The following is a 55237-nucleotide window of genomic DNA, read 5'->3' as shown; positions in this document are numbered from 1 at the left end:
AACATGACAGATATGAAGGTCCATTAGCTCCATTCTTTAGAGTCAATTGATGTAAACAAGTTTGAAATTTAAGCACGTGTATCCATACAGGCTGTTCATATGCACACCAAAACTATTTTTCAAGTAATATAAGTTAAATTGACATATCTTTTAATACAAGAAAACCTTGGTTTGCAGTTTGAGGCATCGAATGGCTGAATTTCTGTGTGTTTGTCTCACGCAGAGTAGGAAAGGAAAGCGGTAATAATAGCCATGAGTCAAAGCTGTGGTAGCAGGTTTCAAACTGTAACATCAGTATATGTTCACTAAAAATATGGCTCTAATAATTGCAAGATCGTTCTGTCCAGTATTTATTACAGTGATGATGTACTGATGACACAGTATGGTTTCATAAAACCCAGACTCTTTAATCCATTTTTCTTGTCTCTTTGGATGCTGGCCATACTTTGGATGCAGTGCACTGCTGACAAATGAGTGAAGAATGCAGAATGCATTTTCTGTCAGGAGCTTTGCAGCAGGATTGTCTAGTTCTTACTGTAGATTAAAACAAACAGACAAACAAACAAACAAAAAACTATGCATGAATGTGCAGCCATGCTGGAGACAGGAAACCTGAAAAGCTTTCCTATATCTTGCGTGAGACTGATTCAGTTAGGTGATAAAGAGTTTTCATTTCATTTATCTAATTTTTGAGGATTCCACTTATTCTTTTAAAATGCATTCTTGATATTTTACTTAATACTGAGGTAGAGAAGCAGAAGAGTTTATTTGGAATATAAACCTGTTTCATCTGTGAATTCTCAACTTATTTTTGACTACTCTGGTTCTTATTGACTTTTTGTAAGCACTTTTCTGACCTTTTATTTCACTTTTTTTTTGTTACTACTTCAGTTTATTTTTTTAGAAAACATTAAGAAAATATAATTTTTTTGATAATCTATCCTAAAGTACCCCAAATCCTCAGCAGGCAAGAATTAGGTGCACTAAGGTCACTAGCAGTCTTGCAGACCAGCTTTTCAAATTCTCTGTGTCATCAGGGATGAGAAGTGCCTTTTTATTCTACGTAATTCTGAACAATATTTAGGACATCAATGTTCAGTACCTGGCAGAAAAGTCCTATAAAATATGAAGACTAATAATATATAATTATATATATATAATAAATATATAATATCTATACATCTAGAGAACAGCATTACTGTGATCATCTGCAACAAAAATATAGGAATATTTATTAGACACAAAGAATACCTACAGTTATGTCTTGATTATCTGTACAAATAAAAAAGATGATAATAATCACATTTGGTATGAAAAGGCTGATAAAGGAAACAGTTTTCTTTTTCATCTTTTATGGAATGAAAAACATGCCATTACTTCTGGCAAGTGAAAAGGTCCTTCACAGGAGAACAGTAGTTGCTCTTCAAGAACAAGTTAAAGAGAACATTGCCCTTTATTCTACATGGAATGACTTGTACAAAAATTACTTTTTACTGATGAATTCAGACAAGTTAATACTAAACATATACAATTCTTAAAAGAATATTAACATGTTAACATGAAGGCAATAAAACATATAACCTAACATATGATTTAATCCAATTCCAACTGAAAGGATTAGAAAGACTACCCCTTAGGAAACATTCACTCAAGTCATTAGGGAGGCAGGCTTTTGAAGTTCAAGTTTTTGTTATTAGAAGGAAATTTTCAAACCATTCCTAAATAAAAAAGAAAACCAACCCAACCACAAAAAAAAAAAACCCAAAAAAAACCAAAACCAAAAAAACCCCAAAAAACCCACAAAATCAAACAAAAAAAAAAAAACCCAAAACAAAACAAAAAAAATCCAGCAGTTAAGTGAACAGCAGAAACCCCGCAGCAAAGCGGTAATCTGAGGGCAATTTTTAAAATCACATTTTACTGTAGCAGATAACACAATTAATGAAACACAGCCCATCATATAATTATCTCATATTATTGATATGGTTGAAACAGGACAGTAACTATATCCTTCTGCCACTTCTCTGTCCAAGCACTGTCACTAAAATACTATGGACTTCTAACATAACACAGACTACTTACCTTTAGCCAGGCAGGTTGTTGGAACTCTGGAGCTGCCCAAACAGAGCAGTTTATCTATGCAGCCACTAATGATTACATATATATGATTAGGGGAAGACAGGCTGCTTCCACTGCTTGGTGGTGCTTCTGCTCCAAATTAAACAAATAGTTGGATGGCATGACTTCCTTTTCAGAGAGGAAAAGGGAATTATTTGATCTATTTCCTGAAAACAGTCATCATCTTAAAATAGCACCAGAAACTTGCTTGAAGTGTCCAGAGCATTAATGTCAGGATCTCTTCAAATATTTATCTTTAACACAGAATTTCAGTTCTATGAGGTTATTACCTAGCAGCTAGATAATGAAAAACACCTGTTTGTGCAAAACTGAAAAGTCAGTGGTGAAACTACTTATTTAATAAATTATTAATTATAATAATGATCTATACAGTAACTAGCCAGTATAACAAATCATAAAACTATTCATTGATTAAACTTTTTTTCAGACAGAGGGAAGTTTTCAGCAAAGTGCAGTACTATTTTCCTGAACCAGTAACAGTTCCTCATTCTGCAAGGAGTGTGGGAGAGCAAAACTGCATCTCAGAGAGAGGAAAAATATTCACTTGTTCTGGATTTATACCTGGCTAAAATTTTTCAAAAGGCAGGATATTGAGTTCTTGCTGATGATCTTAATAAGAACTTGCCTAATAGCACCAATATCCTTCCCTTTGTAGGAACTCTGAGTGTGTATAGCATGCAATCAAATTAATTGGATAATCACTTTCTCTTGATGGTCTTGTAGTGATTGTAGTGACTAAAGATTCAGATGCTTTCAGATATTCTATATGTTTGGTTTGTGGTATTAAAATAGTAGGCAAACTCTGCATTTCTTCTGACTGTTCCAAGGATGAAAACATGGCATAGGCTTGGCACACTTTTCAGATTTAACTTGATATATAAAACTTTTTCATCATGTAGGTACTGAAAGGATAGGGGAAGTGGGGAGAGGATGCCATCACATTTCTTTAAAAAAATGGTGAGGAATAAATCTGTATGATATGATTTACTCAGTTTTTTGTCCTTCCATTCCATCTGTGTGCTCAGCACTTCAAACTGATTATTCCCCAAATCAAGCTAATAGGCCAATTAGCTGAAAGTAAAGGTAAATTAGACATTGTAAACATAGCATAATTAGATTTACTGACAATTAATGAACTGCTGCAGATACAGAACATACACAAAAGAATATCAGGAAGAGGAGCGAAAAAGACTGATCTGAAAGTATAATTTGTTAAAAATTTTTATGCTAGAAAATATTTATTTTATTCCTCTCTCATTTGATTGCTAACATCATTGCTTTATTATGATCAATAATAATCAGTATATAAGAAAAAAATTATTATATTTTCTGAAACATGGAGGGTAGACAATCTTGCTGAGCAGCAGACCTTTACCACTGATAACTTCAGTATTGTACTCTGTTGACACCATTAGATCTATCCAGTAGTTAACTGTCATTATGAAGGTCAAAGTGGAAAATTTAAATTCCTTCCTTTCATCCCTTTCCCTCCCTTTCCCTTCTCCACCCTCATTCCTCTCAGCTTTTAGCAACAAAGCCATCAAACATCCTGGATCTAACCCTACTGCTTTTGAAACATTGAATGTTTACTAGCTATAGAACTTGGATGACAGATGGAATTCAATAAACATAGGGGTCTTGTTGCCATTTTAGATGCCCAGGTACCATATGAATTGGATCATCAGTGGATGTAGAAGCTATATAAGAAAACTAATGGTGTCTAAAATGGCACCAAATCCTTTTTTTAGGCAACTGAGTCCAACCTCATATCACTTCATGCATCTAAGAATATGAGCTGGAATACAGTTTGAAGTTAAGGTGGGATTAACATTTTGTGGCTAGAGTCAGAATTCTGAGTGTCAGATGCTCTTGCTCCCTTTCCAGTCACTGGGCTTGGCTTAGCTGCCAATATGCCAGCTCTTTGTGCCATGACAGGTACTCTCAGGTGTAAGTCCTGGCCTCCATCTGCTGCTCCAAAAGGTGTGTATCTCACCTAGGTCCTGCTTGCAATTATTTGTCAGTGCTGTGCAGTTGTATAAAGCTGTATAGAATGCCACAAACATTTCAAATTATAGAAAGCAAGTATATACATGGACAGCTGACCTGGACATTAGCTGGCTTTTTCACATACAGGTGTAGTCAGATCAGCTGCTTTGAACTGAATCCCACCATTAGAACCCGTATGAAATAACCCTGTTCCTCCTAAAGTCAGCAAGAAAATGAGGCCCTTCCAGAAAATGGTTAATGAAAATTTAACTTCAGAGCATAAGCATTACTTCTCACTTTGAGAAGGATCCAGTTCTGAAGAAGCCTGCAGCTCCTGTGCTGAAGCTGACAGCCCAGGTGGGTGTCTCATGTGGCACATGGGTCTAGACACACCTCCATGATCAGCTGAGTCATGGAGTGCCCCAACCTAATGGTGAGCAGGCAGCAGGAGACACACATGTAAGCAGTGGCTGAGACTGGGGGAATGTCCATGGGAATCTATAAGTTGGGGCCCCACAGACAAGGTGCTTCCCCAGCTGAGCAGTGATCTCAGCCATGAATAGTAGAAAGGATATGATGACATAAAATCTTTTGATATTTTGTACCCTCCTCTGTGAGGCTGCCCTGAGCCATTGTCCAGTCATCAATAGGCAGCTCTTGCCTACTCAGCCTGTCTGGGACTTGGGGAGGACATTTACTTAATTCTAAATTTTGATCAGTCAGAGCAGCTCATGTGCTGGAATGTAATTTCAGTAGGAATTAGAAGCTTAGGTTGTAATGCTAAGTCAAAAGCTTGACTTCAACAGGTCAACATTACCTATGCATTGCCATAGGTATTCAGTGTTTGGCAAATTTTATAAAGGTACTTAGTGACCTAATGTGAATACCACATCCTAAAATATTTTAGTGGATTTTGTTTAATTATAATCCCACAAAGCCATTGAAAATGTTACCATATACCATTCAAAATAAAGTTTTCAATTTATGTGATAGGACATAGCCATACCTTTTGCCTTCATAGGATGTTTTTTGCAGAGAAATACATTAAAGACTGTGAAGTTAGCCATATTATATATTTTACAATTATTATAGTTATTGATTGAATGCATATGCATTTCCTTGAGAAACTCATATTATCAGAGTACACTTTCAATCTTCATAGTGCTCAGATGGGGAAAAAAAAAGACAAGAAAGAAACCCTAGTATTCCACTAGTCTAATATTATTACTGCAGCAAAACTGTTTCTTGCTCCTTTTAGTGTCATCCACCAGTTCAAGAGTTAATATATTTCCTGGTAATTTCAGAAATTTTCATTAATTGTCATGGTGCTATTTCAAAATATAGATTACAATGTTTGCGTACCTGAACCTCATAATTATATTCTCCTAATGTAAAGCACTTGTATTAGGTATATTGTGGGAGACTGAAGCAAATTCTAAAATTAACATTATGTCAGTGTAAAGGCCCCTTTCCCCAAAGACAAACTCCAGCCTATATTTAGTATTATCTGGAGATATCTGCAAATGTCATATATGACCTTCTGTTTTTACTTGACCACTTCAAGCTACATACAAGGTAAACATTTAACTAGACTTTTCCACTTTTATGAATCCAAACCATTTCCTGCCCAAAGCCCACCTTGAAGTCTCTGCAAATATTTCCCTGTCTGGCTGTGCAAAGAGCTTTACCTGACTGCAGTTTAATAAATTTTTGCTCACCTCTTTCAAAACATAAAGGTCATTAGTGTGCTCTTTCTTCTTTTCCCTCCTGAGAGAAAAATTATTCCGAGGACAAATTTAAACCAAAAACCAAACGAACAATATGACTTAAGGTTCTAATATTTAGCTAAGGCTATTAAACACTTTTTGTTCCACCCATCCCAGTATTTTAGATATAGAGTGGATTCTATCCAGCAGCTGGTGAACTCTGATGTCACTGTCTAAAACCAAGAGGAGTTCTAGGACCACAGGAAAATTCGATATGGAAGGGATCTCAGGAGGCCTTACAGTTCAATATTCTCAGAGTAGGGTCAGCTGTGACATTTTTCCCCTGGTGAGGACTTTCTGTTCCAGATCATAGCTGACCGGTTCAAGAAGGGGTCAGCCTTCTGAAGATCCAAGCTACACAAATTCCTTTTGAAATGACCTGGTGGTAAAGAATTTCTACCAGCCCCCACAGATTTCAATAGGGAATTAAAGGTACTCAGCTGCTTACTGGCTCAACCCAGATAAAAGAATAAAGCATAGCATCTGTATGGGAGAAATTTCTTACAAAGGAATTACTATTTTTTTTGTACACTCACCAATTAAAGAGCTCTCCCCTGGGGTACCAGAAGCACTGAAAACCCTGTGAGCCTGTGTCCTTTCAGCAAATGAAGAAATACATAGGGGGCTTGCTCCAGAAAGCCAAATCAATTTCAAACTTAATGACTCATGAGCCATATTGAATTTAGTGCAAGAACAAACAGTTGTTTCAAGGAAATAAACAGCACAATTGAAAGTACAAGCTTTAAATCATTAAAAAGAAAAAAAAAGCTTTCTCTCAGCATGATTTTTTAAAATTTTGATTCTTTAAAATCATAGCATAAGTGTTTAGAAGATGATAATGTGAGGGCCTGGACTCTGCTGTGCCTCCATGAGCTGTGCAGTTTTGAAGAATCTACACAACTCTTAATCAAATCACCAGCTAGAGTTACCCAGTGCCTTCTTTTGATTCCACTGGAACTGATGCTAGCAGAAGATGATTACACTGGCAAAGACCAGGTACCTCAACAGCGAGACACTGAACAGAATAGTCTCTGAATAGTCACCTTCATTTTATAATGCAAAAAGGACCGGGTTTTGTATCCTTTAACAAATTTTACTAGAAAATAAAGCAGTTGTAATAAATGCTACTCTTAGAATAAATATATAAAATCCCATTGAAAATTCCCTTCCTTAGAATAAAAAAAAAATGTTCCCTTATGCCTTCCAGAATTCAATAAAATATTCATTGATGTTGAAAGGGTGGAAGGGAAAATCTCATCACTTGTGTTTGCTCTTTTTCATTAACTCTTACTTCTCATACTCTTTTCTCAAATATAAGAACATTTATACTGATTCTTTTGTTTAATTTGAGCCTTAAAAATGAATTTACTTGCCATTTATAAGAAATTTATAAAGAATTTACTTGCCATTTATATTGTCTGATTTCCTACTGTTTTCACTCTCTATCCACAGACTTTTGATGTCTTTATACAGTTTGCAAATGAAAGACCCCAGGATAGCTTTGTAAAAAAGCATTGGAGAGTAATTCACTGAATATTCTGAGTTAAAAGGGACACACAAGGATCATTGATTCAAGCTCTTACCTGAATGGACTATAACTAAGCTATGACTGTGGGAAGATGTGATATGATGTAATCATGACAGTATGATATAATCAAATTGTATGGATCTCTACAAAAGAAAAATTAAATTGATTTTACCCATGGTAGAGTAGGAAGAAATTAATACCTCTGCCTGAAAAGTTAGTGGGAAGATACCTGAAGACAAGCAGAGTGGCCCTTCACCTCTAATCTGACATCTAATGTACTCAGTAATTCTTCATAAATAAATATTTTGGCCCCATATTTATTATCTTCTCCCTTGAGATACAGTGCCTGTATCCAGATATTTTGGTTGAGCAGACAACTAACACAAGTGCTATGAGCTGTGTCTGTTTATGATCTCTGTTAGAAGGCCTGATCCCACAATTAGATCTGTGTGGGTTGATCCTTTCTATGTAGCCAAATTGGCCTAATTCATGACACACAGTTATGACCAAGAAGAAGATTACTCTGGAATAGATTTGTATGTGGTTTGGTGAGATAGAACATACAATTTCTTCTAGAAAACATTCCTTTCCCTAACTGAACTGACCTTGAATTTATGTATTTGATTCAAAATGTAGCATTCTTACACTACTGCTTTAATTTTACATCCATGTTATCTTTTAGTATGCAATAATATTGAAATGGCAGAGGGAAGTATATGTGTTAAAAGGCTTGAATAGACTAAATTAGTGCTTTCCCTTCAATAACTATACTTAGATAGAATTCCTAAGTAAGCAAATTTCTGAACTTTTACAGGCAGCTATTAACAAAGAAAATATGTCCTATTTATGACCCTATGGAATATTTGTGATTCTTCCAGTTTTACTCTCTATCCATTATCCATATCTCACCATACAAAATTATGATTTTAGTCCCAGTAAACCTTGTGAAGTTTTCACATTAGATTTCATGATAAATTTATCAAATTATTTATGATAAAATGTGGAGGCTAATTATCTGTTTTGGATTTCTAGCAGAAATATGTTGTAGAGAGTGATTTTAGCTTTAACTCATTTTTGCAATAAGTGGAGAATCCTATGAGAAGGACTGGCGAGGGGGGTGGGGGGGTTGGGGGGGCAGGCCTGCTTCCAGCCAGGTGGAAGCGAGGGAAGGGAAAACCAGTTTTGCAGTTTTGCAGACAGCACATTGGCACATTGGGCCCACATAAGTATCTAGGAGATGGAGGTGCACAGTGTACCCTAATGCCATTAAGTCAATACAATGCCATTGTATTTCTGGCATGGCAAGGGGATCCCAACAGCTGACCGGTTTGGAGACTGAAGTCAGCCTGACCAGGAATGAGTAACAAAAAACCCTATGGAGACTGGCTCAGAGGTTCCGTGCATCATTCATAGGATCATAGAATCATAGACTAAGGTGAGTTGGAAGGGGACCATCGAGTCCAACTCCTGGCCCTGTGCAGGGCATCCCAAGAGTCACATGCCTAAAAGTGGTGTCTAAATGGTTCTAGAACTCAGACAGGCTTGGTGCTGCGACTACTTCCCCGGGGAGCCTGTTCTAGTACTCTACCATTCTTTGGATGAAAAACCTTCTCCTGACATCCAACTTAAACCAGCCCTGACTCAGTTTCAGGACATTTCCTCAGGTCCTGTAACTGGTCACAAGAGTGAAGAGATCAGTGCCTGCTTCTCCTCTTCCCCTCATGAGGAAGTTGTACCTGCAGTGAGGTCTCCTCTTCTCCAGGCTGAACAGACCAAGTGACCTCAGCCACTCCTCATAAGGCTCCACCTCCAGAGCCTTCACTATCCTTGTGGCCTCCTTTGGATGGTCTTTAACAGCTTAATGTCTTATATGGTGGCATACAAATTTGCCCCCAGCACTCGAGGTGAGGCCACCCCAGCACTGAGCACAGTAGGAAAATCCCCTCTCTTGCCTGTCTGGCCATGCTGTGCCCGATGCCCCCCAGGACATGCTTGGCTCTCCTGGCTGCCAGGGCACTGCTGACTCCTACTCAACTTGCCATTGACCAGGACTCCCAGGTCCCTTTCCATGGCACTGCTTTCCAGCCTCTCATTCCCCACTCTGTCTCTACATCCAAGGTTGCCCTTTCCCAGTCACAGAATCTGGAGCTTGCCCTTGTTAAACTTCATACTTTTGGTGATTGTCCAGGCTTGTAATTTGCTGATGTCTCCCTGCAGGGCCTCCTTGGCACAGATAATCTCAGGAGAGAGTATTTCAGGGACCCATGATGGTACTAGTGACTTTTCAGAGTAGCTGCCTTGGAGGAAATTAGGCAGCCATGTCCCTTGTCCAGTCTCTCAAAGGAATCTTCTGTTGTGGGATTGGTGAAAGTTGGAGAATGATAGATCATGATTGCTACCAACAATATCACACTAATCGAGACTCCCCAGTTCCCATCTGTAAGGTGATATGTCAACTGCAGAGCCAAGGAGTGATCAACAGGACTCATTTGGCCTTTAATATTCCCACGTGGCCAGTGCAGAATTCTAATGGAGAATTGAGACTAACAGTAGATTACTGTGGACTGAATGAAGTCATGGCACAGGTGGGTGCTGCTGTACCAGGCATGCTACAACTTCCATATGAATTGGAGTCACAGGCATGTATATGCTTTTGTATATATGTGGCAAGTATATGCCACAATTTATATCACTAATGTGTTTTTCTCAATCCCTTTGGAGGCAGAGTGCAGAGTGCAGATCACTCTTAGTTCCCCTAGAGCAGGACCCGGTACACCTGGAGATGACTGCCCCAGGGATAGAAACAGAGCCCTCCTGTCTGCCATGGACTGATCCAGACTGCACTGGATCAGAGTGAAGCTCCAGAACACCTGTGACAAACTGATGACATCACTGTGTGCAACAATCCAAATGAAGTAGTTCAGAAAGGGAAGCAAATAGTCAAAATCCATATGAAAGCTGATTTTTAAATACAATATTTTTTTTTAAGGCAAACAGGAGATGTACTTTTTAGAAATAAAATGTCAAGATGAACATCATCAAATCCCAATAGATGTGATCAACAAAACAACAACTACTTCTCCATCAACAAACAGAATGCTTTCTTAAGCCTCGTGGGTTTTTAGAGAATGCAGGTTCCAAAGGGCTGTCTGATTGCTAGCTCTCTCTGTCAAGTGATCTGGAAGAAGGATGATTTCAAACAGGGCCCTGAGCAATGACAAGCCTTTGAACAAATCACACAGGAGATAGTTCAGCTCAGGTGAAGCCTTGCTGAAGAGTTTTCAGTGTGTAATAAATTACCAGAAAGTGAGAAACAATATGCCTTGTTTACTGATAGTTTCCTACTGCCATGTTGTAGGAAAGCCTTGGAGATAGAGGCCATCTGTATGGAGTCCTCTATGACAAGTCTGGAAACTGCTGAAGAAGAAGGGAAAATCAATTCAGTTTGCAGAGGTGAAAGCTATGTACCTGGCTTTAGACATTGCTGAAGGAGGAAAATGGCCAATATTTTATCTATATACTGACCTCAAGGAGGTGAATCTGTTTTCATTTGACTGATGAGATTGTCCAGTTTACTTTGAATAAGGCTGATTTCCTGGTTACTTGGTATACCTAAAATATATGTTGGGAAAACACAGTTCAGGAGAACTATTATAATTATTATAGGATAATTTATACCTTAATATCTGATGGGTTTTTTTTTCCATTTTATAGGAGCTTTGTAACTTTAAATGCGAAGGGGAAATATTCCTAATGTATTTTACATCAAATAGATTAATGTTAGGTACATAGTGCTATGTACAAGTTATTCTTCCAATACCAGGTATTGCAGATGTTAAAAGTTTACATTAATTCATAAAAACACTCAAAAGCTTTAACAAAATTTAGCCTACCACAGCAGTGGTACCAGCTGTACAAAGCAGCTATAGCCCCATGGAATTGCTCATTTCATTATGAGGTTTCCATATCTTTATAATTCTCTATAAATGTTCATATTGCACTGTCATGTTTTGGTGATCTTTCTAACACTTTTTGTTGTACATTCTGATGATCTTTCACCTCAATGAAATAGCCTGATGGTCTCAAATTTTATCTATTTACAAATTTATCAAATTCATTTAACTTGTCAGAGATATCGGAAAATATTTACTACCTCACATTAACTGTGAAAAAATGTCTTAATATTCCAAGCAAAGCTCAGTTTTGCAGCTTTTGTGTTTCCATATATCTTCAAAGCCACCTCTTTTTTTCTGTGAGCACTCTGTAGATGTTTATAACGTTCTCATTAATGTGTCACCAGAGCAGTAGTTGCATGAGAATATGTCTCTTGTGATACACTGAAATACTTAAAAGAGTATTGTCTTAGGCTCTAGATAGATGGGGAATATTTCTGCTTATTACTGGTTTAAATTAATGTATAAATAAAGTAATATTTTATATTTTTGTTCACTAGGAAGAAATTATAACTGAAATTCTTGTATTTTAATAAAAATATTTTGGTTAAGACAATGGTCCATACTTTTTCAGGGTGAATCTTTCACAATCTGCTTTCACTTCCTTAGTCTGCATAAACAAGAGGTGAACACTGGAGAAATATTCCTGAAGTGTTGGTCAAAAGCAGAAATGTTGCTAAACTTGGGTATCTGTCCTACTAAAAGAGCAGTAACAACCCTCTCAAAATGAACATAGAGACTCTAAATGTGTAACTCATCTCAAAGAGTTAGTTATTCACTCTGTGAAATCAGCAGCTAACAGCAGCAAACACTAGCCTGTAACATCTCACGGTTCATGAACTAACAGCTGGACTCCATGATTTATGAAAGATGTGTCACCAGGATGGAAAATTAAAGAAATGCAAGCAGCATGGATTAGAGAGGTTAAAACTCTGTCTTCCCGTTAAGATACCCTTTAGAAGGAATATCTCTGGAGGGATCATCTGGAAGGATGAAGAAACTCTACAAACTTCAAACAAGTTTAGAAACGGAAGTAGGAAAAAATTTTATTAACCTTATGTTGTGGTTTAACACGGAAGTGAATTTTCTCAGGAAGTTGGTAGTCAAACTAATCAGTAGTTAAGTTTTGATATTGGCACCTAGAGTGACCACAGAAGGCATAGACACACTTTTGAGAACACAGGGGTTTAAAAGTAAGAACTCCTAAAAAAACTTTCTCTTTAATTCTAGTTGTTAAAGAGTACAGACTCTCCCCTGCCCAGCCACAGGCTGGGTAGGGGAGGGGAAGCCATGAGGCTTGAGAGAAATAGGCTAAAGTAAAAGACTAAAACTGGGCTAGCTCTTGCAGACAGAAGGGTGGTGGAAAATGGAGATACTTTTGTTTTCCTCGCCCCTCTCCTCTCCTACTAGAGGGAAAGAAACGGAGAGTCTGGCACATATGAACTTACTGGCAGAAGGGAAAGAAAAAGCAGGGGAAGTGCTCAGCCTTAAAAATTAAAGTTTAAGGCAGAGATTTCAGCCTCCGGGGAGTCTGAACTTTTAACTCTTTAACTCTATCTTAGAAAATGAAAGCTTTATAAAATATTACTCTTCCTCAATTTGAAGTAGAAGAAAGACAGTCTAAAACCTGAAATTAAAAAAAAAAAAAAAAAAAAAAAAAAAAAAAAGGTAGAAAGAGATAATAAAGTAACTTGTAACTAGACTTTTCTTATTAACCATAAACTGAACCAAATTCTTCTGCAATAGCGACTACATTTTAAAAAGATACAGTAGTAAACCAAAAAACCTGCTTCAACAACTACCAACACAAAAATAGAGAGAACAAAGAAAAGCTGAGGAGGGTGTAGTGATACCCTCTGTCTTCAAGAAGAAGATAATCTCTGTTCATTGAGACCCTCAGCCCCAGGGGAGGAAGAAAATGGAGAAGACTATAGTCCCAAAATGAGAAGCTAAACTAATATCTTTTTTAGTCCGTGGCAAAGCATCCTTAAAGGAGCCCTATAGGCAGTCTGTCCATACACAGTAGTGAGAGCACTGTAACATAAAAAAGAGAGAGTAACACTAACAAATTTTCTCCTGGAGGTTGCCATGTGTAACATAGAAACACAAGAAGCAGCAACTGTATTTTCTAAAGTGTCTATAGTGCAAGAGAAACTTCTCTTTCCTTTAAAAAACTAAATATTAATTATCTGAAAAGTAACAACTTAAGCAAGAATCCTAAATAGTGTCTCACTGTAGTTTTGCTAAAAATTAAGTAAGAAAAAGAAGAATGTTTTAAAAAGTTTTCATCCTAAATTTAATGTATGTGTCTTTTATAGTAGTAGTAGTTTAATAAAGTTTTTTCTTTTGTTATTAAGTTTAAGCCTGCTCTACTTTATTCCTAATCACATCTTACAGCAATTATTTAAGAAAGTACATTTTCATAGGGGCGCTGGCATTGCGCCAATATCAAACCCTAACACCTTATCATTCCAAATGAATTCTTCATTTTTATTTTATTTTTATTGATCTGAAAAACTATACTGGCTTTTTCTGCTCACATATCTTATCTCATTTACAAAAATAATTTAAATAAATCTGTTTGATTTTGCATTTCAGAACTGGACCTTCCTGCATACTAAAGGATTCACGTCCTTGTGACACAGCTTGAATGATCAGGGAGGTGATGACCTGTCAGGATCTGTGATATTTAGGTGCTCCCGAGATTGTAGAAAGTCTCTGTCTTTCAGCCCCGCTGCCAAAGAAGGAGTCGTAATACATCTGTGCTGGTTTTCAAGGTTGTTTATTCTTTCTTATCTAAAATATTTTCTCTCTGACCTGCAGCAGGTCTGTCTCGCAGGACAGTGTGCAGGGCTCTGCCCCTCAGTGGGATGTTACAAATATTATGTACTAAAAACTACGTGTGGTATATTTACAATAATGTGCCAATACCTATCACCCATGTTGAACAGTGTGTCCCCAGCCTAAACCAATAGAAAAATGCCAACACCACAGTGAAACATGGAGGGCATGAAGAAGAAGAAAAAGGACAAGGCACGCTCAGTTTCCTCCATCTTGCCTCCTTTGAACCCCTTACCTAGAATCCTAAAATTCTGCTTTTGCACCCGTGCCACACCAATTACTACTTATATCAAACACTCAGAGCTTGTAATTCATCCTCTAAGATTGAAAAATCTTTTCCATGGACAGAGATCAGAGACAGTGTTTCTCGGGGCTCTGTACAGGGGGGTTTCTGACCCCCTGCCAGGGTCCCAGACCTTCCAGAGCAGCCAGAGGGATGTCCTGGATTCCCACAATGAACCAAGATATCATTCCTACACGACTGAGATCTGCCCTTTCCAGTGATTGTAGAAGTCTCTTTCTTTCTTATCTTGCACAGTATAAAAATCATGTGTAACTTGTTTTTTGTGAAAGCAAGGATGCTTGTATGGCTCAGAGCAGGCTCTTCACATCACTATGATGTAACAACTATTCAGGGAATGCTTAAATTTAGAAATTTCCTAAATTTGTTTGTATATCAAACTGTTAGCATTCTTTAAAATGCCCACAGAACAGCTGACCCTAGAGGTCAGTCAGATGAGGAATATTTTCAGTGATATTGAAGGGTGAAGAACAAGTGTAACTACATAGCAAAAAACTGACTCAAAAGAAGAGAATGGTTTTCAATCCACATTTGAGCCATGTGGCATCCACTGTCAACACCTGAAGAAATATTTACCTACTCTTGTCCAACTGTTGGTAATTGCAAGACATCTGAAATCAAATCATGGGCAGCTAATTTATTCTTATTCTTACTAGAGAAATAAAAAGCTGTTTCTTCTTTAAAAGGTTCTGGCAGACAAATTATCCTTTTTTCATATCTAAATGAACACTCACACAAATTTCAGGGAGAAATCCCTACAATATAACCTAAGTTGTTGTAGTCAGCACATTCCAAATTGGAGGGGTCACCAGAGAAATTCCCTATTTTTTACTTTACATTTATATATCTGTAACACATAAATCTGTCTTTAAGCCCAAGACTTTGCAATGTGTCATTTAAAATTTGTCTTCACAGGTGACTTTACGCATATTCAATGAGTAATATAGAAGGTAAAGAAAAAGAACAAATAATTTATAGTAATGATTATTAATATTAGCAATGATTCTTCAGATTTGAAACCTCAAATATCACAGAATTACAGAATTCTTAGGGTTGGAAGGAACCTTTGGAGATAATCTAGTCCAACCCCCCTACCAAGGCAGGGTCACCTAGAGCAGGTGACACAGAAACGCATCCAGGTTGGTTTTGATTGTTGCCAGAGGGGGAGAATTCACAACTCCCTTGGGCAGCCTATTTCAGTAGTCTGCCACCTGCAATGTAAATGATTCTTTTTGAGGTAAAACTTCTTGCCTTTAATTTATGGCCATTGCTCCTCATCCTGTCACTGGGCCCAATCCACTTGGCACCTGCCTTTGAGATATTTACATGCATTGATGAGATCCCGTCCCAGTTTTTAATCAAGACTAAGTAGGCCCAGCTTTCACTTCTTAAGAGGGATTCTCCTGATCCCTAATTATCTTTGTAGCCCTCCACTGGATCCTCACCAGTAGGTCATTATCTTTTTTGTATTGAGGAGGCCAAAACTGGACACAGCACTCCAGATGTGGCCTCACTAGGGCCAAGTGGAGGGGGAGGATCACCTTCCTCAACCTGCTGGCCACACCCTTCTCTATACACTCCAGGATACCACTGCCACTCATGGTCCATAATCCACCAAAGCTCCCAGGTTCTTTTCCAAAGAACCGCTCTCTAGAAGGTCAGTTCCCAGCCTGTGCTGGTACTGGGGTTATTCCTCCCCAGGTGCAGGACTCTGCATTTGGCCTTGTTGAACCTCATTAGGTTTCTCTCAGCCCAACTCTACAGCCTGTCAAGGCCCCACCGAATGGCAGCACAGCCTTCAAGTGTATCAGCCATTCCCCCAGTTTGTATCATCAGCAAACTTGCCAAGGGTCTATTCTATCCATTCATCCAGGTGATTGATAAAAAAGTCGAATAAAGCTGGACTTAACATTGTTCCCTGGGGGATGCTACTGACTAAAGGCCTTCATCTGGATTTTATTCCTCTGATCATGACCCTCTGAGCTCTGCCATTCAGCCAGTTCTTGATCTACCTCACTGTCCTTTCACGTAACATATATTTCCTGAGCTTACCTACAAGGATAGTATGGGGGACAATGTCAAAAGCCTTGCTGAAATCAAGGTAGACAACATCCACTGCCGCCACTTGTTGACCTGTCCTGCCATGCTATCGCAGAAAGCTGTCAGATTGGTCAAGCATGACTTGGTGTATCTATGCTGACTATGCCTGATGACCTTTTCTTCTTCATGTTTGGTGACAACCTCCAGAATGACCCGTTCTATCACCTTTTTAGGGATCGAGGTGAAGCTGACTGGCTGGTATTTTCCTGGGTCCTCCTTCTTGCCCTATCAAACCAGTCTTTATTAAGCTGAGCCTTGTAAGCAGTGATGCCTAAAGCAACAGAAGATTCATAGCTTTTAAATCATATTAGATGAAAAGTGAAAAATGCAGAGCTAATACTTTATCAGGAGTATGCAGAGCTAATATTTATCAGAAGAAAGTAGGTGTTGTGGTGAGCAGTGAAAACTGCAGGAAGTACATGCAACCAAGGGTAATTAATGGCTACATTAAGATATGTGCTCTGTGCAACTGGGGTGTGTGAGTGCAGCATAGGAAGGCATATCAGCCATTTTCAGTCTGGTTAGTACCTCTACAAAATACAGCCATGCCATGGGTCACAGATTTCGTGCAAGATAGCAAGAAGCATGCAGATGTAAGTTCTCCAAACTCATCCTGAAAGTGACTTCATTGCTTTTGCACTGTGCTTAACTGTACAGTTAATGTGGCGGCTCTCTTCTGGTGTTAGTCATGCCCACAGCTGAAGATATGCTCTCATAATAAGCCTTATGCATTATTGCAATTGAACCTCAGGATTTCCTCACAGACATACCTTAATGCTGCCATTCAGCACTTTCAGTGAGACTGCCTGATGTGCCTAGAGGCTGGGCAGAAACTCGTTGCCTCAGGTGTTTCACTGAATTTGATTCCTCCAGGCATCCACCTCTTTTTCTGCAGTTCCATGTGTTTACTTACAGTCAGCAGTTCCTATTGGAGGAATATGATCTCCTCTCACAAGGGCAGTCGGTCTTGTTAATGTATTTTATTTGTACCATCTGGCTTTGTAGCTTTATCTGAGAAACATATGGGCAACTTCAGAACAAGTGAAAATAAAATATTGTCTGCAAGAGGCTGTGGAAACAATCTGCCACTCTTACTTGGCAGATCCCTCCCACAAGTAAATTCATTCAGGAGTGTAGCTATCAAGTCAAATGGTGTCCCATGCAGCCCCTGCAGTGCCATGCAGTCCCATGCAGTGCCAGGCACTGAGCATATCTCTGGATGTCAGGAAATGTGCTGTGAGGATGTGCTGTGCAGCTGCTCCTGGGTAAGCTGCTGGAGCAGCTTCTCTGTCCTGAGAGGGCACTGTGAATTGCAGGACTGTCTTCGCTTTGGAGAGAATAACAGGTGGGGGAAAACTAGGATACTAGCAAAATTCAGCTTCCTCATAAATCCTTCTGAACTGATGCAAAAATGTTATCCTGACTTATTCCCTGAAGCCTGTTATTAAACTCTGTGTGAATAATTAAGTTTTTCAGCAATAGGTAAACAATCACCGCAGTTCTGAGCTCTGTTTCTGAAAATGTCTGTAAGAGATGTCAGCAGAAGTGCAGGATGAAACTCTTAGCTTGGTTCTCATCTCTCAGAAAGCTTGAAGGGCAAAAGCAGTGTTACAGATTCATACATGTTTTTGTTTACATATACATGAACTTATTACATTTGTACAAATGTACAAATAACTGCCAAGACAGATGAGGGAACAAAGGTGAAAATAGTCTTTCACTCTTTTATTGGAACAAGAGTGTGGGTGAAGATGAAAAATTTTGTAGACTTTCCCTTTCTAGCTAAGATTTGGCAGGGGCTGCCCTTGGGGCAGTAGTGGTGAAGCTGGGTATCGCTGACCTCTTTTCTTCCTTTCCTGGGACAAGAAAACACTTGGAATTCCTTTGCTTCAACTCCAGGGCACTGCATGAGAAGTACTGTTAATTCTTTATCCTGGTCTCAGGGACAGCAGCTGTGCCTGAATTTCTTGCACTTCCTCATGAGCCTCTGGCATCTTGACATTTATTCAGAGTTTGGTTGACCTCTGCTGCCTTTATGTATCTTTAAAGTTCATTCCTGTGCAACTGTCAATACATCTATTTTGTAGCTTTGAAATAAGAAGCTTTAGGGTGACTAAAAGAACACTTGTAACTGTTCAGTCAAGTGTGGTTGTGATTTTAAAGACCTTGCTGTTTTCAGTTGCCTTTTTACTAATATCATATCTATTTTCATCAACATCTTTGGAAAATACGTTGCATTTTCTAACCACTTTACCTTGTGTTTCATAAAGCAAGCTGTAAGGTAGAAATAGAAGTGGTTTTGGGATCAAAATTTATCCCAAAAAATATTCCCTGGAGCAAATTTTTGTTTACCCTTCAATCCTTTAGTCATAAAATCAGTTTTTCCCAGAATGATTGAAGTGGTGTTACCATAAAGCAGAAAGTAGACTTTGAGTAGTATAAAATATTTTTAATATGATACTGAAACAGAAGAAGTGTAGGCTATATAAAATATACCAGTAATTGAGCACTGAGATTGAGATTAGGTTCTAGAAGAGCTCCCAATGAAATAAGGGGATACAATAGGTCAGTTTAATTCTCTGCTGAAAAGAGACATGGCTGTTATCTAATTTGTTACATTATATGTGACATTCTTATCTGGATAGAGCTGCAGGAGTTTTAGTACCAGCTCTATTTCTGTTTGCCCATTATATGTCAGTGCAATAGTATGGTAAGCCTAATGCAAACATTTCAGCACGTCTTTTCCAGTTTAGGACAACAAAAAACCCACTGTGCTGTACCTTTTCAGTCCCATGCAAGAAGTAAGTCAATCGGCAGTTTCAGGTAAAATGTCGTAATCTCAGTTTACTTAAGCTCTCACTCAAAACAAGATGCATTTTGCTCTCTAGTCAATGGTACGAGATACATATAAGCTGCACAGATAGCATGAAAAGAAATGACAATGACGTATTTATTGCATAAAATGTCAATTTTATCCTCAGAAACCCTTGCCTTTCAAAGTTGTATTTCAAATGGAAAACACCATTGGTTTCCATCTCCTTGGGTGTTTTTTACTGTCAGGGGAGTCAAAGGACCCAGTGTAACCTATTTGATAATCCACAAAAAAATTTTCTGCCCATCTGGAAACATAGTTCTGTTGTGGGCAGCTGTGCTCTGCAGCAGCAGGAGATGGCTAAGGTGTGCCTCATAGGAAACTGTGATTCTCAGACCTGGAGAAAGTGTTGTCACAGGTTTCATTGCTAACTAAGAATAGTCACAGTCTTCACTTGGAAATTTAAAAAAATTGCTATCCCAACGACTTGTGCCAGCTGGTTGCTGCAAACTCCAGGGATTGAGCCAGTGTCTCAGGAGATTCAGCTGACCAGGACCATGGCAGCAGCTCCTTCTTTCAGGAAGGCATGCTTCAGGGATATTTCCCAATGTACTAGGCTGTGCAGACTACCAGTGCTGGGTCTATCTGCCAACCCCATTAATTTTTTTTAAACCAGAGTATCTCTACTGACATTCTCATACATATATTTTGTTAAGTATATGGGTTTTCCACCTCCTTTGGCTGCTCATATTATTTCATGTATTTCATGCCTTCTGATCTCTATCAAACTGTATTCTTTTTGTATCATAGACAATTTCCTTTGATCTTTTCTCTTTCTCCCTGGTATTAAATCTGACTCTTTTCTTCTAATTTTTTGTTTATGTTCACAATTCCCCTCATCCTTTTTAATATTTCCATTCTCCTCTTTTCCTGTTTCTATGCCTGCATTCTCACAATTCTCTTTGCTTCCTTCTCTTTCCTGCTTCCTTTACTTTCTCTCATTTCTCAAGAAAAGAAAGCTCAAGGGTGACCTTATCACTCTCTGCTCCCAAGTAAAAAGTGATATCACGAGATGAAATAGCCTCAAGTTGCACATGAGGAGGTATAGATTGGATATTAGGGGAACATTTCTTTACTGAAAGAATTGTCAACCACTGGAACAGGCTTCCCAGTGAAGTATTTGAGCGCATATCCCTGGAGGTTTTAAAAAAGGTGTAGATGTGGTGCTTAGGGATGTTGTATAGTGATTAGGGACATAGTTTAGACTTGACAGTGTTGGGTTAATGGTTGGACTCAATGACCTCAGTGTCCTTTTCCAACTAACATGATTCAATGATTAATAATTTCTTGTGTCTTTCTTCTTGATCTGATTGTTAGCACGACATTGGGGTGTTGGATTAATCTATTTTTCAGTGACATTTACAGGCTGAGAATTTAAGTAAAACTAATTCATCTACTATGAATATAAATCTGGGATTTATAAAAAGACTTCCTAGTCTTTTGTATGAAAACCTGTAGAAATCCAGTTTTCAAATCCAACTTTAGTTAAAGACAAATGCTGAATTTACAATTAATCCCCTCCCACTCATAGATCCTACTTCATTAAACACCTTTCCTTTGCTATAAGGTCACCACAATAGTTTTGTCCCTGAACTTCACAGTCCTGAGTCTAGAACTATTGCTTTTTGGATTTTTTTTCCTACTCCTGAAGAGTTGTTTAGTTTGTGAGCAATATATTTTTTTGGCTAATAGAAGAAGGATTTTTTTTTTTTTACATCATATGGTATTTGCACAATCTCTCAGTCAGAATCAAACAAATCAGAAACTTAGAGTTCATTAAATTTGTTTAAAACTTACTCAATTTTGAAGGCCCTTTACAAAAAAAAAAAAAAAAAAAAAAAAAAACAAAAACCAAAAAACTAAAATGCTAATTCTCCAACAAATATATTTTCCTTTCTCTTGAAAAAAAGCAAAACACTAGCAACAGTCAGGTAGATATCAAGTTTAATACTTGTCTTCAGTTTTCTGATGTCAATGATTTAAAGAGGACATTGCATTTCTGTGGTTTTAGTGGGATCTCTAAAGGACTTAGCAAATAGATGGTGGTCAAAAAAGCTGCATTATACAGCCTAAGCTCATGTGAATGACAAATCTGGTTGTCTGTGTCCTTTCAGAAACCCTCAAAGTCCTCATCTGACAGGAGTGAGATTAGCTGTCATCTCTAAATCATCAAAGCCTGAGATCAAGCAAGGCTCCTAATCTTAACAATTCTTTTCCTGCATATCTTGGCATAGCCATCAAGGTCAGAACCTGCAGCGACAGTGCTTGCTTCTAATACGGTGGTGAAGGGAGTTGCAAATGGATGGGCAGTGCAGGCTGGGCAATGGGGAGAGAAATCTGAATCTCACAGAAAAGGGAACACAAATCTTCAGATATTTCATGTATTTTGCACGTGGAAAACAGAGTTGAAACTTCATCCAAGTACTGAGTAACTAATCAAAGCTTTTTTTTTTCCTTCTATCAACATTTCTTAACACATTGGCCTACACTGGTTTATACCTACTTTTGCTGGGCAAGGATTTTCTCTTATCTTGTCCACTTTTACTATATTGTGTTTTATTATAAACTACATAGCACAATGAGGGGCAATTACAAATAAATTATTATCTTTATTGCCAATGTCTGTTTGGCACAGTGAGAATTGCTTTCTGATAGCCCAGGTTCATACAAATGTCTTCTGGAGAGCTCTACCCCTCACTCTGAGCAAGGGCTCTCTGTGCCTGAGCCAGTTCCCAGGAAGTCCCAGAGCAGGACTCTCATGTCATTACATTATAGTCTGAAACAGCTCTTCAAGACTTAATATTTATTGGCAAACTGTATTTCCAGTTTTGAAGTCTCCCATATTAAAGGTGAAGTGCTGGGCCAGGCTTTATATGTCTAAGTTGTGAGTTTAAAGTAGAATAACTGTTCAAAATAAAAATTTCCTGCTGCAGAGGTCAAGCCTGGCATGGATTTACTGCAACTCTTTTGTTGAATGAATATTGAACTGAATATTTTTTATATTTCTGTGGCTGGAGATCATAGTAGTCACTACAGTACAGTGATTTCAAAACTTTTTTGGTCAATGAAAAAATTTAGAGCACACATTCTCCACGTATCTACAGTTATTTATTTATAAATTATGTGCATGCACAGTGTGCTATATACAATTCACACTCTAAATTGTACCCAAGAACAGCAATTTTAACAAGGATGATAAAAAGAAAAAATAAGCCTTATTTTCAAATTTTAAAATATTCTATCTTTCTTATAATGGCACAAAAAATATTTTTTTCTTGCACTCCAAAGGATTACCTTGCACACCCCCTAGGTTTTATGCATCTCACCACACTTTGGAGACCACTGTTTTAATTGATGCGCTATAGTGGACAAAGCACCTTCACAGTAGCAGTAGTAACAGTAGCAGTAACCCAGTGTAATCTGTCCAAAGACCAGAAACTTGATTTTAACATCATATTCACATGAATTTTTCAGTCTTTCAAATCTAAGTCATCTTTTGTTTGAGTCTTCTGGAATATATGTCTGGTTTGAGCGAAAAACACTGTTATGGTATTAGGAAGTGATGAAGTAACATCACATTCACATAATTTTTTCAATCTTTCAAGTCTAATTCATCTTCTGCTTTGTGTATTCTGGAGTATCTGTGGCTGGCTTGAGTTAAAAGCACAGTTATAATGGTATTAGGAAGTGATGAAGACTTGACCATAGCTGTCTGCTCACTTCCTTTTGAATAGAATCACAGAAATTAAATAAGAGAGTGTTTGTCATTTATTTAATTGTTTGGAAATGACTGTTTATTAAAAAGTAGAGAAGGATGGCTAATGTATTTCCAGTATTGGCTTCAGTACCTGAATCAACACTGTAACCTAAAAGTGTTGCATTTAGACCTGAATTAATGATACATCATTTATCTAGGAGCCTAGCACAAACATTACCATTAATTAAAATTCATGAAATGAATGAATTAATCCAAGTTCTGAAAATATTTTAAAATTTTCTTTGAACTTCCAACTTTAGATATTTATGTAAATGCTGTAAAGCATGGTTGCTTTTTTGTTTGTTTTTATGAAGGTCAAATATCTGAATGCCACAATTTGGCCAATAGCAGAGTATAAAAAGAGAGCAACCACTTCCAGAACTCTTCTGTCTCAAAACAGGACTCTGAGGGTGACCTGGGATGGTCTGAACTGCTGCTGTAAAGAACAGATTTCAGCCCTCTGATCTGCTGTCTCTGAAACACACATCACTGTAGCAGCAATCTTCCACAAAATCTCCAATCTCAGAACTTTGCTTTTCCAGAAAAAAGACCTTTAACATTAATGCCAAATAATTAAAATTTTAACCAATAATTTTTTTAAAGTCTAATCTTTTAAACTGATTTTTCTGTTTTTGACCCCTCAGAAAATCAAATGTGATATTCAGCTTACTATTTTTCTCACTGTAACAGCTGAATCTCCATCTCTATACATCTTGCCAAATAGTAATGATCTGGAGAGTGCCACAGCTTCCTTTAAGTATTAGTAGGGAGTTGCTGAACCCCAGCATGTGAGAAAACATGGATAGCATTGAAGTTCATTGAAAACCCCCATCCCAGTTAGAACCAAAAAACATGCAAACCATGTAAATCACTGACATGTAACTGCTCTGATTATGCCACATTTCTGCCACTGTTGGTTTTTCCTTCCACAGTTTAAAACTATTAAAGGAGTAATCATACATTATCTCTTCCTTGCAATAGCAACACCGCCACTCACTTAAAGCTAGAAGCTATTATCTTGCCAAATTAAGAAAACCTCCTTGTGATTCCAGGATGGATATTTATTCATTCCTGTCTTGATTTTTGTCAGTGAAAAGATATTCGTGCTTCTCTAGAGCCTCTTCAACAGCAAGAACCTGATACTGCTCATATTCAGGTAAAAAAGTTCCCACAGAGCTAACTGGAAATGGAGAGTAGACCATGGTCAAAAGTACTGTAGTATACAGACATCACAGCAGCACCTAGCTGGCAATAAGATTAGCAAGCACATCTGTTCTGAACCATTAAAATGATATAAAGAAATTGCCTTTAAACCACCTGCAGGACAGTAATTTCATACCATCATTACAGAGTCATTAAAAGTTAATGTAGAAAAAACACCACTGTGGGAAATGCAATCTTCTTCTGTGCTCACTAGATACTCTAAAAATGTGAGTAGAGAGCAGTCTGAAAATGATTGTGTCAGATGATAATGCCTTGTCTCCAGAACATATTGTTTCAGATATGTCCTTTGCCACAGATTAGACTACTTTCTACATTTTCAAGCCATACAGAGAATTTTCATGTTGGACGTGACATGCATGAATTGCGGTGAAAAATCAAGACCCCACAATTCTGATAAAGATTTCTAGGGATGGTATGTTTATTTCAGCACTGGATGCATGTGAGAGATCTTTCCCCTTCAAAGGACATGTGTGCCCCTGAAAACTCCCAATCCTTTATATTACTCTAGTAATTTACATATTCATAGAATTTCATGATGGGTTCATGCATATTCATTCTTCTGATTTTGCATTACACTTACAGCTAGTTACACTTGTACTCAGTTTTCGTCAAAAAGTACAGAGAGAACTCCTGGGTCACTCTGCGCTGTTTCAAGGTCCGAGGAGTCTTTCTTATCTCTTATCTCTTTAGCTTGGAAGTTTGCCTTCTTTTTCCTTAGCTGGGGCAGTTTTGCTAGTGCTGCAGTTACCAGACTTAACAGCATATTTTACTTATGTTAGCAAGCTCAAAGAGGCACATTTCACCTAAATCCAAATGGATTTCTACCTTGTTAAATTTTTACTCTGTCTCACGCACATGGCAGCGGGATTTTGGAACCCTTTTGAGAAGATATTCTTGAATTCTGAAAGTGGTATAGGGATCTGAATTACAGTTTTTGAAGTTCTTTTATTCAAAATAGAAACACCAGGATGGGTATAAGCAATATGGACATAAAGAAAGAGGTGCTAAAACTGAGAAGGGGGCAGGGTTATTCATGCTAGGATCAAAGCAAGACTGGAGAGAAAAACGCAATGAAATGTGAAAAAAAAGGCACCTAATGTTTTGGATCAAAACAAGAGAAAGGCATTAAATGATGTAACAGAGAACATTGTGGTTATATACTGGAATCTTTTCTTATAATCCCTTGTTACATAGATAACATGAGTGTGAAGGAACTATGAATGGGGTTATGGAAAGAAGAAAGGTATTCCTCTGCTCTGAGGGACAGAAAGTTCTCAGTGACAAGACTGAGTTGAAGGATATATATGGAAAGCATTACCTGTTGACTTTGTTAGGAATTTGGTGTTGCTCTCCACAACAGTCTTGTAAATAAACTATGGAAATACAAGTTCGGACAAATCCATTTGGGTCAGGAAAGATCCATGTACGAGGAAGATAGTATATGATGTAGAATCACCAGTGTGCCCCCATTAATTGCAAAGCTACACTGTGTGGAGTATTTTCTTTAATGAATGAAAGAAGAGAATAGAAAATCTTATTAATTGCAAATAGGATTAGAGGCAAAGGACTGCATGCATTTGGAAGGAAAAAAAAAGGAATGAAAAATGAGCTGGGCAGATTGGAGGAAAAGTTTGAAATTAAGAGTATGTAATTTAAGTGTCTCTGGATATTGCAAAGATTTAATTTAAAAAGTACATGATATTGAGATGTGTAAAGGAGTAAATTCTAGCTGTAAAAATATACAGTATGAAAAATGTGTGAAGTAGTATTTCCACCTGGGTTACTTTTTTTTTGCTTCAAGAAAGATTTATCGGAGGTGTAATCTCTACCAAAAATGACCCAAACAAACAAAAAACAAAACAAAACAAACCAACAACAACAACAAACCACAAAAAAACCCCACCAAGAAACAGAGCAAAAAGTGTGTTTAGAAATGTTGAAAATATAATTGACAGAGAAAAACAAGGAGACCTTTATAGAAAAAACTGAAGGGTGATGGATGAAACACAATCTATATGATTTAAATGCTGATTTTCAAAAATTCAAATGTAAGATGTTCCCCACATCTACTGGCGAGGATACAAGAAAGTAAACCTCAATTGCAGCAAACAATGATGAGGTTGACTATTAGGAAAAAAAATCCAGTGGGATAGTGGAGTAACAGCAGATGCTTTGCAGAAAAGTTCTGAATCTCCCACCACTAGAATTTTTAAGACATCGTTTTGTCAAATATCAATCAGAGAAATATGATGTAATTGACTCCTTGTTCAGTCAGAATCATGACTGATGTCTCAGGATCCTTCATCTGCCATCCTATGGTGTGGCAGCTGCCTGGAGTTTTGGAATAAAGTCCTTTGTCCAATCCATAACTAAATTCAGAGGAACACAATTTTGCTATGGCTGCTGAAAAGGGAGGAGGACTGGAGTGGGAGGAGGAGTAGAAGAAGGGCTGGAAATAGCCTGGAAAGTAAAGTGCCATATAATCAAGATAACTTTAAAATGTGTAATTTAAAATATGTCAGTAAAAGTTAAAGCTACAAATGCAATAAAATAATCAAAGGAAATAGACCCTTCTGTAGCAAAAATATGGTCTTATGTCATTTAAATACACAAGCAAAAAGCCAATCAAGTATTCTGTAAAGGCACTGAGGAATATATAGAAAGTGGGAAGTAAGTTAATGACGTTAGTATTGCTCTGAGCCTGAATAAATTCTCTGCTTTCGTCTTCATGAAATAAGCCAAAGGTCAGATTCTGAGGATTGGGATATTTTCCCAAGTGGGAGGGAAGGGAATGGAAGCGTTGAAAGACTTTATGAGTACATCAAAGCAGAGAGGCAATTAGAGCTGATAAAAGTTCACATAGAAGCAGATAAATTGCATCCCAGATTTTTTTTAACCTAGCAAGATGTAGAAAGATGTAGAGGTTTCCAGCTCATAAGCTCTAAGAAAGCATAACAGGATTCAAGAGAACAGAGATTCAAGAGTCAAACTGGGGCAGCCATGACACTGAAGTTTATTTATTTGATGATTTATATTTTTATTTAATTATTGTCTCGGCAATACACAAGGGAAAGACTTTATAATGAGACTCAGTGAAGGGAGCTATACATTGACAAAGGAATGAGATATCAGTAAGCATTGATCTGAAATCACCACTGTGGTATTTTCAAAGTAATTTGCACTTTACAGTCTCAGGTGTTTGCTGCTATTGAAGTTGTTTTCTTAATATCTCATACTTCAAACATGCCTGAGTTATTTGCTGTAGAATTATGACAGAAGATAATTCACTGATATTCTGTTATGATGATCTCAAATGTAATTTGTTGGTATCATCTTAGCTGTCTTGAGTGAACAAGTTAAATAACATTAGCTGTCTTCTTCAGCCTACTTCATCTTTGCTCAGTTGGATCACCCTATACAGAATATTACTGTGTTCTTTAAACCAAAACCAGGGAGAACACTTAAGAGGAGACAGTTAAAAAGAAGTGTGCAGTTTCCCAGATAACATGACTTATTGTACTGCCCAATGCATTCAGTAGAGGGGACTAACTACTCTGACTTTGAGAAAGAAACTGCGGAAACCTACTGACATTTTTATGTTTTCATGCAGAGACACTTGTGCACTTCTCTTTATGTGAGAGGCTTCCCATATAGCTCATAAACGTGTTTAATATTTTCAGTATTATTCATAATATTTTTTGTCTTTCTGCTCCCTCCTCTATGGCACCCTATAACCTGCTGGAAACAACTTTGCAGAAGAAAGTTGTAAAGTGGTTTTCTACGATCAATTAAAAGCCAAGGTTGATCAGACATTTAGATTCAGTTATATGTTTTACTACAAAATATTAGAACAAATATAATCATTAAAGATTTCTATTACTAACTTAAATATGTTAAACCCAAAATACAAAAAACAAAAGAACATTGGCATCTCAGTCAAAATCTGCCTTGTAATGCATAAGCACTTAGTTCAAGTTTAGTAACAGAAGTAGTAGACAGCAAGCTGAAAAAATCTTCACAAGAGATCCCTTTTCCACAAAACTGTTACAGTACACCAAAAAGCAGTTTCCAGTGAAAATGGCAAAAAGAAAGATAAAAGCCAAGGAAAACTTTAATCCCTCTGTCACAAATTGCTTCAGACAATCCTTGCACATGTAAAGATGGCTCCAGTTAGAGCTGATATGATTCAGTCAGCTCTTGTGTTTTCAGAAGTGCTAATAAAAATTCCTAATTGAGAAAAAAATACTTTTTAAACATTTAAACATTGCAGGAGAAAAAAAATATCAAGTATATTTAATGTTAAAAAAGGATGCTTAAAAAGCTCTATATAAATATGATCTATGTGATTATGAAAAATACATGTTAAAATAAGCATTAAAATACTGCAATGCTATATAGCTCTTTGCATGTGCTTTACTGTAATAAACATTCCCATTTAAAATGCAACTTTAAAACAAACCAAAAAAAGATTTTATTCAGAATACCATTCTGAAGTTATGTCTTATAGTTTTCAAAAGACATTTTTGGTAGACTTTAAATCACTGCTAGTTGCAGGCATTTGAACTCAGTTTCTTGAAAGTGTAGTTTTGAACAGAAAACAAAAGAAACCATAAAATCAAGGAATAAATACAAGGTTTTATAAGGAAATTGAAATACATGAAAACCAGTGTGGAGGAATTTAATTTTTAATTCTGACTATCAAATACAATTCCAATATTAATACATCAGGTTTTTGTTAGATGACTTTTCAGCCCTTTCCACTCAGAGAGTTTAACAATTTCAGGGTTAGCTTCAAGTCATCTTTAGACATGGAAAGTGACCCGTGTTCCCTTAATCTATACTGAGCATATGAGCACGAAATGAAGTATCCTTATTGATTAATTGCTAAATTAAGCATTTTAGAAAGCAATTTAGTATTTCAGTAAGTGCAGTGCCTTGCATCTCAAACCCTGCCACAGACACTGGCTGAGGAACAGGCATTATATGGATTATTTTATCTTTTCTTATGGCCAGGGGAGGGGATCTGAGTCACAGGACATGTCTCTGTTGTGCTGACACCAGGAACTGCTCTGCAGAACCTGTCCACCTGTAACTCTAATTTAAGCAGTAAGGATTTTTGGGGGGACATTTTCCATCTCTTAATATATTTTATATGCAAAAGGCTGGTACCCAGCAACTAAAACAATGAATTGATGACTGAGGGTATTGGATTTAGTTTCTGGCTTTGTGGAAATATCAAATATGTTGCTTATATTCTCTACAGCACAGTTTCTCCTCCTCTGTCAGATGATTTTAATGTTTCTAGCTCTACTTTGAAGGATTGTTCTTGATGAGCTTTAACTAATATCTTTAAAGTGTTCTGAGCTCCTTACCTAGGCACTCTAATGTCAACATAACATATGATTAGATTTCAGAAACAATGACTATCCCAAGGTTAATAAAAAAAAAAAATAAAAAAAACCAAGATTAATAGTGTGTTGAATTTTATGACATTTGTTAGCAGCTTGCATGTCAGATATTATGGTTTATACTTGTACCTGCCTAGAGGAAAAGAGTTTTTGACTGAAGACTTTTTTCCTCTCTATTTTTACGTATCATGTCTAAACCAGTTCTGGTAAAAAGTCTCTGTTCCTTTCAGAGATTTCGGTAGGCATCAGAGATTTTCTTTTTAATAAGTAAAATCACTGAGGTAGGGACCAAAAAAAACCTCCTGCTCCCACATAGGAAAAGTGAATTTCATGCTCCTCACAAAACCTCATGTCAATTAAGGCCTTCTTCCTACTTACAAAGGCAAGTTTACTCAGTACATTTCTCAGTTTACAGATTTAAAATGGAATTGTGTGGCTTCCCTCAAATTCTCATTTTGAGACTAATTCACATCCAGTTTGGCCAAAAATCTTGTCATCTGACAGCCATCCAGGGTAGTGCAGAAGGTATTTTTATTGCCATGGTCTTGTACTTCTAGTTTCAGAGGACTACTTGTCACAACTGTGCTAAATCCTCCTTCTCAGTACTCTCTCAGATGTTACGAGCAGTCACAGAAAGAAAACCAATCTTGTAATGTTTTGAATAAAGGGAGGCATGCTGTTGGATAGGTACTGAAAGTCTTCTGCTTCCACTGTTGCTCTTTGATTGAAAAACAAGGCTTTTAGCAACATTACATCAATCTGGACATCCAAAAATTGCTGGCAGTGAATGCCAGTGCTTCCTGTACACAAGTAGGACTCTCAATAGAGCATCTGCAAACCTTGCATGTGCTGACCAAGGCAGTTCCTAATCGAGGCCATCCTGATTCAGCAGGATATCTCAAGGGCTAGGTTTCTGACCACTATCAGGATTGATTTTTTTTTTTTAATATTGTTTATATTCCAGGATATAGATGCCAGTACAATTCCCTTTCTTAAAAAAATCTGTACCTTTATTCAAAACCCATGAAATAAATACGGAATTTTTGTAAGGGTACTGAGAATCCATGCTTCACCCAGCCCCAGTAATTTTTGCTCTTTTTCTGGCATCATGAAGGGGGTTTTTGCCTATTTATAATGAGGTATTTTTAACAGAAGGGCTCAAGAACATTCCTTTCTGTCCATTTCCTGAATGCACACATCCCTTTGGTTAACATCATTTACTAGAAAGCTGAGCTTGAATCTGCTCTGGCAGTAGCTGACATTTGTAGAGTATTGCCAAAGAGGGAATGTTACCACTCCTTGGGGATGTAGGATACTAATGAGATCCTGATGTGTAGGTGAGTTCAGAGACCAGCCCCAGTCCAATACACGTGGATGCAACAGGCAGCATCACCTCTGCTTTGTGGATATTTATGAGATGCCAGCATCAAATCTTGTGCAGCTGGAGAGGCTTCTTGGATTCTTCCAGTATCAGAATTTTAGACATGAGGAAATGTAATAGTTTGAATTACTTTGGGTGTCATTAGGTTTCTTCAGGGTCAGGCAAGGGAATATGGCTCTTTTCTCTGCCTCCCTCCCTTTTTTTTTCAATGACTACTTCCTTATGTACAGTTTTTTGCTCAGGTGAGACAGAGTAAAAATTTAACAAGGTAGAAATACATTTGGATTTAGGTGAAATGTGCCTCTTTGAGCTTGCTAACATAAGTAAAATATGCTGTTAAGTCTGGTAACTGCAGCACTAGCAAAACTGCCCCAGCTAAGGAAAAAGAATGCAAACTTCCAAGCTAAAGAGATAAGAGATAAGAAAGACTCCTCGGACCTTGAAACAGCGCAGAGTGACCCAGGAGTTCTCTCTGTACTTTTTGACGAAAACTGAGTACAAGTGTAACTAGCTGTAAGTGTAACGCAAAATCAGAAGAATGAATATGCATGAACCCGTCATGAAATTCTATGAATATGTAAATTACTAGAGTAATATAAAGGATTGGGAGTTTTCAGGGGCACACATGTCCTTTGAAGGGGAAAGATCTCTCACATGCATCCAGTGCTGAAATAAACATACCGTCCCTACAAATCTTTATAGGAATTGTAGGATCTTGATTTTTTACCACAATTCACAGGTACCAATGAAATTTTGAGACTTAAGTCCAAGTTTAAAAAACACTGAATAATACAGTGAGCTCCCTATTTACCAGCATTGTTTCAGTTTCATCCAGACTTAACTGCCTTACAAACAGTCTTTTGAATTTTTAAATAAGATTTGATGTACTCTCTTAATTTTACCTTTGCTTCCTATGTTGTATAAATAACAATGTGTCATACATAATTATTATACAAATTATTATACATTGCATATGTATGTAATAATTCCTGCTGTTAAGCATTCTAAACTTACAATATTTTACTCTCACAATATCTCTTACTTATTTTTCCCTCTTATAATGAAAAACATAAGACACCACTTATTTATCTTGTTTTCAGTTAAAGCATTCATTTCACATCAGATTTTCAGTGCCTATTGATAGTTTCATTTCTTGTTTTTAATTAATATTATATGTCATTCAGCTTATGACAATCAAAGTAAATGTTAAACCTCTGGCAGAAAAAATTCCAATTGGCACTTTATGTGCCGCAATAAAATGGCAGACAACACGTGGCACTGTTTGGCAAAAGGAGTGCTTTGCTGGAAAACAGAGCATGATGAACACATCTCCTTACCCTGAAAAACTTAAGAGTCACAAGGCTTATGACACTGACCTCAGGGAGCTAAATCAAAAGTAGGTCCAACGTGCTTGTGGGGACAGCAGCACTGCCACACCACTGCTTCATCCCTGGGATAAACCAGAGTGCAGGACTCAGACTCTCATTGTTCAGGACCTGCAGATGAGTTATGAGATATACTTTGGCCTCTCCTGAAACAGATGTCATACACATGTGTTTGTGATAGTAAATTATTTTATGGATAATCAAGCAGTATTATTATCAGTCATTGTTATCTGATGTATAGCTGAACATTATAAACTCAACTCAGTGATTATTATTACTGTTTTGACCAGTCATTTTCTCAGGCTGTACAGTTAAGGAGGAGGTGCATCTATCATGAAGGTGCAAGAAGGATCAAAGATTTATTGCATGGCTAACCCAGGCTGCCTTTGTGTCTTTGTCACTTGATCACATTTCTCTGTTTTCTGGAGCATATGCATGTATCTGTAGAAAACAATAAAGGTACACCCTGCCAAACCCACTCACCAGAATTTGTAGGTTGTTGAGATCCTGTGCTGGGAATAGAACGTTAGAAATGTTGCAGACATTCTGCCCTAGCAGGGTCCATGAAAACTGCCTCGTCCACTTCACTACCACCACCTTGGCAATGAGCATGTCTCCTTGAAACGTGTGATCAGTCCAAGAACCAGTTTACATCAAGCTCCCTAATCTTTTGTAGTGTCACCAGTCGCCACAAACAATAGGGTTTGATTGAGATTTCTTCTCTTCTGAAGGAATCAAATTGCAGTTTTGTCTCCCATGAAATAAGGCTCACTGGTTTGTGATTAAGATGTATTATATATATCATCATTTTTTTCCTTGTTTGTATGCCTATATATGTATGATGTGCTTAGCCAACATTGTGATAAATAGATTTCTTTCAAGAAAAATCTCTCATGATTTGAGGTCATATGTCCTTACATTATTTTTTGGCAACTGGAATTAACATTACCTCTTGCGTAAAGTTTAATATTAAGATTCACTTCCATATTGTTAGTGACTGGCAGGTAACACTTGTTTAGAAGAAAATCTTATTTCCATGCAAATATTTTTCTAGCTTTTCTGTGCAAGTACAGCTCATGACAGAGAAGATACTAAAGGATGTACAGTTGCAAAATGGAGGTCTAATGGTGTGAAATAGGATTTCAGTAGGTTGAGTGTTTTTTGTTTTGTTACAACTCACCATGACACAGACCAAACTATTTTTGCATATCTTAAAATTAATGTAAGATGGAACAGTAATGCCTGGTCAGGGTTCTGGTTTGGGTATAGACACCAATCATGTTCAAACAATTCATCATTTCACAAATAACCAAAAGAAGAACCATGTGATACCTTTTCTTCTAGGATAAAATAGGCTGGGGAGTTGAATAAGATAATCTTTAAAGGTCTCTTAGAACACAAACCATCCTATAGTTCTGTGATTCTATGAATGGAAAGTTATTTTTGTATGAAGGTAAAAAACATCTTTATATTAAAACACAAATACTCCACCCACCCAAATAATACAGAGAATAATACACAAAAAACCTATATCAAATATAATTCCAGAAGGGATATATATACCTAACTTTATCTCAATTCTAATGAAAGTGAGGGAGAAAAAATATATTTCTTTTTCCCAGTTGAAACTGACACAGATTTCCCATATCAAACTAAATACCAGAGTTCAGCTATCAATAGTGCTACTCCTATTTGTTCTTTGACTTTTTAATATACCCTCCACTTACAGTGTAAACACCACGAACATGCTGAATGATCCTACGAAAGCAATTACTTATGAATTACATAATCATGGTTTTTACCATGATTATTTCGAATTATGGCGCAGACATTGAAAAGGTAAAAAGAATCATGGTTCCTTCCCCAGCTGACTATGTATTAAAAAGCTGAATCCCATTTTATGTATGCAAATCCATTTTTTACTTGTGATACCAGAAACACATGATCATTATTTCAGATATATATATTTGGCTTGTAGCCTTTCAAAATGGACTCTTTCAACTGTATTATGTTGCTTTACACTGGAAAAAAAAACCCAAAAAACAAACAAACAAAAAAAACACCCCAAAAACAAAAACAAAAAACCCCAAACAAACCCAAACTCCAAAATCACAGAAAACAAATCCACAAACAAACAGTATAAGACTGAAATTTTCCATCAGCTCCTTGATACCTGTAATTTTTTAAATTAAGACTAGTAAAAACTTAATGAAAGCTGTAGAAGAGATGGAATAGATCAAAAACCCTGAAGCAGTGTAAAATATGCCAAGGATCTAATCCATTTCTGCTGGTGTTATATTTCTGCTGGTTATGATGGGCATAAAGAATAAATTTGAAATTTGCCTGTGATATGCTTAGCTTGGTGGAACACAACCACAACTAGTTTCACACAGGTATAGTTTCTGTAAAACCATTGGTGTTAAACAAGCATAAAACTGCAGTTTTAAACCAAAGTTTTAATTGCAATGATGTATTGAGACAAGGAGGGAATAAAGGTAGAATGAGTGCTAGAAAGTCTCCTGCGGCAAAGCAACTGTTGGAAAGAAAACTAATCAGACACAGTTGGAAACAGTTGGCTTTGATAGACTGTAAACAGTAAAAGTCATGATTTCTCTCCAAGTCATCTGACACCTTCATTACTGCAATTACTTATTTAATGTCTCTCACATCAAGAAGAAAACACAACTTTATTAGCTCATGCAAGCTTATTTTTTAATCTGTATTCTTCACCAGTACTTACCAATTAACACTGTGCATCAACAACCTGCGTTTGTAGCAGCTGCTCAGCTAAAAATGTATTCAGATAGTAGAACAGTATTCAGAAGTGTCATACTCCTTCTAGGAACATGACTAAGTGAAGACAATATTATAAAATGCATTATGAATTACAGCTTTTTGATACCTGAAAGAGAAATGTTAATCTGTATATTTATCATAGCCGTCCAGTTTAGCAAACATCAAACATTGCATTTCACTTCGTATGTTCTTGGTCCTACTTTACTGAAGTTTAACCAGGAAAATATCTCAGGTTTTGCCCACAGGCATCTTTCAAAATATTTAAATTAAATCTCGACTTCTCATGCTACACTGGTTAACTCATCTGCAGAATCTTGGTATCAGAGCTATTGCAACCAAAAAAGACTGAGGAAGTAAATAAAACCAGGCCTGTGAGGAGAAACAATACCCTTTAACATATCAAATGTTACACTTCCCATGGAAAAGCATTCAGACTCAAGCTTTTCTTAAAGTAAGAACCAGAAATAACAAAGAAACTTTTGGGATCTTGTAATCTCATTTTGTAAAAATAGGAAATTCCTGGATTCTGGCCACAGAGATTTGACAATTTTCAAAGACATCGCTTCCACAGAGTTTTTATAACAGCTATAGTGAGGCTTTATTTAGCCAAATGCCTGTAATACATGTTTATCTCCTTTGCAGTACTGAGCCAGATGTCAAGTGGAAGGCTTGGAGTGATTTTTTTTTCAGTTCTTAGATTGATTGAAAGCTTTTCTGTCTTTCCAGTATGCTGGTGCAGGTAAGAATACTCTTGTAATACTTACAAAATACCAGTGAAATCTGAATAAGTGACTACAGTTAGAAAGAAGGGTTGATGAAGAAATATCACAAGAAATATTATCAGCATATTTTAGCATCATTGAGTATTTCAACCCTTTCAATAAAGAATTTCATCGAAAAAGCTATAATGTGACTTCAAAATATATGTCATGAACTGAAAAGGAAAATAACTGTATCTTCTTTTTTTTTGTTAATTTCCTTGTTATTAGGCTGGCTGAAGAAAAGGTAGATATATTTTCTATAGGACTGAAATGTGTTCCTTAATGTCTCTTTGCAACATGCAGAAATCATTGACCTGCACTTTGAGATTAATGGGAAGATCTCAGACGGAGCTCGGGGCTTAAATAGAGGTAATGGCAATCAACTTTCCTTTTTTTTTTCTGAACACAATCTTGCATACAAGAAATACAGATCATGTTGCAAAACGCAAAAACTGAATCTAATGCATGATGCTCCGTTCTTTTATTTTTTGATATTCCATATTTCAGATTCCTTTTAAGGTTTTTTCTTCTTGAGCTGCAATTTTAGTACATGACTTTGTCCAATAAAAGCTGCTTCTGCAAAGAATCATCATGGAGTAGGTAATGTTATATGTACAAACTGAGTTGTAGTAATTTCTTCTGTACCTTGAAAGTGTAAAATTCTTGTACTTTATGATCTCTGAAGAAGCAAGCAACTCTTCTGTTCCAAGTCAGTCTCCATTAAAGTCCTGTAATGCACATTAATGCAGTGTTCCTAAGGGAATGCCATGGTGATATTTATCCTTGCCCGCCTACTAAGAAAATCCCTGCCAAGCAGGAGAGGAAGCATCTGTATGCGTGGTTGAGTGACATTTTTATGCTAGCAGATATTCAAGGGCTCTGAAAAGATTCAGATTCTGTAGGAAATGAATTTGAAAAAAGAAAAACACCTGAGGAAAGGCCATTTGACTTTTTTTTTCCCATTTAGTTTGGGGGCTTACCTTGACATTTAAAGTAATAACACCATCTGCAAAATCATATCTTGTCCAGGAGTGCCATTATAACAAGTTGAACTCTTCCAGACTGGATGAAATAACAACTTAATTGTGGTCTTAATAGATCTCTCAGTTGCTTGCTGCAATCAGACCTACCTTTTTAACAGTCCTTCTTGCTCATTAATTACATTTCCTCTCTTAATTTCTCCATTTCTTTCCTATTCCTTGAGGAGTATGGAAACCAGTACAACTAATCACCTCTGAATTATGTATGTGAATCATCCCAGAAACACGTGGTTGGGATCTTTCTCTAGGTCAAGAGGCTATTTTAGACACAGAATAATTTCTCATCTAGTGGTAGGGACTTATTGTGAACTTCAGTTCATCCAGAGGCTGTGTTAACAACTGGCTCTTAGGCAGGAATTTTCATTCTAAACTAATTAACATGTCCTAAATCTTTAACTACTATAAATGAGAAATAATTTGAGATGACTGACTCACCTGATCATTCTTTTCTTTCCTATTAAATGCATTTAAACTCTGAGCACTCAACCAAATGGACTTCAATTAACCTAACACCCTGACTGCTATGATTAAATGGATGTGGATACTTTTCTTATACCATGTTGCATTTTGAAATAAGTTTCAAGTTTAAAGATATTACCAGGCACAATGCATTATTTATGTGATTGTAACGGAGTTGTGATATGCAAATAGAAAAGCAATTAGAAGAAGAACAATGCCTAAATTCAATACAATAATTTAGCAAATTATTCTTCTTATTATTAATTCAATACAATAGTTTAGCAAATTATTTCTGAGTATCACTCTACAGAAGGATCTCAAAATATCAAAATGTTACATTTCTATCCTAATCCACAGTATTTTTCATTGTCTTGAATGGGATTCAATTCAGGTTTTCTCCTTATATGGGTCTTTCTTTGGCTGATCCATAAAAACAGTGATATAGTCCATTTTCATATCTCTCTCCAGCTGCTAAGAGTCAGAGGGTTTTTGGGTGCACAAGAACAAGGTTATATGTGATCTGGATATATCTTTCCTTTTTGTAGCTCTATAGACCCAGTCAAGTAACTATGGCTTTGCAAGCATTTGCAAAGTCCACAGAGAATCCAGGCCTCAAGTGCTGCATTCCTTCCTATGGAACACAAAACCAAATTTAAAAAGTAAATTTTTTCAATAAGTAATCTTCTGAAGAGCCATGAAAGCTGGATTCCAATGACTCACTTTGATGATATAATAAACCTGAAGGTAATGAAAAACAAAGCTTTGATTGACCATGTTTAAGCTTTATGCTGCATGGTTTCCTTCAAATTGTCATTTTACCAGGAAAGTTCAACACCTGCCAAGAATTAGAAAGACAACTATGGATGCAAAGGTGTGTTGGAATCTTTGTGTATTTATTTTTATGTACATTGAGTGAATTAATAAACATGCAGCAAAGCATATTTTCCCAATTGTATTTTGTTTATCATGCAACATTAAAAATGGCAACATATGCTATATTTTTCTACCTAAAAATGTAGACTTCCTTAGCTATGAGTGATATTTTTATATGTATGAGATTTCACTGTCTGTGGGAGTCTTTTGTGACCCAAAATATTACTTATTCTCTACATATCTGCATTTACTGATACATTTTAAAAAGTAAAATCAGTATATCTGCAATATTGTCAAGTTTCTCTCAATCTCCATTAGTTTGACAAATAACAGACATGCATAGTGAAAAGCATTACTATTTGCTGATATATGATTTTCTTATATGTTGATTTGGAATAGAGCAGTCAGATCCCTTGGATATTTGAGTCCTTGCTATCACAGAAGAACCATATCAAATTACCAGTTTCATAAATGCACTAAATTTATGAAGTAGCAACTTAAAATTCAAATTGGAACATGCTTCCATAATTTCAGCTCTGTGATATCGAGAAACTTCATCTCATTTCTCACCTAAATTTATTATCTGCTAATTTACACAAACTTGTCTTCCACAAGCATTATCCTCTTTGTTTATGCTTTCCTTCTCCCATGTATTTATTCTTGATGGAGTAAAAAGGAAATTATGAAAATTATGGAAAGAAATTATATCAACTGTAAGGTGCTGTTTCATTTTGAAGTTATATTTATAATAAAAATAAAAATGCAATTCACCAAGCTACTATGCTCTATATACTTAATATAAGACTCAATGAACAAATGCAAAAGTGGTGGTTTTAATTACATTCTACAGTTATAGTAATAGGTCTTTATGTCTGCATGATTAAGGAAATATTTTTAAGATTTCATAACTAAAAGAAATTTAACCAGGAATATGAAGTATCAGGAAACCCATTAAATCACAATCTTCACAGTAATTAAATGTAACTCTACACAATTACTTTTGACATAACTAATAACAGTGAGCTCCATCCAAGATGTGGCTACAGCAGATGTGCATCTGGAGAAAGGTCACATTCCTGCAAGCCACAATAATTCAGAGAAGTCGTAGACATGCTGGCTCCTTCATCAAAATAGAAGAATAATATATCTGAAGAGTGCTTTGCTTTCAAATGTTCTCCAAATATTTTTTCAGAGATGAGTGGTTCATTAATTAAATAAATTGTCTCCTAACTAAATCAAGTTGAGACACTCTTCAAAATCCAGTTTCTTGGAATTCTTGTTTGCTAGCAATGAATACTAGCAAAAGGAAAACAAGACTGAAAACATCCCTTTGCCTTGGTTACAGTGCAACCAGCTTTAAGAAGTCTAAATAAATTTTGGTGTGTGTGTTTGTATGGTTCAGCTAAAAAATTTCTACCATTACCAAATACAAATAGAATGTAGGTTCTTTTTCAATTTACTCTTATTTGGTTTTATTCTGTTTCCTTGTGCAAAACATTAGCAATATGTACCAGTTCAAGCTTGTATCTAAGCTGCAGAATGCAAAAGGAAAATGACAGCTCGACCAGATGTCATTGGTAACTCGTTATTTGTACACTTTACTTAAAATTATTGTGTGAATGAAAGTCTTTAATCAACACATATCTGAAAAACTGTCATAGAAGAAACAGATCAACAAGGAAAAACTAAAATTATGAATTAATTTTTTGTCTTAGTTACTTTGGATATGAGTAATTCCTCTAGCAGATTTATAGGGTGTGACTAGTGCATGTAAGCATTAAAAACTAGAAGGTTTTTCCAAGATTTGAGCTGAAAATCTCATAAAATTAGACCTAACCAAGTCTCTGTATCTGAAGATGACAATGTAGAACCTAGAAAAAATATGTAAATCGTTAACAATTCTTCAATTAAATATCCGATTTTACTTTAAAATTAGTAAGGACTCAGATTGCTCTTATTTTTTTAAGTAGCAGATTCTCCCACAATGGATAATACTCCATGAAGTTGTCTCTTTCTTGTAGTGTCACTCAGTGATGTATCTTGTGATGTAAATAAGTTACAATGAGATGTTCTTTCAAATTCCTTTGTTTCTGTCCAGTAATAAAAAGAAGCCTAAAATAATAGTAGGTACTCAGGGAAATGCACACTAGAAAAACATTCTTGACCAGTCAGAGCTAGCCAAAAAGAATGCTCTTTACTCAGTGTCTATGTAATGAGCTGAATTTGGAAGACTATGGTTCCTGAGCCTGTCAAACTCCTCTATTTATATATATACTCCTCACAGCTCTTGAAAAATGTAATCACACAATGAAGGTTATAACAGCTTAAAATCTGCTTTAAATTTTACCAGAAAGAGAGTAGAAGTCCTTGAAACCATAATGTTTTCTGCTGTGGTCTGCCGTTGCAGCTACAGAGTAAAGCTGGGGCAGGAAACATTCTCCTTCATTGATTTCTTCACTTTTTAACAGGAAATAATTTAATAGTCTGTATGCATTATAATTATGTAGCATGCTGTTTTTACACTGAGGATTATCATTCAACAAACAAAAATTCATAAAAACCTAATATGTCTTTGAAGCAGAATTTCTGATAGATTTCTCTCAGGGAATTGTTAATAGATAATGTAATTAGAAATATAACATAGAAGATTTAAATGGATTAGTTCTTTTTACAGGGATAAATTTTCTAGTGGCCATGGTCTTTCTTACTTATCAGATCCTACAAACCTATTTATAAAGCATAGCCCAGGAAAAGTCCCATTGAAATGTCATTCTGACTTACCAGGTGAAGTTCTGTTTGTTCCAACACCAAAAAGCAATCTAATTACCTCATGTATGATTCCAGAACCCTTCTGAACATTATAAATCTGAAAAAGCTATTCAACAGTGCTAAGGCTAGGGAAATGAAATTTTGAATTATCCATTCTTTGGGAAAATACATTTAAATGGAACCTGAAAGTTACCAAATGTGCAATACCCAATTAAATTTGCTCTTTACAGAATCAAACCCCTTCTCTATGAAAGTAGGGTACATTGAGCACTTGTATTCTCACCTGCACTGAACAGAGTATGAATCATAGCTCAAAGAGCGATGACCCAAGTAGACCATTCAGCTGTTTTTTTTTATTCCTGCACAGCAGTAGACTAATGATCCAGAAGGTAATCCCTGTTGTAATCCTTTAGCTATGGATGAAAGGAGAGGCTCAGCCCCTTAGCATCACTGGCAATATACTTTAGAATGATATTTTAATATTCATGACATAAATACACAAATGAGTGCTTGTCTGGCTTTCTTCCATCTTCCTTTTGAAGAATTAATGTGCCAGTGTGTGAACTATACTACTTACTACTAACAGGGCAAGTCAGAGGACATATAGCTGTTTTTACCCTAATCTCCCTGATAGTATACTAGGGCTTTGTTGTGAACTGACCTCCATTTTCCCTTCCTTAGGCTGCCAGAAGTCAGCAAAGAACCAGGGCTGATCCTGCTGCCACCCATCTGTGCAGTATCACAGAGGATGGAAGGGAAACATGAGGGCTGCATTTGTCATTTCCCTTGGCTGCAGGTTAAGGAAGTTAAATTAAAATTATAGGCTATAGCCATGTAAAAAGGATGCAGAGATCTAGGTGAAACTACCCAGTAATCTGGGCAGTTGCCTTTTTAAGAACAGTTTTGCTTTACATGCATTTTTGATTGAATTGAGTGTCTCCCCCTCCACTCTCTCCAAGATACCCTATATCAAGTGCTCAGTGATTCTGTTTTCTCATCTTTAGAAAACTCAAAATATTTAAGAAGCAACAAAAAAAAAAAAAAAAAAATAGCCAGACTGAAAAATTGGCTCTTCCAAGATCTTCAAGACAGACCTGCACAACCACTAGTCTCTTCCTAAATGTCTGCAATAAAGAAGAGACTTTCAGATTAGGAGTGTTCAAGTCATTACAGAACATGAGCCCAGTGGGCAAGGGGCTCCAGCACAGTCTTGGAAACACAGATTCATTCATAAAATTAGACAAGACAAACTGTTTTTTCAGCCTAACAAACCAGGGCTGGGAGGGAAAAGCAGTCTATAAATACATCTAGGAATACAGGTCCCTGAGAAGAGTAATGGTACTTCTACAATGGGGAGATTAGGATGGTAAGAAATGTTTGAAAAGGTGTGCATCAGTTTAGGATTCCAGTAAAAAGAAAGTCCCCAACAAATACAGCTGCTAGATCTGTGCAGCAGCAGAACTAGGGGACAAACAACCCAGCTGTGTTCCTGAGGGAGTTTGCTAAGTTAAACTTGCATATTGTGAGGTCCTCTGACAGCAAGAGATGGCTATTTCTTCTCAAAGCAGGAGAACAGGGAACAAACAGCCCTATATAAACTAATAACACCAGGTACTTTTCTGAAGACATAGTCTTCACTTGCTCTACCTCAACATTTACCAGTTTCTTCTTTCTTACTACAAGCTCAAGACCAAAGCTCTGACACCAGCTTTGGAACTCCAAATACGATGCACTGCTATTGGAGGAATCACCAGATGGGACTGAAACTATTGACACCAATTCTTGAATTTTTCAAACTCTTCTTTCTTTTTAACCAAGACTCAGTCTTTCTGCATAAATTATATATCCTTAGCCTTTTAATGAAGTCTTCCTAGAATGCAGTAGTTTGCTTTCTATACTCCCTAATAAGAGAAAATTGCTTGCTTAAACCAATGTGCAGATGTTCTGGCTGTGATTATGGGAAGAAGGACTGCCTGAAAAACAAAGATTAAGAGCTGTGTTAGAATAGAAACAAGTGGTGATAAGACATCTGTCAAACATACTTGTGACCACTTTCTGTGAAAAACAATTCAATGGTGTATAAAACAAGAAAACAACTAGGAGCCTCCGAGGCTTCATATAAATGAATTCTTCTCTATCAAAAAGCTGATGTGTAACAACTTGACACCTCCCAGTCAATAGATTTGCTATTTCATAAGCCACTGACAAAAGTTGGTGCTCTGAGTACATTTCCTAAATTGAAAGGTCTTCAGAGTATAGCTCATCTAACAGAAGACAGTGACTGTTTTTAGATTTTCTTCTGCTTTCCCGCCATTCCAAAAATAGGATATGTGTTGGATAAATTCTGACTAGAAAACTATTAAATTACTGCATTTACATACTAAAAGCATTACTATCTCATGTTTAGAAATAACTTAGGCTATTAGATGCTGTGGTCTCATTGGAACATTCAGAGCAGTTCTAGAAAAGGACACAGAAAATGGATCTTCTGCACCTTTCTCATGTACATCCTTCTAAGCATATTATCCTATTCAAAAGTTGATTTAATACTAAATAAACTGTTCAATGGGGAAGAACAAGACCATTTTACCCTTTTTTTATGTCATCATGGAAACCCCCATTCTTTCCCAAAAATATGCTCTATTGAAAATATTGTTCTTACCATGATAATGTTGATATTTAGATATGCATCTCTTTTTACTGTATCATTATGATTTATGTCACTTTCAGTTTCATTTTGAATAGTCAGTCTAATTATTATTTACAAATGTTGATTAATTAAGTTTTTGAAAATATTTATTCTCACAAAAAAAATTGGTTTTTTTCCCCTCCCTAAGTGGTCTGCATGTATCTGTGTGCAAAACTGAAATAAAACCTTTCCTGTTTGTTTACATCAGAAGAATATGCATCAAATTATTCTTTGCACTTTTTAAAGACTGGTGTAAAAGATGGCTGCCTAGTTTCCTACTTCCAGTTCTAAACCAATTTGGCAAGCTAGCAAGCAATTTATCTGTGACTGCTTCAGATCAGAAAAGCTGAAAATATCGTAGTTGCCTGCGCCAGCACAAGCCCTGGGAGGACACAAGTTTTGTTTGAGGTATCCAAGGAGAGGTCAGTCTTCTCTGCCAGTCACACAGCAAATGGGAAGTCTCCAGTGGTAAGTCAGGGACTGTCTGTGAGCAAGACAGGCTGCTCCTGCAAATCTGGTTGTGCCAGATTCTCTGCAATACTCCTCATCCACAGCAAGGCTAGTAGTTCTTCAATTGCGGCACTCTAAACTTAAATTCTGCTCTAATTGCTCTCCTCCAAAGAAAAGGTACACAGTGAGATTATTAAAGTGTGGGAAAGCCTATGGCAAGTGGGAGGAAGGAGAGAAAAAATAAGGAAAAATAAAAGAGGTAGTGGAAAGCATAAGTAGCATCACTAAAGGCAGCTGGCAGCCTTTTCAGTCTCCCTGCCCCAAATATCTTGCAAGCAAATAAATTATTCCTGTATGCATACATCTCTTTCCAAAAGGTCCCTTTTTGGGGAGAATTCAATATGCCTATACGTGAAATTATATCCATGCTTTGGATCAAAGCTACCCATTTCCATAATTTTAAACAGAATTTTTTTCTCAGACTTTCAGGTGGAACAAACACTCATAGCCTCCAAATCCATTTAAAATATCAGAGGAGTAGTTAGGGTTTTATTAGTTCTTAATGTGCTTTACTGGCTGTAATCTTAAATTGTTTTGTCAACTTCTGTAATTCTCATGGTGTTATACACAATTCTGACTGTTCTTGAATGGATGATGAATGCACACAAGCATGCAAATCCTCTCTATGGATTTAGGACCAAAAAAGATCCTCTTCTAGTGCTGGTGAAGATGCACTTAAAGGTGATTCTGTACCTTTCTTTAAGAGCTCCAGAGGGAAGCTTTAAAAAGAAAACCCCATTTGATAAACCAAAAACTAATTAGTTCTATCCTGTGAGACCACAGGTATTCCTACTGTGTGTTAGAAGTGAAATTCTGAAGAAATATGGTGAGATCTTCCTTTAGTATACACCCCAATAACCCATCACAGTTTTATTCCTTCCCCAGTGGTTGCATTTTCCCTGTCAGTGATGGTCTTCTAAATCTCCTGGGTATTTTTTCCCTCCTAGCAATTCTCCCAACACTCCCTTTGGAGCTGACATGTTCATTCTCCTAATTGAAATGTTTTGATTCCACTCTTAAGACATTTTTCAGATGGGCTTTATGACTGATGGAATGTATCAAATCACTGATTGGATAAAAATTTGTGTCATTCAGTGAAATGTTACAATTTCTCTTCAGTTTTATCATTTAACCTTACCATGACCACTTGCCGGTGGGCTTGAGGTGAACAATGTCACCTCTTCCTCAACTAACTACTCTCACTGTATTAATTGGGTTTTAGATCTCCTGTGGGAAGTCAAAGGTTGCTACAAGAAGTTAAAAGCCATCCTTTAACACAAATACTAAGACAAAGATATTATTCTGTATGTCAGTGCCTCCCCTGTCAGTGCTAGGTTTTGCTACAATGTACACAAAATTCAGCATGCTTCTTAGAGTGTCACTATTTGCTAACCCTCAAGGGAAACTACCATGGTATTATTGAATTATTACAATACATGTGTGTGTGTGTGTGTGTGTGTGTGTGTGCATGCGTATAGATATATATATGATTTCCTAATCAGTGTCTCTGTTTTCTTCTCCATCTTCATGTAACAGAGAATATACAGGTTCCAGATTCTGCAGTTTTACATGGAGAACAAAATATCAGGAATATCAGGAAGATAATACATTGGACATGGAAAACAAGTTCTTCCATCAGATGCCTTATTGGAAAACTGAAAATAAAAAAAATAATTAAAAGGAAAATTTAGGAAAAAAATATTTCTGGAATTGTGTAGTCAAAAGTTTGATTACTCCAATTTTTGTTACTTTAAATTGAGTGAATTACATACATTTAAAAAGAATTCTGTGTATAAAGACCATATGTAGCTTTGTTTCTGGTTGGTTTTTTTCACTTATTTTTTAATGATTGCATCTCACAGAAATACTAATATCATTCAAACTACACTGAGGAAAATTTCTAAGAAAGTATTATAGCATGTCTGTTAGTATCCTTCCAGTATTCACAAAGATGTTTTTGCTTTCAGATATTCATAGTATGATAGGAATTGGGTTGGAAAACCACTTTTCAAAAGAAGACTTTAAAATTATGTCTTTTGTGAAAATACAACTTTTGTGAAACACTCATTGGCTTAGGCTAAAATAGATTCTGTCAAGGCTAGATAGAAATATTAGCACCTGATCTGTGAAAGCTGGTTTTCTTTTGACATGCAGTTGCCAATATTAAAAAAACTCCAAATCAGAGGGCTACATATTTATGAGAACCTGTCTCCATAAATCTCCGATTTTATCATGTTAGAAGTTTCTTTCTAAATGAGAACAGTAAACTTGTAAGTGAAACTTGCAAATCAGTTTTATCGCTGTCTACGTGTGCATATGTATGTTTTATAAATATACTTGAAATTCCAAATTGAGCTTGTAAGTAGGTCTGATAAGTTTTTCTACTTTCTACATCAGTGCTGTGAATCAAACAGCTGCAAATTTTCAGTTCCATGGTCATCTACAACAATAGAAAGCTACAGAAAAGGGGACTGTAGGTTTATTTAGTTGTCTTTCTAAAATAATATAGCATAAATCAGTTAAAAATATTATCTTCCCCTACTACTACAGTACAGACAGCACTTACAGGAATCTCTGTTTTTCCAGGTAGCTGTAGCACTGATTCAAACCAGTAATAGCTTGCCATGATAATAAAATGATTTATTGTCTGCATATTTTGTAAATTACATTCATTCTGAAAAAATAGTAAACTGTCTTCAGGTCTATTTTATATATAAGCAATAGTTTCATCATCAAAGCTACAGACAATTAAATATAGAATAACTGATGACTTTAGGCATCAAACAAGTCAAAAGATTGCATTCTTTTAGTGCTTTGTCAGCTCTAGAGCATCTGAAACACAACTGAAAATAAAGGAGACATTTCTGGTCTTAACATAATTTATATGTTGTGAAATATTAAAAATGAGAACCAGAAGTAAAGATACTACTGGAGGTCAAAATAATTTTAATTCTTATTCATTTTTTCTAGTTGCCTGGTAAACTGCTAGAAAAGCATTCACTTTTCCTGAGTAATAACCTTCAGAGATCTTCGTAAAGCAGTTTTATACACTTTGGACATTCTTCCTCTCATGTTCTTACATGTTCTTTATGAGGCTATCTAAAAATGTTTCCTTATTATTACATGTTTGTCTGAAGTTGTGACACACCTAAAATAAGCCAATTAATTAGTCATGATGGGCTCTTTTCAGCTGCACACTCATTTTCAAATGAATTTATTGAAGTAAAGATTTACAGCATATGGATTCACAGACTTCTCATGAGTTAAACTGGCATCCATATGTACAGCTTTCAGTAGGGAATGCTAGAGTAGTATTTACAATGTAAATATCAACTTTTATTATGTAAGAAACAAATATATCACAACTTTCACTTCACAACATATTTGTTCTGGTTTGATGACTAAAGTCATCTCTTTGAAATACTATGTGGAACTCAAAAATAGCTTGTTCTTGTCATAGACTTTACCAGGTGTCCTTCAGAGGTCCTGAAAAGCAAAGGAGAGATGTGCTTTAGAAGTCACTTTTGCAAGCAGTTGCATCATGAGGTGTATGAGGGCAGACAGCAGGCATTGAGTAACACTCGATACAAAACAATTGCTGTGATTGGGACTGACAAGCTGAGATGTGGCTGCTTACAGGAGTTTCCTGGGCATTACACTCAGACCAGACCATGGGATGAGAAAAGAAAGGCTGAACGACTAAAAATGTTACTGCAGATTAGCCTACAGCAGAGAACTGCTCACTTTGAAAAAAACTATATCCTTGAAATGGATACACAAATTCGGGTTGCTCGTTCCACACTACATTAGCAACTGGGCACTGCAATAAAATGACAAGTAACAGTCAATACTGATTCACCTACAGGCAGATCTGCCTCATCAGTAAAGTCAATAAAAATGGAAAGGACTGAAAATGTTTTCAGGAAGACATCAGTGACCTGCTGTACCACTACTCCTTCTCCCTTAGTTAATGCCAGAACTTTGAGAAGGTGAAAAATACAAGATCAGATAATTTTTACATTAATCTTGTCCAGAAAGAACATTTCTTTCCAGAACCATGTTGCTTACAAATTATATAATTCCTCAATGCATCAGCAGTTTATGTCCTTTCTAACCTTCAGGAACTTCAGAGGAATTGCCACACTTGTGGAAAGGAAAAAAACATTTTCTCATTTTATTTCAGTCTTGCAAGGAAAAAATGTCTTTTTTGGGGCAGGGGGATGGGTGGTTGGGGATGATACAAGAAAAGACATTTCTCCAAATTCTATCTTCAAGAGTAGCCTTTAAATATTTTTTTTCTTACTTTTTTTAGACATAGCTGAATGCCAAAAACTATCCCATCATCAATTTCATAATACATTTTCAACAATACCAAGCCAAATTAGCTTCCACCTTACTCTTTCAATATTATATTCCTGCAAGTGTTGATGTGGGAGGGATTATGTTTCAGTAAACCAAAGAGAAAACAATTATGAATGACTTTAGAAAAAATAGTAGTAGCTAAATGGAAAACAGTAACTGCTAGATATGCATGCCAAGTACTTTCTTAATGCATAAGGTTCATCTTGCTGATGCTCTTAGTTCTAGGGTAAACTTCTTTCTAATGAAAAAGATGTTAAACAAAATCTGCAGCATTTTTTTAATTAAAATAAATATCCTCAAGTTTGTTCTCTGAAGAAATAATGATCTTTGAAATTAAAAATCAGTCACTTCTGGTTTTATGCTGCAGTGCACACTGGTTGAAACACCCAAGTGAGTTAGGTGCATTATGAACAGTGCCATTTAATTAGGAATTTTCAATAGCAGTGATCATGTGATAACATAAAGCTTATTATTAAAGTTATTATTTTATTCAGACACAATAAGTGAATAAACATTAGAAACATAAAGCTTTTCATGGAAAATTACTCCCTTTCCTAGAATATCCTGATTTTCTGATAGGCCATACTCCATGTACAATGTCATTTTATGGGTCAAGTCAAGTAACAGCATGAAAAAAGACAATTTTTGCATCTCACCAGTGGGAGGTGGCTCAGCAGCTCATCTACAGCATCGTAGTTTTCTGAAAAGGATGGTTCAAGATGTTCTGCTTCATCTCGAAGTTTAGCAGGATTTAGCTCTTCCTGGCTGTTGTGAATCAGAAACAAGTTTTATTGCTCTCAGAAGAAAAAGCAAAGAAAGTAAAGCCTTCTTCTAACTGTAGCTTCTGCATGTTTTCTTACACTTAAACCAAAGTGCTACAGAACGTATGAAATAGCACATTTAATGAATAATGAGACATGATATTTAAAAGCAGTCGTCTAAATGAGTGAATATACAAACAGAATACAAGGTCTACAAAAGTGTATGCTGGCACATCTCACCTATACTGATGAGGACATATAGTCCTCAGTAATCCTTCAGGAATTTTCAAATGTTCATTTCATGTGTTCACAGAGAGGCAAATTTTCAACATATTTCTTTATAAAATTGTTATTCATGTTCCATAGCTCTGTGGTTTTTTTTTTCCTTAAGAAGATTTTTTCTAAATAAAACTATTTAAGAATCTGTTGGAAGATTTTTTAAATTGCCAGATGCCATCTCCTCTTTATTCTTCTTTTCTATTCTGATTGTGGTGTCTGTTCCAGTCAGGGAAAAAAAATTGTCTGTATTTGAAAACCACACTAGAAACTATGCTGTGCTATTCAGTGCCTTTTGCTTGTCCTCTCTGTATACATACATGGATGTAAACCTTTCCTGTCTTAATGCCATAGAAGTATGGAAAGAATACATATGTGCTTTCTTGTAGTACCTTCTTTTTCCAGTTAAAACTGAGTTTAAGTATTTCTTCACAGCCATCTGCTTTCGAAAGCGGCTGTAGTTGTCAGTGAAGACAGCATCAGAGTGGCGTTTGACAGGACTGTCCTGGGAGCTGGCAATACAACAATTACAAAGGAAAAGTTAAGAGACTATATCTGTTTAAAAGAAAATACCATTAAATGAGTGAAATAAGCTTTATGATATTGATTAGCCTAATAAAATAAAATTTTCATTTTGGCTTTCATTTCCATCTATGACTTCGAATCTTTCTTCTGCTGAAAAGAAGCCACTGCTTCCACTGCTTACTATGTATTTTAATATCAAGGATCAGATTCCAAAGATTGTTATTCAGCCTTTTGGGGAACACCTTCCACCGATTGTTTTCTCATCTCAGTTTTGCCATGGCCTATGCAATTAAGATACATAGTCAATGATTTTTGAAGTCCTTGTCCCAGGAGTTCTGCAAGATCAAGTGGTTAAGTGTGGATTTCATGACTCCTGCCTGTTCTCACACCCCAGGTTGCACCTTTTAATAAACAGATTTTATTCTAATTTCTATAATTTGTGTGAATGTATTTCAGTACAATGCCAAGGTACAGCCTGGTTTAAGTCGTAATAAGCTCTTAAAGGACCTCATCACTGTTCACAGTGAACTCAGTGGAGGTGGAGTCTGCCTCTGAGGAAAGTTAAGACTGCAACATCACATAAGTAGCTATAAATGCTTGTTCTAAGGTTTCAGAAGACAAAACACACCTTGTGAAAGCCAAACCTGGAGGTCTTTTCTTCGTGCACAATCTTGGGAAATGTCAATTGTTCTATTTTAAATGGTCTATGTTAGTTTACTTCATATGAGAAACTGGAACTGTATGTTCTGGATCAAAGGCAGCACTGACACAAATGGAGGACTTAATTTTTACTCGGCTTTTGAGCATGTGAAGTAGGCACTCAGTGGTATCATCACAGTGGCTCACAGTTGCTGCTTATGGATTTGAAAACAAGGGAAGTATAGAGTGATCCTACCCAGCACCCTGTGCTCATCAGTTTATTAACGTATTGGTTTGGAAGTTGCATCCAGACCACTAGCCTATGAATTTGCCTCATTCTTTTTTGAATTCTGCTGCAATACAGATCTCACAAACATCTGTCAATGTGTTCTACAGCAGGAAAAGTTATGCCTTTACATTTTCACTATAAACCAATAATTTCTTGATTTCATTGTGTATTTCCCTGTTGTTAAGTACTGAGTAATCAATCACTTTGTATTTACTTTTGCCACTCATCCACCAAGCTAGTAAAGACACTACCGAAAAAAGAATTAGCAATTTGGCACAATAATCATTATAACATTTCCACTACACATTATCCATGCTTTGTGCAGTGTCTGTACTCTACCTCTCACAGCTGTGTCAGGAATAAATAGCACCATGCTCATTTAGTAATATCACTAAATACTTATATAGGATTTTCAGCTCCCCCATAATTATATAAGCTTCTCTTTCAGTATCTCTGAATCACAAAAAGGAGATCTTGGATACAGAAGGGTAAAAAAAATTGCCAATAAAGCCAGCTAGGAAAAAAAATCTACCTAATGTAAGTGTCACCTCACCTAACTCGTTTTCTAATAAGCGAATGCAGATATCTCTTCACAGCAAGTTTAGCCAAAAGATGGCTGTAGACACTGGTGAAAATTCCATCAGCATGCCTTGCATTTCTGAAATGGACAATAAATAAACTCTACAATACAGCCTGGGCTCATAAAATTTTGATAATGTTCATTTTGCAAACATACTGCTTTCCTTAATTAAACTATTATACATCTTAAAGGGAACTAATTTCATGAAATAACTCCCAGATTTTCACAATATACTTTTTACTCCTTCCTGGAAAGTGAATGCGTTCATCATGCCAGAATGGCAATGCAATCAACATTTCTGCCGACATCTCTACTGCTACCACTATTCAAGCAGTGGCTGTGGATTTTCTTCTGTAATTGAGTCTTCCTTTCCTAATCCCAGTTTGATTTTTTGGCAGAAATCAAGCAGTCTATCGTCTTTTGTATTTATCATAATAAAGAAACTCACCTATCAATAATTCTGGACAGATCAAAATAGAATTTCTCATTTTCAGGTAGTGTGTTCTGCAAAATATCTGATTCTGACTTTAATGACCCACGGGCATGGTCAGGTTCACTGGCTCCATCAAATGGCATTCTGTTTCCCAATCTGTTGGAGAAAGAAACCGTGTAAAGTATAGAGCTAGCTGAGGACATGCGACACTTTACTAGAGATAACATTCTGGGTTGTGTCAAAATGTACATCTACTTACTTTCATTGGTAATGCATTTAAAAGAAATCTGGATAAATCAAAAATCACTTTTAGGTAGAATCCATGCTTAATTGCAGGTTAATTGACACAACAGATCCTTCTCTCAAATTCATATTTTCTAGATAGATACTGTCACTGAACGCACTTTATTCCAGTGCATAATGTATGACAATCACAGCACAAGTGACAACCGTGAAGCTTTTCCTAACAACTGTATTTTGCATATATGATGGATGAAATTAACAGCCTCCACCCAAGCAAAGTGAAAACTGCTCCTGTGATGTACTTACCTCCCAGTTAAGATATAAGATGTAAATTGAAATGCAGAATGAAACAGTTCTTAGGCGTTCTCCAAAGAAAGCAAACACACCAAGAACTTCAAACTAAATAGAAAGTGCAGTCATGTATCTCTACATGTTTTTATTCTCTCATGTTAGAAACCAAAAAATTGTTTAATGTCTTCAAATGTATCATGGCAATTACTCTATATAAACTTGTGTACAGTTACTTCACATTTTTGTAAACTGCAGTTTCTTATGAAGTGTCATATTTTATCAAGGGCAGTCTGACTGCATAGCAGTAGTTTGGAATCATTCCTTCTAGCTGCTCTGATATTCTGTGGCAGACAAGGAAATCATTGTAGGAAACGCCTGTGTGTGATGACATGCAAAAGTCACATACTAAAACTAAGATAGACTTATATGACTTAGTAATTTTAAAGTCACTTTTAGCACTATTTATATGTCTGATTCATATAAGTCTTCTGTCTGGTAAAAAAAGGTACAAAGTTGCTGGGTAAAATGAACCGGCTCAAGTCACACCTTTTGGAAGTCACTCACTGTGCTTTTTTGCCTATTTTTCATTGGTCCTTCTACACTTTATGTTCCTCTTACCTAAATGCAAACCATACCGTTCTGCCATCTGATTTAATTTAGCTGGACCACTAACAGCAGCTTCAACCGGCCGCAGCATGCAGAGGTACAGAACCTTCCCTCCGCTCTGTCCCCATGGACCAGTTCACGTCCCAGGGCTCACCGTGGCCCACATCCCATCCGCCTCCCGCACACACCGCGGTCACCGCGACCCAGCCCGCGGGGCAGCGCTGCTGCAGCCGCCTCGGGAGGTACGTGCGTGTCCCGGGGGCTTTTACCGGGTGAGTTCGGCGGGCACCGGCCGGGACCGCCTGACCGCAGCCTCGCCGTGGACCCCGCGCACCCGCCCGATACCGGGCAAACACCCGACGGCAAGCGCCGCACTGCGCGCTCCTCGGGAGGACCCAGCGGAGGAGTGGCGCTTCTCACATCCCCTTCGACCACCGGCCGGGGCTGGGCAGGTCCCTGCGGGCGGAGGGGCACGGAGCGGGGCGCAGAGCGGGGCCCGGAGCGCGGAGCGGAGCGCAGCGCGGAGCGCGGCCTTACCGCGGGACGGGAGGGAAGGCGGCGCCCCGCGGGGGCAGCGCCCGCGCCCGCCAGCAGAGGGCGCTGAGGAGGGCGAGGGCGAGGAGGAGCGGGGAGGCGCCGCGGTGCTCCATGGCCGCCACCTGCGGAGGGAAGAGCGCAGCCGTCACCCTCCGACCCGGCCCGCCCGCACCCGCTGGCCCCGCGACGGGCCACCGGGACTTCGCCTCGGGCCGCCGAGCGACCGTCCCGGTCCCGCTCCCAACTGCGGACCCTGTCCCGAAAGACGCCGCCGGCCAGCAGGGTCGCGATGGCGGGGGAGCTGCCCGCGGTCAGGGGGAGCTGGCATCCCCGAAGGCGACCCCCGGCCCGGTGCGAGGGGCAGAGGTGCCCGGGGCTCAGCGACTTAAGCGGTAACAAGAGAGGGTCCCGCCCCGGCTGCCTTGGGCTTTCAGAATCTCTCCCCGCTCCCCGACGGCCGGGATGGCTTCCCTGCAGGTCCGGGAGGAGCGAAGAGGAGCGAGGGTACGGGACGGGGACATCCTTCCTCATGCGCTGGGAAGTTGCCGCTGTGGCGGGGAGAAAGTTACTCACGGAGCCGCGAGTCCGTCGGTGGGTCTGGCTGGGCGGGCGCGGAGCGCAGCGGTGCTGGGGGAATGCGCCCTGCTCCGCTGCGCGGCTGCCGGGGCGGCAGCAGCAGAGGGTGAGGAGGAGGAGGAGGATGAAGAGGAGGGCTCCGTCTCGCCGCACGCTCTGAGCTGCCCGCCGCGCCACCGCGTTTTATAGCGTTTACACGTTTCTGCTTCCGAAGAAGCAATCACGTTACTGGAGAGACGTCACTCTTCCCAAGGGGACGGTCGCTTTGTTCAGGACAGTCAGAGACTTATATTTAACACATGAGCAGTCGCGTACCTCTTCCCCTCCCCCTCAGCCCCTCGGCCATTATTTGATTTATGTTAATGACATAGTTTTGGAGGAGCGGAGCCCCGTCGGAGGGATGATTCCGCCTTGCCAGGCGGGAGAGCAGGCGGTCGTCGGGGTCTGCTGGCACGCCACACCGCGCATCCCTGCCCGCACCCGGTATAGCTGGAATGAAGGTGGCTGCACTCTCTGGGGCCCTCCGCCCCCACCCCGCACTCCTCCAGCCCCCGTGCTTCCCCGAGGAGCCCCTTCCGCGC

General features: G+C 37.5%; 1 protein-coding gene and 1 long non-coding RNA gene across 4 annotated transcripts; both read right to left on the bottom strand.

Moving 5' to 3' along the window:
- Window positions 1–386: 386 nt before the first annotated feature.
- Window positions 387–16888, bottom strand: LOC137470865 (uncharacterized). 3 transcript variants are annotated; one of them, XR_010997278.1, is made up of 3 exons: window positions 16567–16888; window positions 2083–2247; window positions 387–534 (listed from the first exon to the last, which is right to left on the bottom strand). It is a non-coding gene; the product is annotated as an uncharacterized lncRNA (long non-coding RNA). The 3 variants fall into 3 exon arrangements; XR_010997279.1 differs by lacking the exon at window positions 16567–16888 and adding an exon at window positions 5844–7276; XR_010997277.1 differs by lacking the exon at window positions 16567–16888 and having other exon boundaries at window positions 2083–2586.
- A 30848-nt stretch (window positions 16889–47736) lies between these two features.
- On the bottom strand, window positions 47737–54833 carry VIP (vasoactive intestinal peptide). The gene is made up of 6 exons (XM_068184635.1): window positions 54654–54833; window positions 54081–54202; window positions 52419–52559; window positions 50330–50449; window positions 49557–49665; window positions 47737–48024 (listed from the first exon to the last, which is right to left on the bottom strand). Exons 2-6 carry the CDS (start codon window positions 54191–54193, stop codon window positions 48016–48018), a joined length of 492 nt encoding a protein of 163 aa, XP_068040736.1. The 5' UTR covers window positions 54194–54202; window positions 54654–54833; the 3' UTR covers window positions 47737–48015.
- Between the last annotated feature and the right edge of the window lie 404 nt (window positions 54834–55237).

Source organism: Anomalospiza imberbis, chromosome 3 (assembly GCF_031753505.1).
Source record: "Anomalospiza imberbis isolate Cuckoo-Finch-1a 21T00152 chromosome 3, ASM3175350v1, whole genome shotgun sequence".
Lineage (NCBI taxonomy): Eukaryota > Metazoa > Chordata > Aves > Passeriformes > Viduidae > Anomalospiza > Anomalospiza imberbis.
Note: the sequence above shows the minus strand (reverse complement) of the source record. Positions and strands in the feature narration are given on the sequence as shown.

What these genes read in the sequence shown, in the direction of transcription:
- VIP (XM_068184635.1), bottom strand. Translation starts at nt 54,193, where the DNA reads ATGGAGCACCGCGGCGCCTCCCCGCTCCTCCTCGCCCTCGCCCTCCTC. An exon ending in CTGTCCAGAATTATTGATAG is followed by an intron (nt 50,450 to 52,418) that starts GTGAGTTTCTTT and finishes TTGTATTGCCAG; the next exon opens with CTCCCAGGACAGTCCTGTCA. An exon ending in GTTTTAACTGGAAAAAGAAG is followed by an intron (nt 49,666 to 50,329) that starts GTACTACAAGAA and finishes GATTCACAACAG; the next exon opens with CCAGGAAGAGCTAAATCCTG.